This window comes from Adiantum capillus-veneris, chromosome 12, assembly GCF_014529385.1.
Source record: "Adiantum capillus-veneris isolate H3 chromosome 12, ASM1452938v2, whole genome shotgun sequence".
NCBI classification, from domain to species: Eukaryota; Viridiplantae; Streptophyta; class Polypodiopsida; order Polypodiales; family Pteridaceae; genus Adiantum; species Adiantum capillus-veneris.
In genome coordinates, this window is record NC_140942.1 from 63,999,417 (window position 1) to 64,071,505 (window position 72,089).

At 41.7% G+C, this 72,089-nt stretch overlaps 1 pseudogene; it reads left to right on the forward strand.

The window, feature by feature from the left end:
• The first annotated feature begins 25,906 nt into the window (after positions 1-25,906).
• LOC147445834 (F-box protein SKIP1-like) lies at positions 25,907-51,777 on the forward strand (annotated as a pseudogene).
• Positions 51,778-72,089: the final 20,312 nt, after the last annotated feature.

Genomic DNA, 72,089 nt, shown 5'->3' on the forward strand with positions numbered 1-72,089 from the left:
ACCCTGCCATTTGCCTCCACTTGCTGCATAGCCAAGCAAACCTGATCACTTTTCAAACCTGTATCCAAACCCTCTGTAAACGTCTCCACAACCATCTCTTTATACTCAGAAACATGACCTACTAGAGCTTCAACCTGTGCAAATACCTCATCACCAACAAGGTTGACGGCACCTTCCTTTAATTGGATATGGTGTTGGGTTACCGTCACTCCCTTAATGTGCTCGTAATCAGTTATAAAGAGGCCAGCATGCTTCTTGAGTACCTGCAAATAGGGTTCTCTCTCTTCTTCTATTAGGTCCTTAGCTAGCATCTCCTCTAAGCCTGTGGCTTCTTCCTTGTTTAGAGAGTCTTGACCACCTTCTCCTTCTGGGTTTCACAGTATTATACCCATGACTTCCAAAGAGCTAGCATCCTCCTCAGATGACTCATCCTCAGATGAAGAGCAGCTGCTTGTGCTCCATTCATCCATAGAAGTCTCCATCTCTAGGTCTTGTTGTCTACCCTGCTTCATGTCATACACAATTTTTTGTTGCTTGCCACCTACCTTATGATTTGGTCGCAACTCAAGGGAACCTGTCTCCCAATCTTGCCTAGCTTTCATAGCCATAAGCCACGGTCTTCCAAGGATTAGCGGATATCCCTCCCCCTTAGTTGGGATCACATAAGCATCAATTGAGATTGCCACACCAAAAGATGAAACCTTCACTCCATTAACCTTTCCCACACAAGCCACCCTTACATTATTTGCCATCTTAGCTTGTAAGGAAGTTTGCTCGTTTACTTCCAAACCCAACCTGTGCATTAATTTCTCTGTCATAACACAAATCTCGGCTCCACCATCTACGTACACATTGGAAACTCGCTGACTCTTAATCTCTGCATCAATGACTGGCACGATATCCTTCATGCCTCTTGCACTAATAGACCCAACTGACTTTGCCTTAGCCCTCTTGGTGCTGACCATCTTAGACCAGGTTCTACGCATCTTTGGGGAAAGGTGGAGGAGTTGTTGCCATGAAATCTTTGGTCCTTGCTTACTCACATCTGCTACCAGGTCGTAAGGTATGGATCCTACCCCAAGTGGAAAGTCTTCTACTCCTATGTGCCTCCTTGACCTACTCTTCCTTTTCTTGTCTCCTATCACTTGGGAGGAACCCTCATTCCCTTTATCCGGCTCTGAAGCTTCCATTTCATCAGTTCTTTGTCTCCTAACTCTCTTTATTGGCATGGCAACAACTTCCTCCATTTTTTCTTTCCCTTTATCCTTACCATTGTCAAGACTTATGATAGAGACATCCCTGTCCTCCCCTCCCGATGGTAGTGGAGGGATCTCTGCTGGTGCTTGTGGTGGTGGAGGAGGGGGTCTCAATATTTGGATTGGTGGAGCCACGTGTGCATTTTGTCCATTTAGTGGCCTAGCTCGAGGAGGAGTGACTTGCTGGCGAGGAGGCCGTCTTTGATTACCATTTCCTTGATAGCGTCGTGGATGGGGGCAATAATACATGCCATGACCTACCTTTCCACAGTTGTAGCAAATGTACTCACGTCCTTGGCTTTGTCCTTCTTGTCTATTTCGTTCATTTCCTGGCTGGGGAGCCCTTACACCTTGAACCAGATTGATGGACACGCTCTCTAGTTGATTGGTGATTTGTTGAAGTAATTCTTGTTGAGAGGACTCTTGGTCTCTTGCTCCTGTCCCTGCTACTACCCTTGCCGTAGGTTGAGCTAGCGGTGGAGGCTCCATTCCCCCTTGTAGTTGAGCTTGGAATTTTAACTTCCTATCCTTCTCCCTTGCATAAGTCATAGCTTTATCAAAGGTATCTGGGAATTTACCTTTTACCTTTTCTCGAAGGATGGGGTAAAGCCCTGCCAGGAAACAGTCCTTCTTTAGGCATTCTGGTTCCCTTTCTCCTTCACCTAGTGATGCACACCATTTCTCCCACAAGTTGGAAAACTTTCCTTCATAGCTTCTATAGTCATTGGGTGATGTTTGGCGTAGCTCTAAGAGCTGTCTCCATATCTCCTCCGGAGGCTCATGGCGGCGAAATTCTTCGATGAAGGCCATCTTTAAGGACTCCCAGTCTCTTCTTTCTTCAGGTGCCAAAGTTTGATACCATAATTTTGCACCTTCCCTCAAGACCAAAGGAAAGGCCCTTAACTTAGTAGCTTCGTCATCCCTTCCCGCTACCAGAAAGGCCATTTCCAAATTATCCAAAAAATCTGGAGCAACCTCCCCAGGCTTACCATAAAAATTAGGGAAGGCCATAAGTGAGAGAGTAAACAATTACACAAACAGCTCCAATTTATTTTAAAATAGAGTATGGTAATTACAATTTGGAGCTTTAGCACAACTTAGCTCAAACTAGGATGAAGATCGACACATCAAAGGAATAGTAATAGTCTAGTAAGGGTAGAATGACAGGATGAGGAGAGCGCAAGATTTCCCCAAGTCTCTCGGCTCCAAACAACAGGGCTATTCTTTGTTGATAAAAGATTCGTCTATCAATACAAATATTCACACGGATATGACGCACAAAATGGAAAGGAAACATGCGGGGATCATCATTCTCATTATTGGCATCCATACTTACACACAATAGCCGAGCTTAGTTGCACCACCTTGGGACCAATGAGCCTGATCAGCCACAGAAGGTCAGCACCTCGGATCACTTCGACTCTTCCTGATGCATCTGTGAAGACGTAAGGCGTGATGGCAACACTTTGTACAATGCTGAGCCTTTTAGCAAGCAACAATTGGGTGCTATTACCATAATCATCATGACGAATGAAAGTGACACCATTAATGTGCAGCACATCATCAACTAAGATAGTTTCCTTAGATTGAGATAACTTCTTGAAAATTAGCAGCAAAGGTAGGGCAGGGAGGCTTTTCACCCGGTCTCCAAAGCACTTTGGACAATATCCAAAGTGATCTTCACGCGGATAGGAGGTTGGATTGGGATTGGTGGTGTCTGGATTCACAAAGTGCACTGGGAGCACTCGCAGACGGGCGGCAATCTTGTAGGCAAGCCTTCGCCTCTTTGCTTCAGGAGGATTTAGGGGTGAGAGTCGTGGTTGCAAGTTGGAGGTTGAAGTTGGTTTCTCACTAGCCTTTTTCTTGCCTGTAGTGGTCATGTAATCCCTTATTAATGAGATTAAGCCAAATGTTACCTTACGCTTGAGCACGCGCTGCGGCCTTGGACCACTTAGGTGTAGAGGTGATCTTCCTCCTCTTAGTTGGCTTCTCAGGAAAGAGAGGTCTGGTGATGCTTTCTCTTCCCTTAATGTGTGTCACAGTACCTTCGTGTATGTTGATGTAGAATATTTCAAGCTCGTGTGCGTTGGAGGTTTCTGGAGCACTCATAGGTTGAGAGGAGAGGTATATCAAGCTCTTCTTCTTACTCTCCTTCGTTGGCGACGATCACGAACAAGGCATGTAGAAGAACTTACTTCTTGAATCTCAATGACACTGCAACCTGGTAACAAGACCTCGATGAAAGCTTTTAAGGCCTCTAAAGCCTCCTCCTCTTCTGTTCTCCAATTTGCAAACTCCTCACGCCATTCGTCCATGTTGTAGATTGCACATCTTCATTGCTTGTGGACTGGAGGTCTGTGTAGCCCTCCTCCGTGGGGGCACCAAAATGATGGCGGGAAAAAGAGCAGTGCAATCGGGTGGCCTCTGTACTCGTGCACACTCCACAAACCACGCCTCATGCAAACAAGCAAAGAACAAAACAAAGGGGCACCACCCTAAATTAAGAGGTTTAGGGACCTCACACATAGTGCACATAGGCAAGTGGGACTTCTGGCATTATGATGGCATCAAAACATATGGCAAAACACATAGAAACAAAGCTTAGGGACCTTATGTAGCATATATATATGCAAGACATCAGCTTAACAATACAACGGCATGTGATCATACATAACAAGGATATAGAGAAACAAGCCAAGGATGGCATAATCCCTTGTCAAAAACAATCAACCCAGCCAGTAGGTATGATCCTACTAGCAACACATCAATACCTTAGAGAATGATGGCGAGGATGGTGGCCATGGAGCATGAGAGAAGACTCCTTATTTAGGTTTTAGGGCTAGTAATGTAGCATACTAGAGGGAGAGAGAGAGAGGGAGAGAGAGTAGAGCTCCATCCATAGCTCCCCGTTGTGAGCAAGGTCGTCATAGCTTCGTTGCTTGGTGAAGTGGGTGAAGTGTTGGTTTTGAGTGAGAGAAGGCCTCCTTATATAGGTTTCTGAGAGGGTTTAGGATTAGGGATAAACATGCTTAAATCCGCTGATTGGGTTTACTTTTTGCTTAGGGTGGTCAACAGATTGAGGTCACCTGATATGTCACCATCAAGATATTCTCTAGAGTGATGTGAGAGGGGAGGGTAAATGCTGATTTTTCTGATTGTGACACATGGGGATAAGGCCTTGACCAGCATTTAAGAGCAGGTAAGGTGGCTGTTGAAACTGGAGGTTCTGCACATGTCAGGGGGGGACCTGCTGGGTCCTCCTGAATATCAAATTCTCAAAAAATCCTCAACCATGGCTTCTTTTGACATGTGTTCTTTGAAAAAATCAGCATGTCTCTTTTCAACTCAAAAGTCTTTATCCCTATTGACTCACCTTTACCATAAGATTTTCCCTTTTTCTCCTCCTGTAACTGCATTGTTGATGCCCAATCACTGCTTCTAGTAATAGTGAACTGTTACCTACCAAATACTTATGGTGCAGTAAAAAATATTTACCATGGGTAAAAAAAGTTACTGTAGGTAAAAAGTGATTTGTATTTACCATGTAGGTGAAAAATATTTACTGTGGTAAAAAATATTTACTGTCGGTAAAAACGTGAAAACGGAGTATGCTGTGCTGCGAGTCCACACGAACATCCTCGTGTAAATTTCACTAGAAATTCACACCTAGAATGGGCTATTCAGTAAGATATAGGTTGTAGGCATGCATAAGAGCTTGTTCCCACGTATCTTCTGTCCATGGCACTTTTTACTCTTTGGTGCTTGTGAAGTAGATTTTTTTTCTCTTTCGAGATCCCTTGGACTAGAGTATCCTCATCTCCCCAACAACTGACTGTGCCTTTATTGCATCTTCAGAAGGGGTTCTAAAAACCATGCATCATTACTCATATCCTATTGGATGGCATTGGAGGTGGACCAATGAGAATTAGGCTAGAGTAAATCTAGTTTAATTAAGTTAAAAAAACTTAATAAAAGAGCTAATAAGAATTAAGCTCTCTAGAACACTATTGGACAGTCTCCCAAGGGGTCCAATGAGCATTCAATAGTCCAATGGCTTGCCTGATTTCTATTGGCCAAGAGACAAAGGGGTCCAATGAGAGTTTAGTTGCATTAATTAATTACCTAAAGCTGTCACAAAAGGGGAAAGGGGGACACATGTTAGAAGGCGATCATCACTTATGCTCCTAAAATCCTATTGGCTAAGCATGGGGAGGTTGGAGGTCCAATGGGGTGTTTGCATGAGCAAATAGCAAGAGGGGTCGACCAAGAGAGAGAGGGGGCTGATTTTCTCAAGGCATTATTGCATTACACACTCACGCTAGTCTATGTGTGGAGTAAGAAGACTCTCTCTCTCTCTCTCTCTCTCTCTCTCTCTCTCTCTCTTCTCAAGCTTTAATGAAAAGCTTATCACCTACTCCAAGCTTGTGAGAAGGGAGGCCTACACCAACAACTCTTGGCTTTGTGATGCAAATCCAACCAAGAGCCAAGCTTCAATGCATGCTCATCTCCTCTACCATGCTAATTATCAAGCTAAGCTATGATAATATGAGTGATTATGTGAGGAGAAGTACATCTTTCTCGTAAGACTACTCCTTCTTCCTCTCAATCCACTCTCATACCCCGCTAGCTCTCACCATCTTGAAAGGTGTGTGAGGTCTTGGGCCTGAGACCATGAGGGAATTGATGTTGTGTTTGATAAGTGTTTTGCTTAGTGCTTGAAGTTTCCATCTTCATTGCACTAGCTAGTATTGAAGGAACACAAAGAATTGTATTGTAAAATGTCTCTCTTGATGGGAGAAACCATAATACAAAGCCTTTTGGAGGGGGGACCGGCTCCATGCAAATCCGGTCCTCAAATGTTGTCAATTGCTTAATTTCTCTCTCTTTTGAAGTATTGTTCATGCTATCTAACTAGGTGTTATGATTTTTGTTGCTCTCTCCACCTGAGCACGCTTGTTATTCTCATTAGGAATCTATTCTAATGAAATGATCACTATGTTCATGCTATTTTCCGCTACACACAAGTTACTAGGCCATTAAATGTAACATTGGTATCAGAGCACAAGGTTTCTCTTTTCTTGCTCAAGAAGGGAGGTCCTCAAGCTAGCTATAAATGGCTGATATTATTAATTGCATGTGAGTAAGTAGCATAGGGATTTTTTAGCCTTGCAGTTCGCGTGCATTTGTGCAGTTAACGAGCATCACCGTCGATAGCTATGGTCTTAATAGTGGAGTCCTACAGGGCTTGCCTATGGATTTAACCACTATTGAGCTATTAGAAGCTTGAGAGGAGTCGGTGCTGTTTTGGTGTTGAACGACCCTCTCTTCTATTCCTTGCAATTAATGGTATTCGAGCCACTGGTACAATAGCTTGAGTGATTTTTCTAAAGGGGTAAAGAGGAGTAGCAACTAGGTCTTGAAGTGCCAAAGTACACCTAAAATGTTTACACCTAAAAGTTGTTAGAATGACTGACAATAGTAAAGAGAGTGAAATTAATGCTGATAACTTTGATTTTGCTAACGAGAAGGCTACTAATGATGCCCCGATACTTGTTAACTATCTTGTTTCTAGGCTTCAACAAGCCATGGGAAATCCATCCCTCCAAAGTGAAGTGCAACGGCAGCTTCGTGCTCATGGGATTCTCCAAGCTCCCCACCATGACAAGAGAGCACCTAGGAAGCCTCCTTACGAGACTTCCAAAAGAGGCCTCTTTCCGATTCGGGAAGAAGAAGAGGATCCATATGAAGGGCTCAAAAATTTGCTCCTTGATGACGCATCTCCTTCTCAAAGGAGAATTCAAGAGCCCCCGCCGAAGGAACAAGAAATAAGTGAGTCTCGTGCCACCTCGGTGGAGATGGCTCCACAAGACGGTGGGCTAAACACTCTCCGCCCATCACCTCCAAAACAGAGAAGACCATCGCATAGTTCTCCACACCATACTTCAAAGAGGGATGACAAAAAGGAAGAGAAGAAAAAAGCAAGAAAGAGGACACCCTCTTCTCCATCTTCTTCATCCTCTTCCTCTTATGGAAGTGATGGTGAAGACAAAGAAGATCAAGGCAAGAAAAAGGCAAGAAAGAGGTCGCCCTCTTCTCCATCTTCCTCAAATTCTTCACCTTGTGAAGAAAGTGATGGTGCAACCTTTGAACCATCAAAAAGAAGAGGCCACAGGAAATCCTATACTGCATGGAAGAGGTCGTCCAAGCTCAAGAAGTTCAAAGAGGGAGGGAAGATCATTTCTTCCCTTACCTACGATGGCACCTTTGGTGCTACGGACAAAGTCTTGGCCTTTATCCAACAGATCGATGCGGCGTTTGAGATGAGGGCTTCAAGGAGTCCTCCAAGCTACGCCATGTAACCATGCACTTTCAAAAGTCCGCTAGGCAATGGTGGTATAGCCTACGGGCCAACATGAATCTCCACAAACATGGAAAGCTTTAAGAGCTTCCATTATGAAGCAGTTTTTGGCCACCGATGCCAAAGACAAAACTCACAGAATGACGAAGCTTGAAGCTCTCTGTCCCTACAAATCCATTCACAAATATGTAGAAAAGTTTTGGGACTTACAACTCAAAGCCCCTGTCTTTAAGAAGTTGGATTTTGGAGAGCAAAAGCACCAATTTTGTGCGGGCTTAACTGAAGAAATGGCGGAGTATGTCAACTCCCAAAGGCCACGCACTATATCGTGGCTATACACCATACTATGGTGGCTTCTCAAATCAATTTCCAAACGAGGGCTAAAAGAAATTCTAAGCCCACAAAAACCAAGGGTTCCAATGAGCCTAAGGGGAAGGACAATGTCCAAAAGTCTCCTAAAAGAAACTCCAACAAAGCTAAAGAGAAGGGAGTTTACAAAGGCAAAAATAAACTCTCTCCTGAAGAGCTTGAGCGTTATCGCAAGGATAACCGCTGTTTCAAGTGCGGTGAGCAAGGGCATGCGTACCGCGCTTGTCCCTAAAAGAACACCCACCATGAACCTCCTAGAGCTACCTTGGTCGAAATCCAAGAGGAGGAAACTCACCACAAAGGATATCCTCTATGCCACGCTTGGGGAAAGAGTTGGCCACCAAGCTAGGCATACAAGATTACGAGATGGGAGATGTCCTACTTATAGATGGTGCTTTCAAGGGGCAAGAAGCTTCAGTGACTCCCTTAATCGAGAAATTGAGGCTCTATGTCCAAAGCTATGTGGACAAAGAGGACTTCTTTATCTCTCCTCTCAAGCATGAGGATGTAATCCTAGGGGCACCATGGTTTGATTGCATGGTTGCCAATGTTAAATTCCTTGCAAGGAGAATCTCCTTTAGGTTCAGGGAAAAAGATATGTACATAGATGCTAAGGAAATGGGTAACACCATACCCATTGTACATACACAAGCTTTCAATAAGTCAATAAAGAGCTCTATTTCCGTGTACATGATTTTTGTTAAAGACTCTCAAAACAAATGTCTTTATTGACGATATCCCTTGTGAGCTACCTCCTAAATGAGGCAATGATGACCATGCAATTGAACTTCTTCCAGGAAGTTCACTGCCTAACAAACCTCCTTATAAAGTTTCTCAAGCTCAACAAGAGGAGATTATGTGGCAAGTGCACGAGTTAGTTGAGAAAGGCATGGTTAGGCCTAGCTAATCTCCATTTTGTTCTCCTATGCTATTAGTGCAAAAGAAAGACGGCACCTATCGTATGTGTGTTGACTATAGAGCACTAAATAGGATCGATATCAAGAATAGGTTTCCCGTTCCACGGGTAGAAGACCTATTTGATAAGCTACAAGGGTCCACCTACTTCAGTAGGATTGACCTAAAAAGTGGCTATCATCAATTAAGGATAGTTGATCAAGACATTGTAAAGACCTCATTCCGCGCTACGTTTGGTCTTTACGAATACATTGTCATGCCTTTTGGCTTGACCAATGCACCAGCCACATTCAACCACTTGATGGAGAAGCTATTCAGGCCTCACCAAACCTTTACAGGAGTGTTCTTTGATGATATCATCATCTACTCTAATTCATTAGACGAACACAAGCAACACCTCCAGGTAATATCTAAAGTTCTAAGAGAGAATAAACTTTATGTTAATCGAAAGAAAAGTGATTTTTTCTTACAAGAGATTTAGTATTTAGGTCACATTATCTCTCAAAATGGCATCCAAATGGATCCATCAAAATTAGAGGTAATAAAAGGATGGCCTAAACCAAGGAATCTTCATGAACTAAGAAGCTTTATAGGTATGTGTGCATACTATAGATGCTTCATAGAAAAGTTCTCACTAATAGCAGGACCATTACATTACCTAACAAAGAAGAACGTTAGATATGCATGGTCTACCAAGGAGAAAAATGCTTTTGAAAAGCTTAAAGAAAAGTTCATCTCTCAACTTGTGTTTACACTACTGGATCTTTCAAAGCCATTTGAGGTCCAATGTGATGCTTATCGTGATTGCCTTGGAGCGGTTTTTCTCCAAGAAGGGCATGCCATAGCTTATGAAAGTCAAAGGCTCGACCCTGTTGAGCAAGCTCTAGGCAAACTCCTCGCATTTCTACATGCCTTAGACTCATGGAAGCACTATTTATTGGGGACTCCTTTCATTTTGCGAACGGATCACCAAAGTCTTAAGTACTTCATGACGCAGACTAAGCTCTCCGGCAAACAAATGAGGTGGGCAAATTTCCTTTCACAATTTCATTTTCATGTTGCTCACGTTGTTGGCAAGCATAATCAAGTAGCCGATGCACTCTCAAGACGGCCGAGAGTGAATGCGGTTGTCATAGCAAATCACAATGATCTATCTTCTATGATAGATGAGTATGCTATTGATCCCGATTTTAGAGATGTGATTTCAGCCCTTGCACTAGGGAAGAAAGAGGAACCATTTACTTTACAAGATGGTTATCTTCTCTATGGAAATAGACTATGCGTTACTAACTCACTCCGTGAGAAAGTAATGTATGAATCTCATGCTCCTCCTTATGCGGGGCATAGAGGGATTCAGTCTACCCTAAAGGGGATTGAAACATATTTCTATTGGCCTACCATGAAAGCAAACATACAAGAGTATGTTTCTAAATGCATGGTATGCCAAAAGACAAAGTTTGATAGAGGGAAGCAACCTGGATTGCTTTAACCTTTGCCAATCCCTTATTCACCATGGGAGAGCGTATCCATGGATTTTATCTTTGGATTGCCTAAGTCTATCCAATGGGATACGGGAATATGGATGATAGTAGACAGGTTCAGCAAACAAGCTCATTTTATACCTGTCAAAAAGACTATCAAAGCCCATCAATTGGCAACCCTCTTTATTTCACAAATCTTCAAGTACCATGGCTTGCCAATGTCCATAGTGTCAGATAGACATCCTAGAATGACCAGTAATTTTTGGAAGGGTCTCTTTGAGAATTTAGGGACAAGGCTAGACTTCTCTTTGGCCTATCACCCGCAAACGGATGGCCAAAGTGAAATAGCTAACCTAACAATTCTCGATCTACTAAAAGCCTATGTAACGGAAGTAGATCAAAGATCCCAATTGGAGAAGTACTTACCCTTAGTGGAGTATGCCTACAATAACACTGTACACACTTCCATGGGAAAAGCACCTTTTGAGGTAATTGGGGGAAGATAAAAAAGTCCCCTGCTACTTAAGGTACATGGGAAGATCTTCGCTGCAGATGAGTATAGCCGAGACCTACAAGAATCTTTCCAAAAGTTTAAGGATGCTATCTCTATCTCACAGCAAAGGCAAGAGGTTGCTGTTGACAAGCACAGAAGAGCCCAAGCCTTTAGAGAAAATGATTGGGTCTTACTCAAATTTCCCAAGGCTCGATTAAGGCACATGACGGGCAAGAATCCTACGGGACACCAAAAGTACTATGCTAAGTTAGCAAAAAGGTACTATGGTCCCTTCCAGATTCTTAGGCCAATCAATAAGACGGCCTATCAACTCAAGTTGCCCAGCCATTGGCTCATACACAATGCTTTTCATGTGAGCCTATTAAAGCCTTACAAAGGAGAGCCACCTCAAGAACCTACTATTGAAGACCCACCGGAGATTGAGGGCCAAGAAGAAGTGCTGCAGCCCGAGTCCCCATCCTCTGACATGAAGACAAGGTATTAAGAGGCGGTAAGACTATCCACTGATATCTTATTAAGTTTAGGAATTATCAAATGAAGATGCTAGATGGATGCAAGGCATATGTTGACAGGCACCCAACCTTTCAACAACGCTTCCACAAAGATTCCATGAAGATTCCTCAAAGATTCTCTAAAGATTCCATATGAAGATGCTGATGAAGTGATGAAGATGAAGATGGATGCTGTAATGTGAAGATACAAGCTCATGAACATCATCAAATATCCAGTTATTATCATTTTGAGCCATTACGACCACTTTTGTAATGTTTACAAGAACTTCATATTTTAAGTAGGCAATTGTATTTTGGCCGCAGATGCTTGTTGGATGAGCAAAGCCAGCTCACGGTGTTGTAATTAAGCTCTATAGAAGCCTAGGGACAGATAGGTCATTTTGGCCGGACATTAGGTTTTCTAAGGCTTAGTATATAAACCAAAACCTAAAGCGTTGTAAGGGGACTTCTAATAATCTTATTTTCTGTGTCGACTGGGAGACTACGAGAGAGTGAGAGTGTGTGTGTGTGTGCTACAAGAGCTATGGTGGCCGGAATCGCAAACAGAGAGCAATAGCCTGTTGCCCACAAGGAGAGCTACGCGTTGATGCTTACATCACGTGCGTTCGTCTGTGTTTTGGCAGATTCACCCGCAAGCTACTTTTGGAGTTTTGGTGAGTAAACGTTGTCCGTTTTTGCATTTTAGCATATCCATGCGATCAGAGCGAGTAGACCTACACATTAGGCATCTTAGTTTTTGGAAACGTCGACCTGCAAAAACCTATTAGACATCCTACGTGATTTTGCACCGGGTGTTTTTGGGTAGGGTTTTGGGTCACGGACCTTAGGGAGAGTGGCCTACTGGTATTGATAGGACATCCCTCAAGTTTTGTAACGTTTCTAGAATATCTAATGGGCTTTTGGCTTGCGGTAGCATCATAGGAGACTCTCACTTTCACAGAACCGATGGCATGTAGATTTGATATCTCTGTAGGAAGTAGTCATTAGTCGGTCGAGTAGAGGTTGACACCCTTTTCTTGCTTCCACACGCTTGCGGGGGTCGATCTCCGTCCTTAGTTGACATTATATGTTAGGTGAGTTCTCGCTATGCCGACGTCCGTCGCGGCGTATCCGCCAACATTGGCGCCGTTGCCAGGGATGAGGGCCCTAAGTAGGTGACCGAGACTAGTCCTTGAGGATAGAGGTCCCTATGGCTTGCCAGAGTATATTCATTCTTTTAGATAGGATCGGAGAGTGGTGGACTCTTTTGGTCATAGAGGGAGTCTAGGGAGCGTGTGTCTGGCCTAGATCCTTCAACTTTGGTAGTATTAGGTAGGAGATAGGTGTGGATTGATGGGGAGTTGGTGAGGTGGAAGAGGTGAAAAGTCAGCTAGAGAGTCCGTGTGAGGCTAGAAAGCGACTTGAGCATAAAAAATTTCACCATCCCATGTGATGAGTAGAAGTAGAGTAAGTAGGACGTACTGATTTTGATCTTGAGCATATATCATGCATGTCATATTTTCTACTAGGCTCATAAAAGTTGTGAAAACATAAAATCAAGGAAAAAGTAAAATTGCATTTGGAGGCTTGCTTGATGATTGATAATTGCTGTGAGTAGTCCAAAGGGGTTGGCAGAGCTTAAGAGAAAGTTAGAACTGAAAAAATAACAATTCTGTCATTGGGGACATCCTACATGTAGGATGTCTCTAGAGGTAAAACTGTGAAGATTTTGAAAATTTTGAGGTCACCAGTGTGTTCAATGCGTATGTTTTACCCTTAGAACATGTTGAGTTGAATGTTTTTACATGTTTTTGGTGTCCAAAAGTCAAATGGCGAAGCTAGAAAGCGAGAAAATTTCATAAAGTGCTTGTTTTGAGTTATTTCTGTGCTCTTTAGTGTTGATTGTGATTGATATCAAGTGTAGAGACCATAAACAAGCATCAGAAATACTCCAGTTAGGAAAATTATGCAAGAGACATCCTACGCGTAGGATGTCTCTAGGGCCATTTTGGGGCAACATTTTGCAAAACTGATATCACCAGAGTGTTTCCAGGATCTAGGGGATTAAGTGGGACAAAAATTGGATCATTTGGAAAAGATAGACATCCTACGCGTAGGATGTCTCAAGGCTAGATTTGGGGGCCCAAAGCAATTTTTAACCAAACCAAAGTGTTTCTTAGCATAAAAGAAGCCTTCACACCAAGTTTGGACAAAATTGGAAATCATTTAAATGGGTAAACAGCTTGAGGAAACCCTAGAATTTGAAGCAAAATCTTGAGTGTTTGACTAGCTCAAAGTTGTCAAAATCAGCAAATTTGGACATATTGGGAATCAACACACCAAGGAGAACCTCTGGACCAGATCTTACTTCATTTTGAGAAAAAGAAAAATTGGGCGTAGGATGTCTCTATTGCCAGGAATTTGGAAATTTGAGGCTACCAAAGTGTTCATTGGGTGGGTTTTACCCTATGTACACCTTGAAATGAGGAGTTTGACCTTATTTCGGCTTCAAAAAGGCAAAAGACGGTGAATACCAAACATCCTACCCATTTGATGTTGGGGAGTGATTGAGAGACCTAAACCATAAGCTAACTTCATACACATGTTCTAAAAGTGTTTCTAAGGGTGTCTACCAAGTTTCATCTCATTTGGGTACTTAAACTGGGGTGAAGTGGACTTTAGCGTTTTTGGAAAGATTGAGTCCGGAAGAGCTATTTTGGGTGATTTTGACATCCAATTGAAATTTTGAGCATACCAAGGTGTTGCTAGACTCAAGGGGAACCTTTGAACCAAACCTTAATTCATTCTGAGCAGAAAAAAACTAGGGCGTAGTATGTCTCCAAGGGGTTTTTGGGCAGGAATTTGGGAGTTCTGAGACCACCAGTGTGTTCAGAGGGTAGGTTTTCCTTATGTATGTGTTAGATTGATTGTTTTCCCATGTTTTTGATGTCCAAAAGTCAAAAGGAAAAATCAGAAAGCGAAAAATTCATAAATTGCTTGTTTGGAGTGATTTTGACATTCAAATGAAATTCTGAGCATATCACAGTGTTGCTAGACTTGAGGAGAATCTCTGGACTAGATCTTGCTTCATTCTGAGTAGAAAAAAATTAGGGCATAGTATGTCTCCAGGGGGTTTTTCGGTAGGAATTTGGGAATTCTTAGACCACTAGTGTGTTCAGAGGGTAGGTTTTACCCTAAGTACGTGTTGAGTTGAGTGTTTTCCCATGTTTTTGATGTCCAAAAGTCGAAAGGCGAAATCAAAAAGCAAAAAATTCATAAATTGCTTGTTTGGAGTGATTTTGACATTCAAATAAAATTGTGAGCATACCAAGGTGTTGCTAGACTCAAGGGGAACCTTTGAACCAAATCTTACTTCATTCAGAGCAAGAAGAAAATTAGGGCGTAGTATGTCTCCAAGGGGTTTTTGGGCAGGAATTTGGGAGTTATGAGACCACCAGTGTGTTAAGAGGGTAGGTTTTACTCTAAGAACATGTTGACTTGAGTGTTTTTACATATTTTGGTTGACCAAAAGCCAAAAGGCGGAGTCAAAAAACGTAAAAAATTCATAAAGTGCTTGAAGTGAGTGATTTTTGCACATTTTTTTCATTTGTGGAGCTTACTAGCACTTGCTGTGACCATAAGGAAGCATCAGGAGCACTTCAATATGAAAAAATAGGTAGTAGACATCCTACCCGTAGGATGTCTACAAGGTGATCTGGGCATAGTTTTGCAATTTTGAGGTCACCAAAGTGTTTAGAAGGTAGGTTTTACCCTATTTACTCTCTCAAACCAGGAATTTGACCTTATTTTGACAGATTAAAGGCAAAAGACGAGAATTGCTAGACATCCTACCCAAATTGTGTACAAGGGGTGATTTGGAGACCAAACCATAAGTTGACATCATATGCATGTTCTAAATGTTGTATTGAGTGTATGTGACAAGTTTCATCTCAGTTGGATGAGTAAAATTGAAGATTAAGCGGATTTTAGCGTTTTGTACCAGACAAAGACAAGAATAGCCAGCTTTGGGAGGTTTTGGCATCCAAACCCAAATATGAGCATACCATTGGGTTGCTTGACTCAAGGGGAATCTAGGGTTCAAATTTGGGTCAATTCTGAGTAAAAAGACATCCTACCCGTAGGATGTCTCCTGCATGATTTTGGACCCTAGACCAACATTTGACAATACCAAAGTGTTTCATAGCATCTTATAAGCGTGCCAGCCAATCTTCTTTTAAAATTGAATTTGGACTCATTTTGACCATTCTAAACTGCATTTCACTATTTTGGCCATAACTTTCAAAATGGTATTGGATTGGAAAAGTTTTTATATCAAAATGTAGCCTGAGAGCGACACTACAGATCTTAGAGCAAAACTTGAACTAAATGTATGACTTTGGCAACCATTTATGTCAACTTTGAAAAAAAACGTCGTTTAAGGCCTCAAAATGCATCCGGAAGTCAGGAGTGTCTAAAAGCGACAGTTCAAAGGAATTGTGAGAAACGGTCACGGTTTTGAACATAGTTTTGACTTTTCCCTAGGAGAGGGGCTAGTGAGCCATAAGCGAGGTCATCGGCTAGAGTCAACCTAGGCTCTGGAACAGACCGCTCAAATCGATCTAGAGCGGACACGAGTGCATGTGAGATTTTCATCATTGGGAAGTTGAAATTTGAAACCAGATTTGGTCTCTAGGCCTTCTAATTGATCACTAAAGACTGCTAATTTTAGCAGATTAAAATTATAGCTTGGAAAAAACCATTGATCACCCGCTGGAAGGTGTAAAAGAAAACCGCGACCTAGTGTAAAATTGAGAGTCATCTCCAAGCTCAAGGCACAAGTGTGGTTGTCAAGGGTACATCAATAATTTTTGCATTCATTGTGAAAAAGTTTGCCAGCTAAATAGAAATTTGCAGATTGTGTGCTAAAGTGAACATAGGTTAGCTCGACTCAAGAATCGCTACGAAGGGAGTAGTCGTTGCAGTATAGTGGTAAGTTGCATAACTTATCACAGTGCTTCCAATAGATCGAGCCCTGCTAAAAAGATCTAGGCAAAGCAAGCATCCAGACAAGTCAGTATAAGCCTTGTCAAGCAAGGGAGCTTAGAAGTTCAAGCAGTGCAAGCAAAGCCCAGTTCAGAAAACTCAGAGATTAAGGCATCTACAAAAGCTGAAGGACCTCAAGCGAAAAAGACAGACACAAGGGTGCTAATAATTTTTATTAGCATTGAGGCAAGCAATTAGAGCTATCACTGAACATGTACAACAAGGGAGTCAAGACGAAAGCAATGGCATCTCAAAGGAATCAGACTAGCCGAGACGAAGCTTCAAGTACATCCACAGAAAGTAGAAGAGAGAAAATTTGGATCTATCTAATTGGCCACTATAAAGGACTGCCATGCTATGAGGATGTCAATCGGATTTTGTACATCAATACAAAGAAAGATACAGAGGAAACTAGGACATCTCAATATGTGGAAGTTGAAACAGCAAAGAATGTACTACACCCACATCGAGATTTCATGGAAGACTGTCTGGGATCAATTTACATGAGGCATGGAAAATACATCGACAATGAGATAGAAATGTTGTACAAGGATCAACTTACAGAACTCTACATATCCTCCAAGTATTTTTATGTACAAAGCTCAAGATGGGAAATTGAAATATTTGGATCAAAAGGGGAAGACTACAAATCTGAAGGTGGTAATGTTTATCATCTAGTCATGGCTTTACCTCTTGATACATAGCTAAAAGAGTTAACAACTACAACTGTCAATGCACAAATGAGTGGCACAACACAAGGCACAACATGGAAAGACACGGCACAAGTCTCGTGCACCGCACTAGCACAAGACAAAGCACAAACACACCAAATTGCACAAACAGGGAATACACCGGAAGTATCAGCTATGAAGATAGCACAACTTCAAAAAGAACTAGCTCGGTCTCAAGAGCTACTTAACAGAACACAACAAGTCATATCATCAGGCAATAACCAAAGGCCATTATCAGATATGAAACCCTCTCGGATGGGGGGAGTTCAAACTCAACAAAGAGACCCTATATCTTCAAGAGTGGGATTAAGAAGTCCAGTTTTATGAGAAGCAGTGTCCTTTTCAGGAGCCCAAGTGGAATTTCAAGAAGCATTGGAAGATGCCGAGCCGGAGAAGAGACCACCGGAAATTCACAATGCCAAATGTAGAAGGTCAGGTGAGCTATATATGGTTGACTTAGATCAAGAGACCACCGGAAATTCACAATGCCAAATGTAGAAGGTCAGGTGAGCTATATATGGTTGACTTAGATCAAGAGGATGTGGGATTATACAAATTTTGGAATTCTAAGACTAAGTCTACCACATACTACATATGCTAGATCCCAAATCTGGAGAATTAAGTAAAATGAGAAAGTTGTATTGGTTTAAATCTATGAACCCAACAGGTCAAGATGTCATTGTGGTCGACAAATACGGTAGGCACTATGAAATAGACGATGTGAAAAATATGGACAAGTTTAGCATTTCTGGGCAACCTGTAAGTCACATACTTGGACCCCATCCAAAAGCACCATCCAGGGAAACGGAAAACAAAGATTCGGTTTGATCTTCACCATCGGTGCAAACCTCGCCAAAATCAACTTGGAAACATAGCCCTAAGGCTATGCAGAAGCCCCACGTCAAAGACCATATGCTAATGGAAGAATTAGCATTACGATTGCTAGAAAGCATGGATAGTGATTTGATCTTGTATGCAAGCAATAATGGAAGCTATTTTCAGCTTCTCAAGGACAAGACAATGGGGGATAAAGAGACGAAGCCAATGTAAACACCTAAGTCAATCGTAATCTACAGGTTCATTCATGCAAAGAAGAGGTCATATCTGTATCTAGATACCATAGGAAACCATTATCAGTAGTATTATGGAGAGCTGCCTCGTCCAAAGGGTGCACATGTTAAGATAGGGACATATTGCAACCAATGTGCCATTGGTCATTTAGTGAAGGACTGCCCAACAAAGCTCTATATGGAAAAGAAGAAGCAACAAGCCAAAAGCAAAGTTCAGACAGTGTCAACAAGGGAACGGAAGCAAGAATCCCCTACGAGATCTCCGGAAAAGAAGTAGATCTTGTCACAGAGCACAAAAGATAGGCTCAAGACACAATTTCTTGAAGTCAAGGGTGTCAACGACATTATCATAGAGATTCAGGCTTTCAAAAAAGATTAATTGAATCAGCTTATTCAAGATCGCTTAAAGAACCTCAGTGAGGACAAGTCAAAGCATCCACAAGGTGATGAAGATGAAGCTCACAGTTCAAGGTTCAAGATCAAAAGAAGCCAAGATTCTGAAGATGGTAAGTTAACCCAAGAAGAGGTGGCAGAGGTAACATCGAATCTTAGTGCCATGTCGCAAGCGGAAGGCATGCAAGAAAAGTCAACGAATGAAGCTGAAATTCCACAAGGAAATTCCTCTACTTTGGACTCTACAGTGGTGGTTAAAGAAATCAAAGACCAGCAGAAGCTAAAAGACGATGTAGCTGAAGCCTTAGAACCCACCGAAGAACAGGAAATGACCGACTCCAAGATTGACTACCAAGAACAAGCAATGCAGGATATGAATGAATATTTTCAAACAGAGACTCTACAAGAACCCATGGAACAATGAGAACCAAAGGCCACGACGACCATTGCATCAGAAGAAGAGAGTCAACCTCAACATCCTGCTACACAAGCTTCAAAAGATTTCCAAGAAGAAAAGTCACCATTGAATGACCTTCAAGTGCTAGAAGAAGTAAATAGGGACAGAGAGCTTCTGAAATCAAGAATCAAGGTGTCACAGTCAGAAACTAGCAATGAAGACCAACAAGCAGCTCATGCTATAGACCTTTCCCAAAGCTATAGATCAAAAGATAGTAAGCACTTGGGACATGCTACAACCAGTCAAATGACAAAGAAGTTCAACATACAAGAGGATGACAAAGCTTCCAAGGCACAAAAGTCCAAGACAAGTACCAAAAGCAAAGAGGACATCAGTTACTTGGCCAGCCAACAAGAAGATTAAATTCTCGTTGGATGTGCATGAGAAACTGAAATTCAATTTTACAGTAGAGATAGATTGCACTGCCACGACTAATGTCATGTCTTATGGGCTGTGGTTACTTCTAGATAAGCCAGAACTGTATGAAATTCAGGTACAAGTATCCCTATCAAATGGAGTTAAGGTCACAAGTTTGGGGATTGCAGAAGCTACCCTTCAACTACGGTCAAAGATAGTTAAAGACAAATTCCTAGTAGTGGATTCTTCCAAAATGAGTACACATTTGATTTTGTCCAAGCTATGGGCAAAAACACTTGAAGAAGAATCTGAATCTTCAATGATGGTCATCACGACTAGCTCTCAAGAAAGCCAGCCTACTACCGCTCCAAGATTATTGGCTGTCGACAAAGGCAAAGCCAAAATGAGCCCACAAATGTCCTACCAATAGAAGCAGCCCCTTAAATTAGAGTCTTCAATCCAACCCAGAAAAGTTCAAGACATAGATTCTATATCAACTGACCACATGCTTCCACATGAAAGGCTGACTCTAAAGAAAATCTTTCAACCAAAATACCCTACACTGCGAGATCACCGCCGCCAAAGGTTTTCAAAGGTCTACATTAAAGCTAAAGAAATAAAGGTCAAGGACCCAATATGGGTAAATGATCCTAGCCAATTGAAGAAAGGTAAACACATGGGATGGATAGCCTCCCACTATAGCTTAGTAGAGCAAGGCTATTATGAGGGTCAAAAGAAACTTTGGTTACCAAAACCATAGACCTCGGCTTATGCGGTGGATAAAGGTTTCAAAAAGCTTCCCCAAAAGCAACAAAGCTCATATTTTGCCAAAGGAGACCAACCAACAAGGCCCGCCAAAGGTACACAGGAAATTTCAAATCCAGCTGGCCTTCATACCACCATAGGACTTCATCGGTAAATAATCCCAAAAATGGCACTCTTGTACATCTCAATACAACATCAAAAACATCATGGGAAGTGATATCTACAATTCTTCAAGCACAAGGTTACTATCAAGGAAATCGGAGAATTTGGCTACCAAAGATGCCAGGTAAACATTCTTCAATCAGACGACTTCAGCTTGAAAATAATCGCAATTTCACGGAAGGCAAAATCAAGGACAATGTCACAGTCAAGGCAAAGGATATCTGCAAAGACACGCTAATCACACGATGCAGATACAAATGGATGCCAAAAGAACAACACATACCGAAGAAGATTGAAGTCATCTCTAGCTCTCAAGAAATGTCAAGACATGATAGACAAAGTGTTACAGAGAATGGAGCGAGCCAATCTTCTCAACAAAGGGACCAACAACAACAAAAAGAAATTTTGACAACCAAGGTCACCCAGGTATGGCAAAAGAAACCAAGATTGCCAGTATGGTCCTTTACAAATCCTCTCTCCGAGGATGGGAGTTTTGAATTTCAAAACCTATTCTTGGTCGAAAGCTCCCGAGAGTAAGTCAAGTCGCCATAAAAATCATGGTATAAGAGTCAAGAGTTGGGTAGCTGAGCCACTAAATGAGCAAGCGTCAGACCCAAGCTTCATGTCTTAATATTTTTGTGGTCTATGAGTCTAGATATTTAGATTATAGCTCAAGCTGGAAGAGTTGAGCATATTGTAAAATTGAGTCGCTCATGCTGGATAGGTGAGCAGAAGAGTCAAAGTCTAACAATTTATTTGGCGGAGAGGCAGAGTAATCCACAAAACACTCACACACATGTACACAGTGAGGAGAGTGAAAAAAACCTCGAGCATCAACAACCCTTCTTGTGAGTAACGGCAGCTCTTGAAGTCAAATATATTTTTGCTTCTCTAGCTACTGGAAGCACCCATTCAAACTCTTCTCGCACAAAATATTGTTCCTGGAAGCACCGTCAAACTCTTCTCGCACAAAATATTGTTTCCCATGCATCTCTTTGTGAGTAACGGCAACTCCTAGAAGCACCCATTCAAACTCTTCTCGCACAAAATATTGTTTCCCATGCATCTCTCTGTGCAAGCATATATAATGTCCCATCATTGGACATTTGCATTTGACACGATTTGTGTTCCACCCATGCACTTACACAACAAAATGACGATGACGAAGCGGTAAGAGGTTTCATAAGCATTTTCTCAACAACAACTACTCTGACTTCAAGCTACTAACACTTATCCAATGCATATCTAGCCACATTTTATTTTTACTATTTTATTTTTTATATAAACACAGAAAAGCAGACCAACGACATCCCCAAACAACTACATGCTCATCAACTAGAAAATCAAAGGGGAGTGGCCCAAAAAAAAAAAAAGAGGCTTCAAGTTTAGAGGTACACATGCAGGATGACACCCAAAGAACAAACAATACAGAAATGCCAAGATAAAGACTTGCTACAACAACAAACCTCACTCAACCTATTCACGATACAACAACCAATCATAGGGGGAGAGCTATGGCTTCAACTACACTACATGTACAAGAAAAAGGTAACTCTACAACATACAAAGCATCTAGTAGAAGCAACTGCAACAACAAAAGCTTCAACCAACACCAAAACATGAAGCACTTGTCAAGGACACTGCAGACATAGGGTCTTGTCGGGGACGACAAGAATTCGGAGGGGGAGAGTGTTGACACGCCAACCTTTCAACAACGCTTCCACAAAGATTCCATGAAGATTCCTCAAAGATTCTCTAAAGACCATATGAAGATGCTGATGAAGTGATGAAGATGAAGATGGATGCGGTAATGTGAAGATACAAGCTCATGGAAATCATCAAATATCCCGTTATCATCATTTTGAGCCATTACGGCCACTTTTGTAATGTTTACAAGAACTTCATATTTTAAGTTGGCAATTGTATTTTGGCTGCAGATGCTTGTTGGATGAGCAAAGCCAGCTCACGGTGTTGTAATTAAGCTCTATACAAGCCTAGGGACAAACAAGGTCATTTTGGTTGGACATTGAGTTTTCTAAGGATTAGTATATAAACCAAAACCTAACGCGTTGTAAGGGGACTTCTAATTATCTTCTGTGTCGACTGGGAGACTACGAGAGAGAGAGAGAGAGAGAGAGAGAGAGAGAGAGAGAGAGAGAGAGAGAGAGAGAGAGAGAGAGAGAGAGAGAGAGAGAGAGAGAGAGAGAGAGAGAGAGAGAGAGAGAGAGAGAGTGTGCACGCTACAAGAGCTACGGTGGTCGGAATTGCAAACGGAGAGCAGCAGCATTGGTACAGCCAAAGTGTGTCGACTCTAGAAGGTGGCATGGGCAGATGTACGCAAGCTAGCAGAAGCATGGCAAGGGGCTAAAGCAGCTAGGAAAATCATGGGATGGCAGGTAGCAGCTAAATTGTATGCATGATGCGGCTTATAGGCCAAGAAAGGCTCCATGAGGGGCTAATTTGGGTAGCATGTGAAAGAGATGCAAAGTGCAGCTTCTGGGTAGTACAGGAATGAAGAGCTTGAAGTGCTGAAGGAGCAGGTCCAGACGGCTCATCAAACCGGGCTACGAAGCCCAAGTTATTGAAGGTTGAAGTTTCAGTGGTTTGCAGATTCTTGTCGGACAAGGCAATTGGAGACAGGTGATCCAAGTGGAAGTCAAGGTACAAGTGTGTAGAGCTCACTTCATGGAGCCTACCCGTCTTTTCGGATTGCGGATCGGAGCTCTGGTTAGCAAGATACAGTCAGTTGAAGTTTTTCCGGGGGTCGGGTCTGAGCCCACTTGGTTGCATTGGAGAATGCACCATCTGGCATCTTTTGGAGCATCGACAAAATTCTAGAGCAGGGTGTGCATCATATGGAGCTAGCAGGAAGTGATTGCATGTCAAACGGAGTCCGGAGCAAGAAGTTACAACAGTCGGAAAATTGGGTGCCTTTGTCCAAAGTTGGTTGCAGATGCTTTGATCGATATTTGTGCCCTCAGTATGGGGTATTGGGAAATCCCAAAATGCAGTTGGAGCCGGGCATTTTCAAGTCGACACGGAGAGCTTGCGGCCGAGTTTTACGGCTCAGAAGATGGACCATCAGGGGCCAATGGGCATGCAGGACAAGATGGGGGAAGACAAAGTTTTTTCTTTTAAAAAAAAAGAGGTGGTTTTGTTTTATTTCCAAAGCCTTGAGGCTTGGGGCATCACGAGCTGCCACATGGCCGGGCAATTGCCCCACATGCGCAGTTGGATGCCGGTATGCCGTGGTATATCAGCAGGAGCGTGCGCCCTCTAATGTACACAAGAGGGGAGAGTCTCCCATGGCGATGGCGTGCGGGAAGGCGATGCGCGCGCGGACCTAACGGCACTGCGTGGCGTTTGGTGGCGATTTTGGTGGTGCAGAGGCGGTGGCACGCCCACGGGCGCGCGCGAGGGGTGTAATTTCAGAGTGATCATGTGGCAGTTAAGGGCCAGTGCCCACGCTAGCTAAGGGCCAAAATTTTTGAGGAAAGGGGTGTACCCCCCCCCCAATGGAGACATTGCTACCATGCAAATGTTTCCAAAAATCAAATATGCCAAGTGTTGGAAATGCAAACAAATTCTAAAAGAACCTCTAAGTGAAGGCCACGGGAGGAGAAACTCTTCCATTTTTCTTTTTTGGACCTCCTAGAGGCACCCCTATAAAAGGATGTAAATGCGAAAATTTGAGGGCTTTTTTGCCTGAGTGTGTGATTGGAAGCTTGAAGCTTGTGTGGTGGTGAGCTTGCCATTGAAGCTGCATACTTGAATGTACTACTCCCCATGCAATAATACCACTTATTTGCCCCTATCTCTTTTGTTGCTTCTCCCCATTCTCCTCCTTTTCTCTCGCTCTTCGTGTATTGGCCATTGCTTGCAGAGGGTTTGCCTATAGCTTGAAAGGTGCTACCAAGAGGGCAGATTCGGAGTGTTTTGTGACTCGAAAAGGATGAGTTGAGCAATGTGGGTGCATTTGTGCTGTGGGGTGTTTTTTTGCAAGGTGTGCGATAGTTGTTTTGTATGCTAAAGTGGAGTTGTTAGTGCAAATTAGCCAATTTGAAGGTCTTATTTGAGAGGTTAGGGGTGCTGTGGAATCCCTGGGCTATAGAGAGGAAAATATTTTGTGTGCTGGGTGTGTTCCTTGTTCCCCCTCTCCATCTTCTAGTGCCCCCACTGAGGAGCTGTCTGATGCTCCTATTTGCGGTTGAAAGTGGTGTTTTTTAGTCGACAAAGCGGTTGGCTGATGGTCGAGATTTTTGATGGTCGGGTTTGAAGCTGACAGAGATGGTGGAGCCAGGTTTGGGCCCCATATTTACGGGTGTCGAAGATCCCGAGGATTGGTTAGCAGATTTTGAATTATGGCTGCTGTCGATGCGTATGTCGACGGATGCAAAAAAGGTTACAGACGGTGCCACTGTTGATGCGAGGACGAGCCAAGGTGTGGGGGATGGTTTAAAGAGCAGTGATCGAGAATGATGGCAAAGGTTGCAGAGTCAATTTCTGGCGCGGTTTTGAGAGGTGCTTACAGTGGAAAAAGCCGGTGCAAGGCTGAAGGCGGTACACCAGGATGTGAGTAAATATTTCTCTATTTTCATTGAGCAGTTTGAAGCTTGTTGGAAACAGTTAGAGATTGCTAATGGGGTCAAAAGCAATCAATCTTTGAAGCCGTCAAAGCTGTTAGAGTGCTTGCATCCAAGGATTAGAGAAAAGGTTGAAGATGGTGCAGATACCTATGAAGACATGGTCTATCTGGCAAAGATAAAGAGCAGAAAGGTGAAGCGGAAGTTGGAGTTGGGAGTGTTAAAGCCATCAGATTATATGCCTATTGCGGAGGTAGCGAAGTGCTCTTTGGTCCAACCCAAGGGGATTCCAATTGTTCGGAATGCCTAGCCTGTGGAGGTAAGACCTACTATTGGTTATGTTCCTTGGAGGTTTCCAGTTTGTGATGTGCATGTACCGAGGGTGGAACAGCTTGGCAACGAGGAGAAGCTCCAGGTTGAGGTGAACCAAGATGCAAAAGTGGTAGCAGATGTGGAGGTTCCAGTACGGATTAAAGAGGTAAAGCATGTTCCTGTGGAGAGTTTGCACGAAAAGGTAGCAGAATGCAATTGAGATGCAGATACCGAGGGTTCACAAGCTGATGAAGAAAGTTTGCAAAGCAGTGAAGATGGTCAATCTTTTGTGGAGCAGCAAGCGGATGAAGATGCTGATACGGAGTCGGTATATGATGGCGATGCCGATGAAGATACATGCTCGAGTAGCGAGGAGACAATCGAGGAGGATAGAGCGGATGAGTCCACATCGTATGACGAAGAGACGGAATCCGATGAACCTGAACTGGTAAAGGTAAAGCTGCCCTCTTATATGTTTGATGATATGGTAGTAGCGCATGTGCAAGAAGAGCAGGGAGCAGAGCAAGCCAAGATGATCAATGAAAGCCAAGTGGTGCGGTCTAGACCTACAGATGATGATATGCAAGTAAAGGTAGTGTGTGGTGCCATGCTAATGGCTGGGCTGATGAAAGTAGCGGTGGAATGTGCCATGGTGGTGCAACAGGTGCAGCATTTTGCCAAGAGAGATAAAGCGGCCGTGTCTAGGGAGAAAGACAAAGATGGTGCAATGGAGAACGAGTTTCTCTCTTCCATGGAGGAGTATGATGCAACAGTAGAAGAGGTGCTTGAAGAACAGGTAATTGAAGCTGACAAAGCGGTGGTGCAGAGCGACCTTGAAGGGCCGGTTGACAAGGAATGGCCTGATGACGCTGGAATTGAGTGTGCGGTCAAAGAAGAGGTTGTGATGCCAAAGATGGTGGAGATTTCGATGCAGCAGACATGTCCAATGGTGGAGAAACAAGAATCTCAAGCAGTGGCTTTGCTTCCAGTGAAGGTATGTAAGCTATGGTTGATGCATATGGTGGTATATACAACTCTATGGAGGCTGTTTCACCAGGTATAGGGTTCTATGGTGAAGTCCTCCACTTTATTTGGTTGGGAGGGAGGGTCGGACGTGTGTTGGAGCTTGATGTCAGGTACTTGTTTTTTTGATGATGATATGCTTGGTGCTACTTGGTATGGAGTAGACAGGTTGCAAAGTTATGCATAGAATGCAGAAGGTAGTCTATGGGCAGGCTATACACATGATGGTCTAGGTACTGGGGTACGGCACTATGTTGAGCAGTTACAGATGGGTGGAAGATATCAACGGCAGGTGTTTGATCCAGGTGGAAGCTATGTGATGCAGGGGGTGGGGAAACCCACTTGAAGGTTTGGCAATAGAGTGCAATAAAACAATGTACATATGGTTTTAGTTTTCTCATAGCGTGTGCCAGGTTTTGCAGTTAGTAGTGGAATAAAGCTTTTATGTGGTTGAGCATAAATGTTCAACAGGGGGTGGGCAATGATGGTGCAACCAAAGTATGTCGACTCTAGAAGGTGGCATGGGCAGATGTATGCAAGCTAGCAGAAGCATGCCAAGGGATTGGAGCAGCTAGGAAAATCATGGGATGGCAGGTAGCAGCTGAATTGTATGCATGATGCGGCTTATAGGCCAAGAAAGGCTCCATGAGGGGCTAATTTGGGTAGCAAGTGAAAGAGATACAAAGTGCAACTTCTGGGTATAGGAATGAAGAGCTTGAAGTGCTGAAGGAGCAGGTCTAGACGGCTCATCAAACCGAGCTACGGAGCGCAAGTTATTGAAGGTTGAAGTTTCAGTGGTTTGCAGATTCTTGACAGACAGGGCAGCTGGAGACAGGTGATCCAAGTGGAAGTCAAGGTACAGGTGTGTAGAGCTCAATTCATGGAGCCTACCCGTCTTTTCGGATTGTGGATCGGAGCTCTGGTTAGCAAGATACAGTCAGTTGAAGTATTCCCACGGGCCGGGTCTGAGCCCACTTGGCCGCATTGGAGAATGCGCCATCTGGAATCTTTTAGAGCACCGACAAGTTCTAGAGCAGGGTGTGCATCATATGGAGCTAGCAAGAAGTGATTGCATGTCAAACGGAGTCCGGAGCAAGAAGTTACAACAGTCGGAAAATTGGGCGCCTTTGTCCAAAGTTGGTTGCAGATGCTTTGATTGATTTTTGCGCCCTCAGTATGGGGTATTGGGAAATCCTGAAATGCGGTTGGAGCCGGGCATTTTCAAGTCGGCACGGAGAGCTTGCAGCCAGGTTTTACAGCTTAGAAGATGGACCATCAGGGGCCAATGGGCATGCAGGACAAAATGGGGGAAGACAAAGTTTTTTTTTAAAAAAAAAAGAGGTGGTTTTGTTTTATTTCCAAAGCCTTGAGGCTTGGGGCATCACGAGCTGCCACGTGGCCGGGCAATTGCCCCACATGCGCAGTTGGATGCCGGTATGCCATGGTATATCAGCAGGAGCGTGCGCCCTCTAATGTACACAAGAGGGGAGAGAGAGGGGAGCTCCCTCCCATGGCGATGGCGTGTGGGCGCAGGCGTTGTGCGCGCGGACCTGACGGTGCTGCGTGGCGATTTTGGCGGTGTAGAGGCGGTGGCGCACCCATGGGCGCCCGCGAGGGGTGGAATTTCAGAGTGCTGATGTGGCAGTTAAGGGCCAGTGCCCACGCCCGCTAAGGGCCAAAATTTTTGAGGAAGAGGTGTACCCCCCCCCCCCCCCCCCCCCCCCCCCCCCCCCCCCCCCCCAAATAGCGACATCGCTATTGCTCAAGGAGGGGAGGGGTCTCGCTGCAGAGAGGTGAGCCGACAGAGGCAGTTAAAGGGCAAGGCCAAGGACATCCAAAGATAAAGTCAAGCCAAGGCAAGAGAGGAGAATTCAAAGGCCCAAGAGGAAATCCGGGCGGCCAAATGGAAAGGACAAAGAACCAAGGTGTACACCATGCAAATGTTTCCAAAAATCAAATATGTCAAGTGTTGGAAATGCAAAAAGAATTCTAAAAGAAGCTCTAAGTGAAGGCCACGGGAGGAGAAACTCATCCATTTTTCTTTTTTGGACCTCCTAGAGGCACCCCTATAAAAGGATGTAAATGCGAAAATTTGAGGGCTTTTTTGCCTGAGTGTGTGATTGGAAGCTTGAAGCTTGTGTGGTGCTAAGCTTGCCATTGAAGCTGCATACTTGAATGTACTAATCCCCATGCAATAATACCACTTATTTGCCCCTATCTCTTATGTTGCTTGTTCCCATTTCCCTCCTTTTCTCTCGCTCTTCGTGTATTGGCCATTGCTTGCAGAGGGTTTGCCTACAGCTTGAAAGGTGCTACCAAGAGTGCAGATTCGGAGTGTTTTGTGACTCGAAAAGGGTGAGTTGAGCAATGTGGGTGCATTTGTGTTGTGGGGTGTTTTTTTGCAAGGTGTGCGATAGTTGTTTTGTATGCTAAAGTGGAGTTGTTAGTACAAATTAGCCAATTTGAAGGTGTTATTTGAGAGGTTAGGGGTGTTGTGGAATCCCTGGGCTATAGAGAGGCAAATATTTTGTGTGCTGGGTGTGTTCCCTATTCCCCCTCTCCAGCGTGTTGCCCACGAGGAGAGCTACGCATTGATGCTTACATCATGCGCGTTCGTCTGTGTTTTGGTAGATTCACCCGCGAGCTACTTTTGGAGTTTCGATGAGTAAACGTTGTCTGTTTCTGCATTTCAGCATATGCACGCGATCAGAGCGAGTAGACCTACGCATTAGGTATCTTAGTTTTTGGAAATGTCGACTTGCATAAACCTGTCAGACATCGTACGTGACTCTGCACCGGGTGTTTTTGGGTGGGGTTTTGGGTCACGGACCTTAGGGAGAGTGGCCTATGGGTGTTGATAGGATATCCCTCAATTTTCATAACGTTTCGAGAACGTCTAATGGGATTTTGGCTTGCGGTAGCATCATAGGAGACTCTCACATTCACAGAACCGATGGCATGTAGATTTGATATCTTTGTAGGAAGTAGTCATTAGTCGGTCGAGTAGAGGTTGACATCCTTTGATTGCTTCCACGCACCTGCGGGTCGAGCTCCATCCTTCTATCACTTATGCTCCTGAAATCCTATTGGCTAAGCTGGGGAGGTCCAATGGGGTGTTTGCATGAGCAAATAGCAAGAGGGGTCGACCAAGAGAGAGAGGGGGACTGATTTTCTCAAGGCATTATTGCATTACACACTCACACTAGTCTATGTGTGGAGTAAGAAGACTCTCTCTCTCTCTCTCTTCTCAAGCTTTAATAGACAGCTTATCACCTACTCCAAGCTTGTGAGAAGGGAGGCCTACACCAACAACTCTTGGCTTTGTGATGCAAATCCAACCAAGATCCAAGCTTCAATGCATGCTCATCTCCTCTACCATGCTAATTACTAAGCTAAGCTATGAAAATATGAGTGATTATGTGAGGAGATGTACATCTTTCTCGTAGTACTACTCCTTCTTCGTCTCAATCTACTCTCATATCCCGCTAGCTCTCACCATCTTCAAAGATGTGCGAGGTCTTGGGTCTGAGACCGTGAGGGAATTGATGTTGTGTTTGATAAGTGTTTTGCTTAGTGCTTGAAGTTTCCATCTTCATTGCACTAGCTGGCATTGGAGGAACACAAAGAATTGTATTGTAAAATGTCTCTCTTGATGGGGGAAACCATAATACAAAGCCTTTTGGAGGGGGGACCGCCTCCATGCAAATCCAGTCCTCAACTGTTGTCAATTGCTTAATTTCTCTCTCTTTTGAAGTATTGTTCATGATATCTAACTAGGTGTTATGCTTTTTGTTGCTCTCTCCACCCAAGTACTCTTGTTATTCTCATCAAGAATCCATTCTAATGAAGTGCTCAATATGTTCATGCTATTTTCCGCTACACACAAGTTACTAGGCCATTAAATGTAACACTCTAAGTTCACTTTGGTGAGATTGACACTCTCATGTGCCCCATCCCGAGTCGCTTCCTTGCATATTGACATTATGTTAATAACAAAAAAGCTATGCTATAGACGTCCGTCGTGGCGACTCGCTAACAGAGGTTGAAACTCTCTAACAACAAATGCACGAAAAGGATGTTCACATTATGAAGCTTACCAACACCATCACATATTTGAAAGAAACACCCTTTGGTTCAAGGGAAAAATATACTTCTTACTTTTGGTTGTGTTCTCCTTATCATAGACTTTGAAGTATAAGGTCTTTCCTCTAATTGTTTGACAGTGCTTGGCACAAAGGTTTCTTTTGTGTTGAAACTCGATGAGTGTTAAATAGTGAAAGGTCAAAGGTTAGAGAGGTTAAGTGTCACCACTTTTCCTCTAAAACAAATTTCTTTATAACATCTTTATAACATCTTGTAGAAGGTGCTTCAAATCCATGCTTATTAGAGGTGTGTAATCTCATCATAATGTATATTTTAGGATTGTTTATTCCGAGTTGGATGGAAATACTTGCAAGTCTATACATCATATATTTAACGAGTGTCTTTATTATACATCTTGCAAATATTGAATTCATACATATTTTGGTTTGAAGAACAGGCCTCTAACGCATCATGGTACAAGAAGGTGACCTCTTACTATGCTAGTTGAGTGGTGGTGTCTGCAACAATGGCTCATGGAACTGGCATAACATGAATCTTTTACGGTGGCACAAAGCTCTCCTCAAGAAATGTGGCTCCCACTACACTAAGAATCATTATGTTAATATGGAGAGATCCTAGTAGGAAAATAAAACAACTTTTCATTAGGAATACACCCTTTCCTAACATGAGGGCACCCCAACAAAGATATTTTCATGTGATAGGTCACCCCATGAGCATACCATCTCATGGAATGGATGCAAGAACTATGACTGCACTACCCCTTGGAAGCTGTTCATGAATGTATGTTTATCAAAGTCAATGAGAGAAATTTGGACTTTTTAGTTTGTTGATGTGTAAGAGCACTCTAGGTCTACCATACTCTAGGACCCCTGCTTGGCCATTTTGCGTGCCCTTGTGGACCCTCTTGTTGAGGATCCCTAGGGCCTTAAAATGGAAAATAGGGTCTTTTTTTAATGCATGGCCATGAGATAGAGGTGTAGTTTTTGATGTACCCAGAGTACCCTCCTCCCTCCCCCCCCCCCCTCCCCTTTTGCTCGGTGTTCAAAGGCCCCGGGATATTCACTATATAAATTTTTTAATGCATGGCCATGAGATGGAGGTGTAGTGTTTGAGGTACTCATAGCCGCCCCCCCCCCCCCCCCCCCCCCCCCCCTTTGCTCGGTGTTCAAAGGCCCCTCAAAGGCCTCACAAATCATGTGCACTAAACATTTTTGGTTTAGAAATTGACCAAACAAGGATCCAATTTTTACTTCCTTGTGTCCATCCCCTGTTCTTGGGAATGTTTTGGTAAAGCCATTTCTTTGGTATTTGAAACACATGTGACACCTATTGTTATAGTATCCAAAGAGAGGTTTCTTGATTGCTAGTTTACATAGGCTTGAGTGGTACATATCTTCTATGTTAACTTTGCATGCATCTATAATTTATGTTTACACTTTCTCTATCCAAATGGGATACATAGTAAAACTCAAATCTGTTAGGAAATAAGACGTAGCTAAATAGATAATTGAGTAGATTACTTAATGGAGAGAGAGAGATTTATATACACGAGATTATAGAGTAGAGAGAGAGAGAGAGAGAGAGAGTACACACGATATACGTGGTTCACCCAATGTGGGCTACGTCCACGGGAAAGCAGCCACTCAATGGCTTTAGTACTTCAAAACAAGAAGTAGTTTACAAAGGGATTATACCCTTAATGGAGCTCCCGCCTTGCTTCACTCTCACCACCTCACACTCACCTTGTTGCATCAACTTCACACTATGAAATGTGTGTAGAAATGGCCTCCTTTTATAGGCCAAAAGGGCTGCCCTCTCTTATGAGAGACAGCCATGTGTAGCCGCCCTTGTGCGAATAAGTCCAAATCGGACCCTCCAATCCGCCCATGTGTGGCCGCCCTTGAGAAGACAAGTCCGCTTTTGAATTTGGCCACCGGCCATTGAATTCGTCAACCGGCCACTGGCCATTGACTTCCGACCACCGGCCAACCGACCGGTTGTTTTCCGACCACTTTCCGGCCGCTGGCCGGCCATAATATTCCGGTGAAAAAAAAAAGTCTAGGGGGCCTCCGCCCCCGAGGCCTTTAAAGTTGCCCCTGATTCTTGTCCATGAAAATTTTGGTTTTCGGTGAGTGATTTTCCTTCACGCACGATGGCTTCTCCTCATAATGGGGGCCTTACAAATGTGCGCTTTTACCACAGAAAATTACAAGGGTAAATCAGGCTCCATACTTAACAATCTCCCACTTGGAGACTGATCTCCAAACCAAACCTGTATCTGCTTTCCATTCTGGCTTCTTATCCTTGAATGCCGATTGAAGATGAGCAAAAGCTCAACTTCTCCTTGTTGACCACCTTTGTAAACATGTCTGCAGGATTTTCACTTGTATACACCTTTCCTAGCTTTAGTTGTCCCTCTTCCAAAAGAGTGCGTATGAAGTGATATCTCACCTCAATGTGCTTTGTCCTTGAATGAAAGCCTGAGTTCTTCGCAAGATGGATAGCGCTTTGGCTATCACTGTACAAGACACAATTGTCTTGTTTGAATCCAAGCTCTTCTAAGAATCTGTGAAGCCACAGAATTTCTTTGCTTGCCTCCGTCATTGCTACATACTCTGCTTCCGTGGTAGAAAGTGAAACCACTTTCTGCAGCTTTGAAGCCCAGCTTACTGCTGTTCCTCCAACCGTGAACACATAGCCAGTAGTGCTCCTTCGAGTATCTTTGTCACCTGCCATATCTGCATCAGCATACCCTTCTAGAAAAATATCAGTTCCTCCAAAATACAAAGCATTTGTTGTTGTCCCTTTTAGATACCTAAGTATCCACTTCACAGCTTGCCAATGCTCTTTACCTGGGTTGTCCATGAACCTACTCACAACTCCCACTGCATGTGCAATGTCTGGCCTTGTCCAGACCATAGCATACATTAAAGAACCTACCGCTGCAACATATGGAACTTTAGACATATAGGCTATCTCCTCTTGTGTCTTTGGACACATATCCTTCGTTAGTTTAAAATGACCAGCCAAAGGTGTAGAAACTGGTTTTTCATTTTGCATTACAAACATTTCTAGTACCTTCTTGATGTAATATTCTTGAGATAGCTTTATTGTCTTCTTCGTCCTGTCCCTTGATATTTTCATACCAAGTATCCTCTTTGCAGTACCTAAATCTTTCATTGAAAAAGATTTGGACAGCTCCTCTTTTAGGTCTTTGATGTCCTGCATGTTAGCACTTGCAATCAACATGTCATCAACATACAACATTAGGATGATGAATTTCCCATCTCCCAAATTCTCCGTGTAGACGCAATGATCCGAGTTGCATCTTGTGAATCCATGATCCAACATCCATCGATCAAACTTCAAGTACCATTGTCTTGATGCTTGCTTTAAACCATACAAGCTCTTCTTTAATCTGCAAACCATTTTCTCCTTACCTTTTACTTCATACCCCTTTGGTTGACGCATGTAGATTTCCTCCTCTAAGTCACCGTGAGGGAATGCCGTATGTACATCCATTTGCTCGAGATTTAGATCATGAGCAGCCACAAGGCTTAAGACAAGCCTAATTGAGTTCATTTTTACAACAGGAGAAAATATTTCATTGAAGTCAATACCTTTCTTTTGAGAAAAACCTATTACCACAAGCCTAGACTTGTACCTTTTCTTCCCACCTTCTTCTTCCTTTAGCTTGTACACCCATTTGTTTTGAAGTGCCCGCTTACCTTTAGGCAACTCAACCAACTCCCATGTTTGGTTGCGATGTATTGAGTCCATCTCCACTTGCATGCTCTTCGTCCATTCTTCTTTGGATTCATGTTGCATAGCTTCTTCATATGATTCCGGCTCTCCAGAATCTGAGATCAAGAGATGGTTGAAGGAAGGAACAAACCTTTCTGGAGGTCTACTTGCTCTTGTAGATCTTCGGGGAATAGGTTGAGGCTCCTCATTTGGTTGACGTTGTTGCACATTGTCACCGTTTGCAGTCCTTGAGTCTTCACCGTCCTCAAGCTCCATGTACTCATCACCTGTTTCTTTTTTTTTTTTTCTTTCCAAGTAATCTTTGTACATATTTTGTTCGTTAAAAATTACATCCCTACTCCTTAAGATTTTACCATCTTCAGGATTCCATAGGCGATACCCAAAGTCTCCTTCTCCATAGCCAATGAAGAAACACTTTTTGGACTTTGCATCTAACTTTGATCTTAGGCTTCTATCTATGTGCATGAAAGCCTCACACCCAAACACTTTGAGAAATGCATAATTCACCGGTTTACCTGTCCATGCCTCTTCTGGAACTCCCCCATCCAATGCCGTTGAGGGTGACCGATTGATTAAGTACACAGACGTACTTACAGCTTCCGCCCAAAGCTCAAGCAGTAGGCCTGCATGTAGCCGCATGCTTCGTGCTCGTTCCATGATTGTCCTGTTCATCCTTTCCGAAATCCCATTTTGTTGAGGTGTCCTTGGGGTTGTCCTTTGCCTCCGAATGCCATTGCTAGCACAAAAGCTTTCAAAAGCTTGGCTGCAATATTCGCCTCCATTGTCGGATCTGAGGCATTTAACCTTGATACCTGTTTCATTCTCCACAAAGGCTTTCCACCTTTGAAATATGGAAAATACATCGAATTTATTCTTCATGACATAAACCCATGTTTTTCTAGTCGCATCGTCTATGAATGTTACATAGTACAATGAGCCACCAAGTGATGGTATACTTACAGGACCCCAAACATCAGAATGAACCAACTCAAGTTTTTTATTTTTTCTTTCATTTCCTGATTTTTGAAATTTTACCCTCTTTTGTTTACCATAAACACAATCTTCACAGAACTCTAAGTCCACTTCTTTTAAACCTGGTAGAAGCTTCTTTGTTTGAAGGATTTGCATTTCTTTGGCACTCATATGCCCAAGTCGGTAGTGCCACACCGCACTGTCAACTTCTGTAGTTGCTGCACAAGCTGAAGGTTGCATGCTAATAGTACACAAGTAAAGTGTACCGACTTTTTCACCCTTGGCAACCACCAAAGATCCCTTTGAGATCTTCCACCGTTTGTTTCCGAATGCAATGTTGTGACCTTCATCGTCCAATTGTCCTGTAGAGATCAAATTTTTGCGAAGAGAAGGAACATGCCTAACATCTTTAAGCTTCCATTCATTTCCGTTAGCAATTTTGATAGAAACTATACCTTTGCCGACAATCTCACAAGCTTCATCATCTCCCAAGTATACATACCCAAAATTACCTTTGGTGTAGTCTTGAAAATGTTGCTTGTGTGGTGTCGCATGGAATGAAGCCCCGGAATCTACTATCCAGGAATTAGACACATTGTCTAATGAGAGAATTAGAGCATCTTGCTCTACTTTACCTGCCACATTGGCCTCCGATGTTGGCTTGTTGTCTTGAGACTCTGTCTCCTTCTTCTTCTTGGACCAGCAATCCTTCTTGACGTGGCTCTTCTTGCCGCAGTTCCAACATTCAAGAACTGACTTTGTGCGTGACTTGCTCCGCCTTGAGTGATCACGACCCTTTTGGTTTTTGAACCTCTCCTTAAGCCTTCCTCTTGTTTCCACTGATAGTGTAGCACTTGATGATTCTTATGTGCTTCTCCTTTGCATTTCCTCGCTTAGGAGAACACCCACAACATCATCAAACTTAAGAGTATTTGTGCCAGAGATAGAATTACTTACAGCCATCACAAGGCTGTTCCAACTATCCGGTAGAGATGATAGTATAAGGAGAGCTCGCACTTCGTCATTGAAATTGATTTTCACTGATCGAAGTTGACTTATGTTTGTGTTAAAGTCATTTAAGTGTTCTGCAACTGAACCATTCTCTGCCATCTTTAGATTGAACAAGCGCTTCATAAGAAATACCTTATTGGATGCCGAGGGTTTCTCGTAGAAGTCGTCAAGTGACTTCATCAAGTCCTCCGTGGTCTTCATCTCCGAAACATTGAAGGCCACCGTTGATGCCAAGCTTAACCGGATTGTTCCCAGTGTCTTTCGATCAAGGACAATCCATGCTTCATCTGCCATTGTTGCGGGCTTCTTCGCAAGACCGCCTAGTGGCAAATAGAGGTCCTTCTGGTAGAGATAGTCTTCAATCTACATCTTCCAATGTTGGTAGTTTTTGCCGTTGAACTTCTCAATCTTGAGCTTCCCTTCCTCCGCCATAACTCCCACTCATTTCAAGGAATCCTTTCCTTGAGATAATTTAGCTACGAGCAAACCTTTCTCTGATACCAATTGTTAGGAAATAAGACGTAGCTAAATAGATAATTGAGTAGATTACTTAATGGAGAGAGACAGATTTATATACACGAGATTATAGAGTAGAGAGAGAGAGAGAGAGAGTACAAACGATATACGTGGTTCACCCAATGTGGGCTACGTCCACGGGAAAGCAGCCACTCAATGGCTTTAGTACTTCAAAACAAGAAGTAGTTTACAAAGGGATTATACCCTTAATGGAGCTCCCGCCTTGCTTCACTCTCACCACCTCACACTCACCTTGTTGCATCAACTTCACACTATGAAATGTGTGTAGAAATGGACTCCTTTTATAGGCCAAAAGGGTTGCCCTCTCTTATGAGAGACAGCCATGTGTAGCCGCCCTTGTGCGAATAAGTCCAAATCGGACTCTCCAATCCGCCCATGTGTGGCCGCCCTTGAGAAGACAAGTCCGCTTTTGAATTCGGCCACCGGCCATTGAATTCGTCCACCGGCCACCGGCCATTGACTTCCGACCACCGGCCAACCGACCGGTTGTTTTCCGACCACTTTCCGGCCATCGGCCGGCCATAATATTCCGGCGAAAAAAAAAGTCTCGGGGGCCTCCGCCCCCGAGGCCTTTAAAGTTGCCCCTGATTCTTGTCCATGAAAATTTTGGTTTCCGGTGAGTGATTTTCCTTCACGCACGATGGCTTCTCCTCATAATGGGGGCCTTACAAATGTGCGCTTTTACCACAGAAAATTACAAGGGTAATCAGGCTCCATACTTAACAAAATCCGCAATTTAACAGTGAAGTCCACAAGGTGATAGCTATTGGTATTATCTTTAGCAATAGCTACCAATAGCTAATAAATAGGGATATTTAAGAAGATTTGATATCAAAAACTTGTCAACACTACTAAAAAAAGTGGAAACTCAAAGGCTTTAAAGTATATGTATGTTGAAACACGAATCATTAAAAAGTTAATTATTCATCTATCAATCACCCGCTATACATTGACACCTCCATCTCAAGTTGTCCTTTCTCTAAGTTAAGCTTGGCATAGGCATCGTAGGGAAACAATAACATGTTGGAAAGCAAGAATTTAGCTTTCTCAACTTTTGAAATGTTGCTAATGAAGCAGGATATATTCAACATCCCCAAATGAGGACATCTTGACAAAGGTTATGATCCATTTGAATAAGAATAATCATTAATGATTAAACTAAAATCAAAATATTGCTTGAATTTCTTCAAGGTGGAGTGATTAAGACTTGAGACTTGAAACATCTTACAGGAAAATCAAAATATCCATAAAGGTCAACAATGTTTCTCATATCTTTATGAAACTCTAGTAATCTAAATTAAATATTCTCACTCAGCGCGACACCATTTAACAAAAAAACATATTTATATTGCACCAAAATGAGTATAAATACAAAATCATTTATAGAGGAATTCAACCTCATGAAAATAATTACAAACGGAGACAATGTTGTTGCTGTCAAGCTTCTCTTACACAAGTATTTGGCTTCCTCATCTAGAGATTCATATACACTTAAGTATTTGCCTACTATTCTTATCAAAATCTTTTATCATGGTAGTAAAAGGTTCGTCATGGACCAAGAATAGAGTGATTTCCATCTCTGCACATGATTGATTGCTCATGTTGTCTCAAAACAAGTTGACTGTGTAAGTAAACAACAGATTTTGTGAGCACAAAGTTATAAAGTACCAAATGATATCATTCTTATAATCTAGTGACAACTATACAAAGAAGAAACTAGAAGGAGAATCTTTGATAAGTCTCCATAGATAACAAAACTTACGTGCATTGTGAGACTCAATCACATGCTACACAACCATAGATGGTGCACCAAAGCCATGAACAAAATAGCACACCCCATGTTATGAGGTGTGAATCCCTAAACATTAAAATCCATAAAGAGGTTAATTCTCTCCAGCATGATAAACTTAAAGATGGAGATGATGTTAAGCTTTGAATGTAAGATACAAGGTTAATTTCCTTATCATTCTATCTTTATGTTGGAGGTGAACCCTTGCAATGCCCGTGCACTATGCATGCTCCCTGTTGTTGTGATATGCAAGTCATGTGAGCTTATACTTTTTCCACCTTTGGGAGAAGAGGTTTCCATGTAGTGTGAGTGAATGAAAGTAGAAGGAGTAGAATCTTGTTTCATGCTGTAATGGAGGTGAGAGAAGGCAGAGGAGCTAGCTTGGTGTGAAACTATGTGATGGGCAAGGGAAAGAGATGGGGGAGGAGTTTGCTTGGTGCTGCAATGGAGGTGGAAGAAAGCGGGCAGAGAGATAATGCTGGACTACAGGGGGTGCATGTGGTTTCTGCAACAATGGAGAGTTTGGAAAAAAGTTTGTAGAGAAAGAAAATCACTTTTTAGCTACAGAATAGGTTTAGAAAGACTTTGGAGGGTGGAAAAATATGTTTAGAATTTTATTAAATATTTTTTACTTTTGGAGATCGTCTAGAGACCTTTGTAGGAGGGAGGGAAAACTTGAAATTTGATTTTTTTGAAAATTTTAAATTTTAAGTGTATTTTTTAATCTGGGCCAAAAAGTGAAAGAAAAGAGGTCAAAGTGGTCCCCCCCCGGCAATCCCTTTCCCCTAGCCACCTCCCTTACCTTCTCACTAGGTAAAAGGCCATTAAGAGGTGTAAGGCTACCTTGTCCTCTTACTTTTTTGAGGGCATAAAGTGTGTCCACTACCTTCTTCCTATTGGTTGGCCTCTAATTAATTTTAATCCCAAAGACCCCCTAGAGGGTTCATATTTTTCCTAATGGGTTTAGGCCTATATAGATGGTGGAGATCAGGTTTGCATCATGACAAAAAATGCAATGAGGGAAACAAGTGTTAAAGTGGTAGAAAAATCAAATGTGTGCATGAGGATAGCAAACCATGCTAAGGCTAGGTGTTTGGGCCTGGCTCAAGATGTAAGAGTAAAGGTGATGGGCAATGAGTGCCTAATCGACTTCTTTGTGATGGAAGCAGGTGATAATGTATATCCTATCATCTTTGGTAGACCATGGCTACTTGCAATAGGTGCTAAACAAGACTAGGAAACAAAGTGTACACCTTGCTTGATAAAGAGAGAGGGAGACATGTGGTGTTGGATTTGAAGACTAAATAGAGCCGTTTCCATCCTATGGCGGTAAGAGACAAAGATGATACAACAAGCTACGAGTACAAGACCGAGAGGGCCTATGATGAGGGCTATACAGATATGGAGGAAGAGGAAGTGAGGATGGTATGCTAAAACTCGATGCTGGTTTGTTTGGAGTCACAGTGGAAGACTCTCATGAAAAAGAGGAGGTGCAGCCGTAGGTTCATGGCATAGGCGTGGAAGAGGTAGCCAATATGTTGAGCGAAGATTTAACCAAGCATGAGAAAGAGGGCTATTTTTTATTGTGTGCCTCTTTTTCAAATTTGTTTGCGACAAAGTACAAGGATCTGCGAGGAGAAAAGGGTGTTGATCACAAGATAGTCCTCAAGGAAGGGTACAAGCCAAAAGCACAAAAGCTAAGGAGATTGGGGGAAAAGGCTAGAAAGAATCCCTTTGGTAGGAGATCAACCAGCTACTAGATGCAAGTAATATATACCCCATGAAGGAATCTGAGTGGGTTTCTCCAGTGGTTATCAATCCTAAGAAGAAAGGGAAATGACGGGTGTGCATCGACTATAAACCATTGAACATGGAAACCAAAAGGAACCACTACTCATTGTCGTTTCAGGATGAAATTTTAAATAAGGTAATTGGCCATGAGAGGTATTTCATCATGGATGGGTTTTTAGGGTACTTTCATATAGGCATTTAAAGACCAGTTAAAGACGACATTTATCTCTCCATGCAGATTTTTTGCCTGCCACAGGATGCCATTTGGGTTGGTAAATGCCTCTGCTACCTTTCATGATTGGATTAACATGGTATTTGGTACCTACTTGGCCAGGGTCATGAGGTTGTTTATGGAAAATATACGGTGTTATAATTCAAGGGTGGATCATTTGTCAAAGCTACATCTATGCTTTCAGAGGCTTGATGAAGAAGGAGGTCAATTGAACCCCCAGAAGTGCAAGCTAGTACAACCTTGACCATCATTATTAGACCATGTCGTGTCGTAGAATGGAATTGAAGTGGATCTAGAGAAGGTCAAGTCTCTAGTTCTTATGGAGCCTCCCTCTAGTGCTCAAGGCTTGACTTCATTTGTGCATAAACTGAAGTATCTATCAAGGTTTTTTTGGATGTTGTCCCAATATGTGTATCCTCTTCAAAAGAGGGTGCAACAGGTGCATGGGTTTGCATGGGATGAAGAAGCTCAAGAAACTTTTGACAGGGTGAAGGAAATCTTGTGCCAGCTGCCTATGCCGTGTCCTTCCAATCAAGAAGATGATTTCTATGTCACGATGACGGTAGGTACCATAGCTATTGGAGCATTGTTGTTGTAAAAAGTTGAAAGAATCTACAAGCCTATTTACTTTGAAAGCAGGGTAATAAGTCTTGGAGAGGTGACCTCACAGAAGCGGGGCAGTGGGTCATGGCATTAGTCTTTTCTTGCCAAAAGTTCAAAGTGCATCTCATTGTACAAAAGTTTTATGTGCTGAGCGGCTAAAAATTTGTTGCCTAAAGTGGTGTTGCACTTGAAGCTAGGGAAATAGATCATGAAATGGGTGATAGAGCTACAAGATTTTGATTTTGAATTCAAGGACAACCATACTAGTTGATCTCACTTGGAAAATATTTTGGTCAATAAGGTCGTTGATTTGCCAATCTATCCAAGGGTGGTACGAGATAAAGCCAAAGAGGAGCCTGATTTAGTGGGAGCTTTTACTATGTGGTTTGATGGTGCATATAGAAGGGTGATACAAAAAGCAACTGGAGGTGTGGTAATAAGGGATCCACGGGGGAAAGTGATATTTTCAAGGCTTACAACTTGGAGGATGCTCCTACCAACAATGAGGTGGATTATCTTACTTTGTATTCGGGTTTGAAGCAATGCATGGAGTTTGGCATTTCTAGGTTGGTGGTAAACGTGATGCTTTCTTGGTCATCAAGCAGATGCTAGGCCAATGGCAGGTGAAACAATATTCATTGAAGCATTAGTTTTATGTCGTTAAAAAGTTGTTGAAGTTTTCTGAATAGGTCCAATTCAAGCATGTTAAAAGGGAGCAAAACCAAGAAGCGGATTAGCTTGAGAGTAGAAAAGTGGAAGTACAAGTTATGAGTATATATGTGGCCCCAACCACTTATACAAGTTGTGAAACCTTGAAGGAGATTGATGACTTTTTGGGCTCAGGTCAGTGTTGAAAAAGTTTGTCCAAACTATAGGGGAGAAGGTTAGTGCAAAAAGATCGTAAGTTCAAGTTGATAGGGGAGGATCTTATGACCTGTGGAAAAGATGAAGTGTTGTGAAGGGTGCTTTAGAAAGATGAGTTTGGAATGGTATTGCAGCAGTGTCATGAGGAAACTTGGCATCAAGGTGAAAACCAAGTTTTGTTTCAAATTTTGAGAGCAGGGTTTTGGTGGCCTTTGATAGTACGTGATGTGCACTATTGGTGCAAAACCTACCACAAATGCCAAACTATGGGAGAGAGAAGGCTGGTAGCCGAGTCACATGGGGCTGTCATTGCCCAAAATGATTTTGAGAAGTGGGGTTTGGATACCATTGGTCACTCCCAAAGTCAACAAGTGGGAAGAAATACATTATAGTAGCTATTGACTACCTTACAAGGTGGGTAGAGGCGAAGACAGTTAAGGAGGTAAGTGCTTGTGTTGTGGCTCAATTTGTATTTGATAACATTTGTTATTGTACCTTGGGTGCTCGTGTCAGATAGAGGACAAGGATTTAGAAGCAAGCTTATGAAGGCTTTGGTGGAGAAGCTAGGCATTCAACACCGGTTCTCTTCACCCTATCATCCTCGATGCAATAATCAAGTAGAGAGTACCAATGCTAAAATCATAAATATGCTGACAAAGTATGTTTATAAGCAAGAAATAGAGTGGAAGAAAATCTCAATAAGTGTTTATGGGTATAAAGAATGTCTTACAAAGTGGCTACCAATTTCACCCCATTTGAGTTGGTCTATGATAAGGAAATATGATGTGAAAGATATTGAAGTTCTAAGTTAGAAGACTTTGCACATTCATGATGAGCTGGGCATGTGGGGACAAATGGCCAGGGCTGATTTTAGTAGGTAAATTTGAAGTACTCAAGTTATGGGCCATGTCGGTCCTTTTAGATTGAGAATCGGGCCCGGATAAGCAAGTTTGTCGGGGGCAAATTATAAGGCAAATTGATCGGATTGGGAAGTGTTCCTAATGAGAGATTTTGGGCCTCAATCAAATTTTGGAATGTCATATACACTGTATGGGCTAGCGGGAATTGACGGCTCATCAAATGGAATCACAAGGGCTGAGATATCGCAGTTGGAAGTTTATGCCAAAAGACGGCGGGGAAACGCCAAGTGTTCTTTGCCAATTTTGGTGGCCTCAATTTGCGGGCTTGAAAATTTTGAAATGCGGCAATTTCCATGCAGATTGAAGTTGATGACAACAATCTGCAGGTTCCATGCAGATTGAAGTTGATGACAACAACTTTCACCCGGTCTTTACAGCTTGGCAATTGGGCACGGAGATAGGAAGCGAAACCGGTTTGAAATGGGCAGAATTGTTTGTTTATTGGTAAGGTTTTTATGGAGTATTTCTCTCAACCCACCAAGGGGAGTGTCCACAGGCTGCCATGTGGCTAGGGGATAAGCCCACATGCATTGTGGTGAGCCGGAGCTACGGGGTATAAGTCCCAAAGCGTGCCCTCCATATGGTATCAAGCGTGGAGAGAGAGAGAGAGCACCTTGAGATCCGTGGCCATGGAAACCATTACGCAGCCCTACATGGGCACTATTTGGTGTGGTATTGCTAGCCTGTGGTGGCATTTCTAGTGGCCTTTTGGTGACGGTGGTCCACGAGGCAAATGATGATGTGGAATTCCCAATCGAGGGCGTCTTCTCATGCGGCCGCAAGGTCAAAACCTTTTGTTGAGGAGAAGTGTGCACCAAAAAGTAGGTGACTTTCAAGTGGTAAAAAGAGAGAGAGAGAGAGAGAGAGAGAGAGAGAGAGTGCTGAGATGTTGGTACCCTATCCAAAGTGCTAATAAGGAGCAAATGAATCTCAATTCAAGAAAAGAGGCTCCCTTGAGTTGAATGGGCAAATAAAATCCACCTTTTTTGTTTTTTTGTAAGTGAGGCCTCCCTATAAGAGGGATTGTTGTAAAGTGAAAGGGGCTTTTTGCCAAGAATAATTTGGAGTAGGTGAAGAAGAAAATTGTTCTCTATGAGCCATGGCGGATTTATAAGATTTTGCAAGGAGAAGTTCATCATTCCCCCCCCTCTTTGAGTTGATTCCCTAGTCTCCCTTCATTCTTTTACTCGTATGCTTTGCTTGTGTTGCTGGTGTTGGTGTGGTTGTGAGTGCAATCCCAAATTGAGATCCGTGTATGCAAAGTGTGTGTGTGTGTGTGTGTGTGTGTGTGAGAGAGAGAGAGAGAGAGAGAGGTTTGTGTGAGTGTACGGTGTGGAATAGAGGTTTTGGGTGTGTGATATATCCTGGAGCTTCTGGTGAAGCATGTGTGTGCATTGGTGTGTCAAAATGAGCATGTGCAAGCGAGATTGCGTGGATTTTGAAGGTGAATTCTAGTGGATTGGGGTGTTGTGTTTACCTTGGACTATAGAGAGGTGCACATTTTGTGTTTTGGATGTGTACCCACTTCCCCATTTTCAATGACTATGATTTTAAGGGCACGGTAATGTCATAAAATCTAATATCTAACTTTTCCAAATGATTTTCTCATATTAAACTTATTAAATTGGCCATTAAAATGGGAAGATAAAGGGAATAAGAGTTAGAATATTAAATGTGCTACTAGACTTATCTTGATAGGGGAGTAAATGGAGAGAAAGTCTACAAAAGAGCAATGTGAACCCAATAAAGCTTGAAATGACCTTAGGGTAAGATTCATTAAGCCTCCAACGGTTAATGCCCATTTGGGCTTGTGACTAAAGGGGAAGGACATTGACAACACTAGGTATTTGAACCATTAAATAAGTGCACTAAGATCACCTTGAGGTTGCAAGTGGCCAAGTGGGGAGTGCAACTTGCATGGGGCGAGCCCTTATCCTAGAGAGAAGGGAGAGAACACTCACACACATTAGAAACTTACTTCTTTCACTTAAGCCATAAAGGACACATGTCATGTAACTAGCCATGTTGCCCACAAGAAAGCATAAATCTCATTGGGTAGCCAACATGAAGAACCAATGAGAATTAAGCATTCTCTAGAACAACCTTTGATCTCATTGGGTAGCCCTAATAAAGGGAAGGGAACCCATTAGAATAAAGTATCCCATGAGTAAGCTTTGATCCTATAGGGTAGCCTACTAGGGGGAACAATGAAAGTAGCACATCCCACTAGCAAGCTTGAATCTCATTGGATAGCCTACCTTGAGAGCCAATGAGAATTTAGTTTTATTTAATTAAAGAATTAAGCTCACTTCTCAAAGAGGTAATGAAGGAAACTTAGTTATATTGTTTCTTGTTATAGACTCTAACCAAGAACTTTCTTTTTGCTCATGAGGAATCTACTTAATGAAACACTCTGCTATCGGTTTTTTTGTCAAAATTGTTTTTGAAAATATGCACACATGCAAAAAAGTTAATTTTTTTTTGTCTCGAACTCCAAAAACTACTAAAAAATTACCAAAATTCACCAAAAAATTAGTGAAAACTCAGCAATTTGCAATGCACACTTTGGATTGGTTGTTTGCATGAAATTTTTTTCATCTTTATTATTTTTGATTAAAAATTTTAGCAATTTTGGGCAATAAATTAGAAAAAGTTACAAAAAAAAGCCAAAAAATATTTAAAAATATGTAACCAATTTAGTTCAAAATGCAGCACTAATCAATGTAATTAAAGATTTCAATCAATCATTCATCAAAGTGGACCCATAAGCATGACCCAGGGTCATACATCTACATACCAGACTACTAAGAAGGATAATGTGCATACTAGCACATCTGAAGCTCAAACTAGGGTAGCAAAGCATACATCAACTCAGATGATTTGACTGGACAGGTTACATGGGTTATAGAAATAGCCATTAAAGGGGAGAACAATTATAAGAAAACCAGACATTACTACCCTAGTCCTTTCCTATGACTGTGTAAGAAACTGATCAAGATACAATTAGAAAGGACTGTGCATCTGCCATCCACTTAGGATGGAATACAACAATGAATTCCATAAGACAAATGATGGAGGCCCAGGGGTCATCTTCCAGTGTCAAAATTACTGTTTTGAACGAAGAACTGAAACATACTAAGGCGGAAGTTGATGCATTGAAAAAGGAAAAAGTAGAATGGAAAAATAGATACTGCATTTTCAAATTGATTAGAATCAAAATGCTAGGACGATATCTACTGTCCATCAAAAGACAGTCGCAATCAATTATATTTAGGATTTATACAGAGTAGTCAACTTAAACATTATTCATACTCAAACACCACTATCACCAATCAATGTCAATCATTAACTTTCATGGATATAGTTTTCTTCTTCAAAGAGCATTCTTGAATGCATACATGAAGCATAATTAGTACCAGCTTTAGGTTGAGTGGTAAACTTCGCTATGATACCAGGTGAGAGGTCCCTTAACAAAGGGTCTATGTAAGAATTCTAGAATTTACATTTTTTCATCCATATAACAATTTCAATATGTATTAGAGTGATAAAGAAATAACATAGGGGAGGAGTCAATTCGATTGAAAATGCAGTAATGAAAGAAGAGAAGAAGTTCATTGAGCAGGTAGCAAAAAGGTTCAAAATAATGTTGAATAGAGAAAGGGATGCTTCTAGAACACTTAGTGAGATGCACACAATAATGAAAAAGTTCATCTTAGAGAAATACATTTATCAATCCCTTGTTGATACCCCAAATACGGATGGAGATCTCACTCCAAATTTCAAAGATCTACAAAATTATGTTAAAATTATATAGTCTGAGTTACAAGAAAAAGCCAAGGAATACAACAAAACTCTGGTTAGTCAAGTGCTCGTGGAATATATGAGAAATCAAGACCAAGTCAATGAAGATTATAAAAAGGATGAAGAAGAAGATCTTGAGGATGATGGTGCAGGTCCCCGTGATTAAAGAGATGATGACAAGTATGATGATGATCATGATAACCCACCTAACAAACAAGAAATGACCCACCCCAACAACAGACCCATCAAAGCACTCAAAAGCAGTTAAGAATACAACAGTCTGAATCAACATCGCAAAGCTTAGATAGAGGTAATCACATTATTCTAGATTCAAATTTGGATTCAAACACAAACCTAAACTTCGTTTTACTAAACTGTTGGCACTAATACAATTATTCTAGATTCAAATTTGAATTCAAACACAAACCTAAACTTCTTTACTGAATTGAGAAAGAAAAAGACAATTTAGATTCATGATTTTTTGCATGAAAAACTAATCTATTCTGATTTAGATCAATTTCAAATGTTGTACATTGTAGCCAAGAGAATGGTAGAGAAATGGTAGCTGATTAAGTATCATGATCAAACCACTTGTGAGCACACTCTAGCTGCATTCATGTGTTGGAAAGAGTTTCAAAATGGTTGTTGAAAACAAATGATATGGTGGCTAATCCACACATAAAAGAACCTTCCAATGTGAATCTTTAAAGTCTAGGCATACATTTAGAAATGTTTCTAGGTGATAGACCCACATATAGATATATGAAGGAGATCGGGGTCCAAATCAAGGAGATGCTGGTAAAGATGTAGATTGGGCAAGAAGTATTAAATCAAAAAATTAGGAAGCTGCTAGAAAATAATGCCATTAGTAGCAAAGGAGAAAAAACATGCATGACACTGAGGGAGTAGGAGGTGCAATTGAAGAGTTTGTTTCATCTCGTCAAAATCTATAGAAAGATACTCCAATAGGATAACTAGTTGGTTATGAGATTCATTGAGTTTGTTCTTGATTTTCCCAAGTTGTTCTATGGAGTACAAGCTAAGGACGATGAACTTTCTCCTTTTTTTCTTGCCCTAGAGCCAACTAATCAACAAAGCTATATCAAGATTGTGAATAAGCTAAGAATCTGGTATGATGAGGGCAAAGTTGAGTGGGCTACCTAGACAAGGATATTGAATGAAGTTGAGAAAAAGTCAACAATGGAGAAATTAAAAGTTGATCTTAAGCTGTTAAAAAGAAAAATGTACCAATGGCATAATCATCTTCTACAATTGATCAAGATTACTAATGAGTTACTGCAATTGTCAGTTGAAGCTTCAAAGATTCCAAAGAACGAGTTGGCGAGTAAATCTATGTTAGAATCCCAATTCACAAAAATGGTTGAAGTGCTATTCAAAGCTAGAATTAAATCCAATCAACCTCTCCGTGAAAGATTGATATACATTGCTTTTGTGTATCATAAGATATCCAAGGCTAGGTTGACTAGAGAAAGACATACTTTTTATAATGTAAACACCAAAACTTGGAATGATTGACACATATGAAGTAGAAATGATGTCTATATGAAAGGAACAACTGGAACAAGAGGCCATTTACCAGCTCATTCAAAAGGACAATGCGGGTACTAGTGCTCAAGGTATTGGTACACAAACTCATCCTCCACCTAGGGTTATTTGTTGAAAACCTACAAAAAATAAGGCTCCAGATAAATGGAGCCGATGACCTCTAGTATCCAGCTAGGTCAATTAGCTCACAAACACAAAGAGCTAAGAGGCTTACCTTTGTTGGGAAGAAGGTAGACCTTGGCTATTGGGTGAGCCATCCCAGAGGGTCCAAAAGGTTATTGGGTGGATACTAATCTATCTCTAGCAACATACTTGAAATTTTTGGAAGGAAGGTGGGTGGATTCCTGAAGGGGATCGGAGAGCACCACAGACGGAGAGTGAGAGAGAGAAGGAGACACACGACACACAGATATGGGTGGGGAGACTCAAAGAGTGAGCAGCCCCCTATACTCTTATGCTGTGTATAAGGTATATAAGTCAATGGACGCCCATACTCTGGGCGGCCGGGCAAAGCACAGTCGCCTATACCCCAACAACCTCCCACTTAAAGGCGACTGTGCCTTTAAGCAAGGGAACCTAGTTTAAAGACTACAAAAGGCGAGAGAAAATCGCTCTCAACCGATGCCCACTGATTGGCTGTGATCGTGTGCATCCGGCTGTCCTGCTCCCGTGTAAGTCCATACACCACCAGACGTACCGGCACACGTACTGCAAGTATGTACGCAATACCTGCATATCTCCCTCGTGCACTATGCCATCATCAGTCACCAAACAACTGACAACCCCAACTACAAATGCTCCCACTGCAACTGCGATATCCGGTCTCAAGATCAGCATCTCATACATGAGACCACCGAATGCCGATGCAATGCTAGCGGGCCTTGCTAGCTCTACGGAGCATGCATCAACATATATATCCCTGGCAATAGGCATCTCTGACTGACAAGGCATGTCAGCCACATGCATCTCCTGACTGTCCGCAAAAGACGCATCAACCTGTCGTGCAACCTCAGAGAAAACCAACTGCTCTAGGTTTTCTGCTGGAAGACATATCCTGCACAACTATATCCCCATGGTCACTGTTGATCATAGAAAGGAATGACTGCATAATCACTGACATCTCAACCTCCTCTGCAATCATCCACTGCAAACATGACCACTAAATCTACTGTGACTCACTAGAGCTATCATGCTCTAACTCCTTATGCATAGACTCTTGCACAACATCCTCCTGGCGTGACTCACTAGAGCAAGACCGCTCTACCTGTCTATCCTGCATAGAAGTATCTCGCACAACTGACTCTCTGGTTTGCTCAGTCACTAGCAAAGCATGCATGTCTGACTCTGTCACCTCTCTGTGTGACTGCTCAAGTCGTGCCCCAATTGTGTGCACAACGAGCTCACTACTCTGCACTCCATGCAAAACACCCTGCAACCCATGAGCAAAAGAGATTGTCCTGGTCTCTCGCTCTTTTTATGGCTGTAACAAGATTGAGACTCGACCATCTCGCACCAATACTACGTGAAATGGGTACCATGTGCCAACTCTAGCACCTCTCACAATCACTAGCGAATCCAAATGCAATGCAAAAGATCACTCAAGCAGCGATACCCGACATCCACTATCCCTGAGCTGACCAACGGAGATCAAACTCATCGTCAAATCTGGCACATGACGCACATCCCTGAGCACGTACGATGCACCGCTCGGTAATGACAGTCTCACATCTCCTGAACCAGCAATCTCATACAGTGACCCATCTGCCAATTGCACACTACCATGCACTCTGCTAGAATAGCTACTGAACCAGTCACGATACGGAGTGACATGAAAAGTAGCGTCCGTGTCTAACACCCACTGCAAAAGAAGTGCACTATCCTCAGACATCAAAAAATCAGGAGTAATACAGGAAACAAATGTGACCTCACTGTCACTAGAGTACTCAGACACTGTATCTGATCCTGCACAACTGTCAAGTCAAAGGAGCATCTACTGCATCCTTGAGACTAGCCTGTCTCCTGTGCTATCTCATACAACGAAAGAATCGCCGTCTAATGTGCCTTGTGTGACCACAATGCAAACATCTTCTAGCCATGCCATGCTTGGTGCTTACTGAGGCTCCCGAGTCCCATTCCCACACATGGACATTGTTGGGCTTACACAGGGAAGGCTTACATAGAGAGAGAGAGAGAGAGAGAGAGAGAGAGAGATAGGAGCACCTCTTCAGCTATGAGTGTGCACAGAGCTGCTACTTGAAGTAGAGCAAGAGAATCGAGAAAAGTGACAAGAACATCAAACTCAAATGACAAAGCATATGCCTTGAGTGAAGCTATGAAGAAAGGCCGGGAGAGGTTTTGTACGCACGAGCTCGCTTGCAACTGTAGTGACTAGGGGGAGTCGAGTTGCATGCTCGTGAGCACGTTCTTGGCGATTCCCAACCTGTCAACCCGCAACCCTCCCAGCCTGTCCCTACTCCAACAATACGGTGCGTGAGCAATTCTCTCTCTCTCTCTCTCTCTCTCTCTCTCTCTCTCTCTCTCTCTCCCCCCTGGACACCTCTTTTTTTTTTTAGAGTTGAGAGGATGGAGCATGTGGTTTAGTCACGCCGTTCCTACATGCTGTAGACCATGTACCTGCTTTCACAGGTTTTTTGGCTGGAGGTTTGAGGTTTTATGGCACTGTTGCTGCAGAACAGGTGCCGGCTGAGGGCAAGTGGCATGCTCTTGTGAAATGAGCGTCCCCAGAGAGAGAGAGAGAGAGAGAGAGAGATTATGGTGGGCAGCTTCGCTGGATCCGGGTTTCTGGGAGCGCGTTCACATGACGCTGAGCTTTTGCAATCGCTTTGAGACCAATGCAGCCGGCCTTCGAGGCCAAATTAGACTACATGCTCAAGCTTATTGTTAGCGCAGGCTCTTTGCTTGAGCTCTCAACCAATCATTGGTCCGATTTGGCTCTCTCCTACCTTGCCTCATGTAGTCTATCGGTTCAATTTATATCAGTTTCATCTTCTCGCGGGGTCGCAGATTTATTTATTTGTCAGTTTGTAAAGTCTTGCCCTCAGCTTGAGCACCTTGACGTTAGTGAATGCCAAAATGTTATAGTCACTTCATTAATGGAGTAAGTTGGTCAAAATTGGAAGTCCCTAACAATTTTGAAAAGAAACAGGTTAATTGGCAATTACAATCCTGCGACAAAAAGTTGGGTATCGCCAAAATACTTCAGAATGTCTTCGCCAGCAAATGCAAACGCAGAAGCTCAAGTAATCTCTACATTGATGGCAAACTTGAAGCACCTGGAGCTAAGGCATTCAAAGATCTCGGACCAAGGTCTTTTTTCTTTTCTTGATGGTTGCACTAATTTAGAGTGCCTTGACATAACAAAATGCTTGAATTTAACAAGGAGGGCCAAAGTGGAAGCCAAAGCAAGGTTACCTAATGAAAAGTTACGTTATGACAAGACACCAGCTCTAAAAAATGTGGATGTAGATAGGTATGGTCAATGGCAATTATACAACGAGCGCTTTCGGAGTGGCTTTTTCTAGTTTTGACAAATAGTTTTAGATAGATATATAGAATAATGATGCAAGAAGGAATGGAGGAGCTCGAAGGTAGCATGTTTCCATCTTTAATTGTAGTAGGTGGAGTATACATTGATTTATTAGGAGCATCTTCTCATCATATACCTGACGTAACTAGCATCAAAGTACCGTTTTACAATGTTTGGTGACAATTTAGGTTGATTGAATGAACTGTTAGTGTTTTCTTTGTAAAAAAGGGAGAGAGAGAGAGAGAGAGAGAGAGAGAGAGGTGGTGGGCTGGATGAAACGTTGCACTAAGGTTTGAGCCCGAGCCAGCCCGAGCCAGTTGCATGTCGTGGGTCTCTGCGACAAAGCTCCTGGAAGCTGAGCTCACCAGTTTTATATATATATATATATAAACAAACTTAAAGTTATTAAAGTAATGTTATCATGTGGAGCTCAAAAAGGAAGCTATGAAAATATACATCCAAATTGCAACCCCTTGACATCTCCTCTTCCTCTTCAATAATCAACACTCCATTCCTCTTTGCGTCTGAGATTGTTGCATCTACCCTTTCCTTCCATTTGTGCATTCCTCTAATGGTGACTAAATTTTGTGGTAATGTGGGATCAGGTCTTTCGTGCATGCAAATGTTAGGAGGAACCTTAGTTGAGTATTGAAAGGGTGTATGTGTTTAATGGGAAATGGTGTAACTGTTTTCACTAATATGATGGATGGAATCTAGAAAGATAGGCGTGGCTTGTCTGTGATGCATCAACAATATTTTGGTATGCTCCAATGAATGCATTAGGAAATTTTGAAGGTCATTTGGAGGGCCTTCTAAGAAAATAGAATTTTGACTTTCTCTCTCTAGAAAATAGGTGTGGTAAAAGCAATTGTAAACTTGGAATAACCATTCAAAAAGTGCACTTACAAGTAGATTCTTGCCACAGCGTCATAACGGTCGTGAAATAAATCATTTTCCGTTGCATTTAATGAACGTCGTAGAATTGGAGGGAGTTTTCTGTACGTGGAATGTATGACTAAAGGAAAAAAGACGTATCCTTCCAAACCTGCTCTCTCCTTACTCTCTCACTGTTTCTGCGTGGACCTCAAATAAATCCTCCCTTTCTTGCACTACTGCATGCATGGCTTCTTCTTCCCCCCCACAAATGTCCTCCTTAAAAGACCCTTCTATCATCTACACATTGACTTGGATCCCCAATATACGCCACTATGTAAGCGATTCTAAACTAACATCAAAGTGACACCGATCATGACAGAGAGACTCAGAGCAGAGGGAGCAAAATGCTTAGATATTTGGACAAAAGGCTCACTCTATCCATTGAATCCCATGACCAATGCTTTCCCTGCATTTTCAAATCCCACTAACTTATTTACCTTTGCAGGAAATGGAGAGATTGGATTGCTTGGCTACTGTAAATCTCTAAACAGCAAATCAAAAACTTATAAAGACATGGTGAAGCACCAAGAAAATGAGATTCAGAGACTTTCTAACTTGCATTATGAGAACCAAAAGACTGTAATGCAGCACACACAAGAATCACAGGTCTTGCGAACAAAGGTACGGATATTACAAAACAAAGAGACAATGTTAGGCACTCGGGTGCGAAAGAAGAAACTATGAAATCTTGAAACGTTGAAGGTAGGCTCTGATGGCCTTAAGAAAAGAATCCAAGCATTGAGATGAGCATTGTAAACTGTCTAATTAATTTAAACTAATCTAAGTTTTTGCTTATGTTAGTTATGCTTTCTTTGTAGAGATTCTATCTATCTAGACAAAGAAAACATAGACCCGAAGGCCAATGTAGGAAAGTAGTTAAAGCCATTGATAACTTGTGGTCTTGCAAAGGATATAATGCATGACAAAAAGTTTAAGGTTTTGCAACGGGATGTCGTGACAGATTCATTTCAAAGAATGCAGTGCCTGCCAAGCAAATACAGGGTACATTGGACTCCCTTGGCATTAGTAAAAGAGGTTACTCAGCTATTCAACAGTCTATCTCTTCCATGTTTGTAAAGAAGGGAATAAAGTCTAAGCTTTTACCAACAATTGCAAGTGTTTGGAAGGAAAGACTGCAACTCAATAATGAACATACCGACTTCATTGGATGTCCATTTCATATTCAAGATATTTATAGCTCACAGGAAACTACTGTCACTTATGATGAGTACAACAATATCTTCATGGACCTGACTTTGTTGCAAACTACAATGGTAGAGTTCTACAATATCACATTCGAAGAGACATGTGGAGTTCTACATTTTGTTTTGAAGCTAGATGAGTGTGAGATTCTTAAAGAGAAGAAGCTAGAGCGAGTTACAATCACATTAATAAATATGGCTCTTTCCAAATGTCCCACTGATGACCCTTCATACTTCAATGTTTAATAAGAAACAAACATATGGTGGCTTGGTGCATTTCATGTAATCCAGTTATTTCCAATTTTGCAGCTCTAGCAAGCCCTCTATTGTACCTAAATTTTAGATTTATTTTTCGTATCTCATAAGGATTGTTCTTGCAAGTAAAGAAAGAAGACCATGACATTTTATTTTGGGTGTTCCATCAAACCCCTATTCCAGATATCATTGATAGGAAAATGAATCGAGGAGAGGTACTGGATGTAAATGGGAGAGGAGACTTTCAAGTTCAATGGCATCTTGCAAGTGAACTCAAAACACTGAAGTGTATGTATAATTGTGGAATGGGTGCCATGGCAAAGTCTCCATGCTTGTATTGCATGGAGCCTACAAAGGTGATGGACCCAAAGTGGTGGAGAAAGGCTCCTACTCGTCACAATCAAGACTCTAATTTTCGACCAGTTTTGGATATACCACTTGCTAATGTCCATATTTGTACAATGCATGGTCTCTGCCAAATTGTATAGAAGTTGGTATATCTATACATTGGGTTTGCTTGGAAAATCAAAAAGTCAACTGAACGATAGGTCACTCTTGAGGCTTTGGAACTAGTTTTGTCAGATATTGGTCTGCATGGGGGCAATGTGAAAATCCATCGGGACAAAAGAAGGTTAACCAATGAGAAAGACGTACCCTGCAAACCATCCATAGGTGGGGTCAAGGCACACCGTTTTCTATCTAAACCTCAAGGCATGAAAGATGTGAAGCTAACAAAGTGAGGGAGAGTATATCCCTCTACCTACATTAGCAAAGTTCAGTATATGCACTGGAAAAAACTTCATTTAGCACTAAAAGACCAAGAGCCAAAAACTTGCAATGCAAAGGGTGATGTGTGGCGTTCCATTGACACAAAATTCAAATGTGTGAGAATGATGATTGGTCTTGCAGGATAATCTCAGCAAGTTTAAACAAAACCTTCAGCTACCCTACTAAAAAAATCCTTCAAAACAGCATGGACTGACACTCAAATTGCTCATTACATGGTAAATTTAAAGCACCTCAGATAGTCAAAGTACTAAGTTTGTGTTTAAATTTCTAAATAAATTTCTTGTTTTGCAGCACATTATTTTTAATCCTTTGCCATACTTCATCCAAAAGTATGGGTATCCAGGTATATGGAACACATAGGGCTTGGAGAAGTCTCATTACATGGCTAGAAATGCCTACTTCAGACACACATAGCATGAGGCTCTCAAAATAAGGCAAATAGTCTGAAGGAGTTATTTTAGTGGTTTTATTGCAGAATCATTCATTGCATGCAACAAAAGCAAGTATTGGGCTCTTCAACAACCGTACAGGCAGTCAGACATTTGCAACTTCAAAAAAGAAAGCGAGCAGACGCATTCAACAACTCAAGTGCTCAAAAGTCAAATGAGGTGGAGGGAGACAATGAATTAGAGTTTAGATGATCGGATGTACCACAAATGCCTGTAGAATTAAATTCAATATGTACCACAACTATTTCAAACTTTTGATGATTTGCAAATATCATTTGGAACCTTGTCCTTGTATCTCATCATTAAATGTTTTCCATACTCTAAGAGTTTAGTAGGATTTTCTTTCCCTAAAGATAATTTCATTGTTGTGTATATGTAGTAATATGTTGCGCGGCCCCCAGTATATCCTGGCGAGTAACCAAAACATTCTCTCCCAAAAACCTTGTCGACGAGGATAACTTTGTCTACAGTTTGTGGCAACATTGGACCACCTAAGAAGAAGATAATGTCTTGAAATCATAGGTTGCGATATTCCCCTCTTGTGACATTCCATTGTGGAAGATTAGGATTGGTGCCTCACATAGACTAGGAAGATATTGTCCTAGAGCTGCATCCCTACCCACGAAACTCTCTTCTTCAACGACAAAGAAAGTCGTCCTTTTCAGCAATCCATGACTGTAAACAAAAGAAGTGTGTGTGTGAGAGAGAGAAAGAGAGAGAGACAGAGATTGGGGGGGGGGGGGGGGGCAGGATGTTATACAATGAAACTCTCATCTTGCAAAAGAAAACTCATTCTTCCATAGGTTGGCTGATCCAATTGACTCCTGTGCTAGTCACTTAAACCAATCCTCCATATCTTGATTACTAGTTGATGGCTTGAGATTATTTTGAAAAGTTTGAAATGTGGCTTCATCAGGAAGGCTTTCTTTATACTTTTCTACCTTTGCAAAGCACAATTTAAGGCAGTCCAGTGGGTTATTGGAGATCTCCATTGCCTCGTCATCACTACTGTCATCTGAAACAAATCCATTCCTCTCCTCCTGATAGTTGGAGATAGTGGCCAGTGCAAAGTACTCTTTACTTTGTATATCATGAAGGAAAATGTACGACCTATCTCCAAATTTAAACTCTAGCACTCCTCGTAGCATTAAGGTGGCTTGCCGCTCATTGAAACCTGACACATCTAGAGGTAGCTTGATATTTGAGGTTTTCAATGAGAGAAGATTGCTTCATTCCACCTCTTTTGCTTCTTCTTCAAGATCAATGGACTCCTCTATCTCCGCCACTTCAATGTATTCCTCATCCTTTTCCTCTTTTTCATCTGCTGGTAAATCATGTTCCTCCATGACCTTCTTAGGATCTTTCATAAGACTTGTAAATAATCCATTTAAAAATATTATAAATCCAAAGGATTCTTGAACCATCTTGCACTCCCGTTCATGTAAGCTGCACCAATGGGCTCTGTACATAAGAGGCAGCTGATTGTACTTCTTATAAGACTGTCTTTTAGGATCACAGACTTTTAAATGGACTACCACCATTTCACCAACATTAACCCTCCCCTCTTGAGTGTGAAGCTCAAACTTCTCTCGTTCAAGCTTCAAGTGTTCACTCTGTTCAGCTATAAACACATTAAGAAAAAATGGAGCATTAAAAATGCAGGAGACCAAGTCAAACTTATCACTAGCCCCAGAAGAAACTGCAAAATCTAAAAGCCTTTCATCAATTACTGTAGGGTCTTCATAAATAACTGCCTCTTTTTTCTTTGGGATTGCTCCAACACATTGGGCACTCTGCAAAGTAGGTGCTGAAAAATCCACATCTCTCTTAAGTGAGTTCAGTAAAGTAAATTTTGGAGTAGAAGGGGACTCCATTTTGACAAATGGATTAGTATCAGGCTCCTTCAAACTCATGGCAGGCTCTACACCAGATATATCAATGGGTTCTGTGAAGTCTACATTCCTCTTCATTGAAGTTTTTAACAACTTCGGGAGTCTTCTTGGAACATTTTTTTGGCCAACGATGCACTCGGGATCTATTTTTTGCCTCTTTCCTCCTATGAGATCTTAATCCTACCATTTATTTCATACTGAGGAATATAAGTTTCTTCAAACATAAATAAAAAGAAGAGGACCACATCATCATATAAGTTTTCAACAAACAATAGCTAGGTATCTCACAATTATTTCCTACTAATCATATAGACAATAACACAAGATGATTAGCATATGTGCATCTTTTGATGGTTTGTGGAAAGGGTCACTAAACTTTTGCCCTACATAATGATTGATAAAATGAAAAACTGCTGTATAGTTGTGAAGAGCAAAAGCCAATCAAGTGGCCGATCACGGCACGCGAAGTACATAAATAAAACTCCACAAAACTATTGGCATGCCGTGATCCACTTGATTGGCTTTTATACACAGTAATAGCTACCAAAACATCAAAGAATTTTATACTCTAGAAAAAAAACCTTGTTCACTTTAAAAATTGGATCACGGTGTACGGAGTACATAAATGAGCCTCCACAAAACTAATGGCGTGCCGTGATCCAATTTTGCTAGGTTCAATGTTAAATTGCCTTTCACATTTTGTAGCACAATTCCTAGACACAACTAAACTATAGACCAAATTGGCGTGAAGAGATTTCCTTTACCTTTGCCAGGACTAGACATTGCTCTTGGAATAGAGATTTAGGACTGGAAATGTTGTTGTTGGTCTTCACGCTTCTAATTCTTGCACCTTGAAGGAGGCAGAGGCCTTTTTAACTCTCTCTCTCTCTCTTTCTCTCTCTCTAGCCTCTATCTCTCTCTCGATGTCTGTATTTGCTTTTGCAAATGATTTCTTTTCTCCCCTTTACTAAGTTACTCTCTCTCTCTCTCTCTCTCTCTCTCTCTCTCTCTGTGTGTGTGTGTGTCCTTTTCAGACAATAATAGACATTACCATTAGCGTTATTCATGAAGCACGCCAAATATTCTTCTACACGTGTTAGCAAGACATGCAATAAATGGCTGGTACGACCACAATAAAGATTTGTTTACAATCGAGAAATACGTGAGACTATTTATGGTAACAAATGCACACTTGGATTCATGATAAGAGAGAGAGAGAGAGAGTGAGAGAGAGCTAACCAAAGAGAATAGCATCATCCGAAATGACCTCTGCAACGAAGGTGCACAGCTGATATTGTCGAAGGCACAGAGTGAAGAGCAAATGAACTCCTTCAAGCATTTTCAACCAATTGAAAGCAGAACTTAGGGGAATCCGCCTCATATACTCATCTCAAACCACTTCTATCCACCAAGAGAGGTATTTCCAAAGTGTTTGTTGATGTAGAAGAGAGAGAGAGAGAGAGAGAGAGAGAGAGAGAGAGATAGTGTTTTTGAGTGTTTGTTGTTGTTTGAAAGAGGAAGACCTAGAGAGAGAGAGAGAGAGAGAGAGAGAATACATGAATTGGAGCACGGCGCACGATAGGCTATGTTCCCTTCTCAATTTTGAGCCCACCTCCGTGATCCATACAAAGAGAGAGAGAGAGAGAGAGAGAGAGAGAGAGAGAGAGAGAGAGAGAGAGAGAGAGAGAGAGAGAGAGAGAGAGAGAGGGAGGGAATACAAGAATTGGAGCACGACGCGCGATAGGCTATTTTCCCTTCTCAATTTTGAGCCCGCGGGCCGTGATCAACACAAAGAGAGAGAAAGAGAGAGAGAGAGAGAGAGAGAGAGAGAGAGAGAGAGAGAGAGAGAGAGAGAGAGAGAGAGAGAGAGAGAGAGAGAGATCCCTTGCATTTTACTCTTACATTGGAATGGCAAGAACAAAGGCAACAGCAAGGAAGCCAGGGAAAGGACCAGGGTTTGCAAAGAAAGCATGTGGAAGGTCTGCTAGTAAGAAGAAAAGACCAGGTAAACCAATGAAGATATTGAAGGGACCAAGATGAAGAATATTAAGAGAAACATGGGTTTATTCAGAGAGATCAGAAAAGCTCAGAAATGTATTGAGCTTTGTGTCCCTAAACTTCCTTTCCAAAAAGTAGTAAGGCAAATTACGAGGAAGCATGTGTGGGGACAATGAGATGGAAGGTTATTGCCCTGCTCTGTCTTCAGAAGCAGCATAAGATTTTTTACTAGAGTACTTTAATGATATCACCATAGTTGCTGCTCATGCTCACCGGGTCACAATAATGGACAAGGACAGTGAGATAATCAAGAGAGTACGTTGTAGATACGATAAGCTCCTCATCCCTAATGAGTTTAGTGACCCTAAAATGAAGGATACATTGCTAATACCACCAGGCCAACAGGAGCATGGGGTTAAGACTCATGAGGTACTCATGATGTGAACACCAGAGCCAGAGTTGAGCAAGAAGAAAGACGTTACTTGGAAGCAGAGAAATTAAAGAGGATATAGACTGCTGCTGCTAATGTAGAGGCACAGAGGAGAAATTATGGGCTAGTTACCACAAACTTAAATGAAAGAAACAACAATAGTTTACATTCCATGAAAGAAGGACTATTAGCAACCATTCCCCTTGCTGATGGTACTCGGCAATTAGCTCTGGATTATGTTGATACTGGGATTTTGAAAGATCCCAATGCACAAATAACAGACTCTATTGTTTATTTATGCCTAAAGTGAATGCCCTTCTCTACCTTTAAGATCCTTTACTTTTGTATTTGGTCTCTAATTAAATCCTTGTTATTGTAGCTTATTAAAGAGTTAAATCCCTCAACAAACCCATACTGAAATACATGTTTTAGATCCACAGTTGTCTGTGCCACTCCGGATAAAAAACACCCGTCATGGCACATTAGAGAGATGGTTTGTCCATTGTCCAATTCTTCAGGTCACAACTCTGGTGTTTCCATACGAATCAAATAATCATTGGAGCCTTGTATGCATTGAATTGGACAAACAAGTGGTATGGCCTATCAACTCCATACGAGGAACACATTCAGAGATAAGAGTGTGAGTGTTGATATAATCTTGAGTGTTTATTTGGGCTATGCATGATGACCTCAATATTGTTAATAGCAATAACTTTCATTGTTCATAGATTTGTAAAAAGATTACTTCACGTCTATGGAAGGCTTTATGGAAATCATGAACTTTACAGGGAAACCTTTAAAGATTTCGAAGTGCCTAATCAAATAGATCTAAATTCCCGTGGTTGGAGATGTCTTCTCCATGCAGAGTACATACTACATAGTTTTTTTGCTTTGAATCCATTTATGTCTAAGGTATTTCCGTGCTATGGTTTGGACCAACTTGGTGCTATTATTCATTGAAGTATTGACCACAAGTTAACCTAATTTTGCAGAATGTTGTGGAGAATTATACCTTGGAGTATTACAAAGGTATCGCGCATCAATTATTCAACATCTACTATCTATTGCAACTTTAAGAGTTTTAGATGCAGAAGATAGTTTTGTCAACGACCATATAATAACTTTAACAATGACCGGTGATAAGGAAGTCATGCCAGTTTCCACCAGTGGAAACCAAATCCCTAAAACTGACCCAATATTAGAGGAACAGACACCGATTTTCTTTGCAGTTGGAGAGGCTGAAACGGAAGTTGGGGTTGATCAATGTGAAGTAGACCAAGCTCTTGAAAATGCTGATGTAAAATGATCTTCAGAGCCGAGGAATGCAACATAGGGTCTAGGCCAAGTAGAGGAGGATAAGGGAGTGCCTATTATTGTGGCACATGATGAGGCACATGATCAATATGAGGGAGTCCAAGCTCCAGTAATTGCTGATGTGAAGATCTCTTCAGAGTCGAGAGAAGATACAGAGTATCTAGACCATGTACATGAGGAGGCCAACGTTGCAAATCAAAGCCAGTAACAAACAACATAACAAGTTAACCATTCGGCCACGGAAACACAACAGTCCTGTACTGCACAACCACAAGAGGTGGATACCTTTGGCAATACAGAAGGAAACATCAACACTCAACAACAGAATGGCAACATTAGAAATGGACTCTTGCTTCAAGTAGATATGGTTGTTCCGGTAATATCCATTGTACTTAAATAATATACTCTTTTTTGTTTCTAACTACTTATATGTATGCACACAATGATTGCAGAGACTAATTATTTTAGATCTCAATGGATTGTTGTTGCTACGACAACCTTACAGTGTACCTATAGAGATCTCCAATTTACGTAGTTTTCGCTTGGGAAATCTCAGAGTAGTAATTCGACCAGACACAAAGGAATTTTTGAGTTTTTTAATTCCACAGTTTAGGGTTGCAATCTGGTCTTCAATGGAGCCCCAAAACTTGAATCCCCTTGTTTCCATAGTTTGCAGTTAAGCTGAAATTCAGAGATCAGATTTTTATGTTGTATATAATCAAAGAAATTGTAACACCATAGTGGGACATTTCCACCCAAGCTCATGTACCACTTTTATACAAGCCCTTTGAACAGATCAATGTGCCTTATGATTCTCTCAATACTTTGTTGTTTGATGACACACCACAAAAGGGTTTACTTAATCCACCCGGCACTACTATTTCCCCACCTTCATTTGAATGGCATCTTCACGATTTTTACCTAGAGGACATTTTGGTCCCATACCTGCAAGGAATGTACTTAAGCCCATTGAGCACATCAGAATTTGTACTTAAAAATGTACTTAGTAATTTCATTGTTTATACATTAAATTGATATTGTCTACCTGTCTATGTGTTGCGAATACTTAGAGAGAGAGAGAGAGAGAGAGAGAGAGAGAGAGAGAGAGAGAGAGAGAGAGAGAGCAGTGAGCAAACACTTGATATTAAGATTAAACTAGTCAAAAAAGTTACATTTCGTTGAAGCCATTCAGGCTAGATTAGATGGGCACGATTTGAATACGGCCACAAAGATCTCCACACAGAAAATGCTTCTCCCTTCATTTTATTACTCTTTGTCCGCCCAGCAAGAAATAAAAGTTTATGGAGTCAATGTTGGTAGTCTCCTCCACTATGTCATGTTGAAGTTGCAAAAGATTGCATTGCTACCTTATTGTAATTACTGCCATAATATTTAGGTCTTTGTCCACCACTTCCATGTCTGTGATAGCATTGTTTGTCAAACTTGCTGCCTCTTGATCCATAGGCACATAACAACCTTCAACAATGTGAGAACGCTTGTACCAAAAGGAGATTATTTATGTCTGTGTCGCAAGTATATACTTGACAATGAAAGTGTTAAGAGCAATCTCGCAACATATGCCACTGTTTCTTTCACATACCACCCTCGATCAAGAAGCTTATCACACAAGAGGGAATCAAATGATTTGCAGAGCAGCATAGTTTTAGCAACATGTACATTGCAGGTATGAAATAACTCAACAAAGAGACCAACAGGATAGAAATTTGCAAGTTTCACCAATCTAGTGGTTACAGAGTTTCGGAGAGACCTCTGAACATACCTATAGAGCATGCTCCTCAAAGCGTCACTCATTGTTGCATCGGGAACGGGCCAATCCACGGAGTTCCAAATGGTTGTTAGTGAAACCTTCACCAGCACTCCTCTCTGATTCCTTTTATTGAGTTAGTAGAAATGGTCATAGAAGAAAATACCCTCGTCTGCAAGGCTTTTGGTAGTTCTACCCGCATACTGTAAGACCCCAATATGAGCATGGGTCACATAGATGAGACCTATAATGAACTCTAGTGGCTCCCATTCCTCATATGAGGAAGGATAAACATCTGTGAATGTAATAGAATAGAAATAAATACAAACATATGTATAACCTAATTGAATATCTGTAATAAGAGAAGAAAACAACAGATTCACATTTGAAATGTAAGATGACATTTATAGAGGAGTGCTAAATAATTACCTCACAGTTGCATCGTGGATTATGCACCATGGAGACATCACCGCCATTAGTAATCACATCAGAGTGAGTGAAAACATGTTGAACAAAGACCTCTTTCATAGTCTTCTTACCAACCTCGACTTTGAAACCCAAAACTCTTGCTTTCCATGCAGAACAAAACATATCTGTTGCTTTTCAGATTTTTCTCCTTCTCGGCTGCATAAGAACCCAAGAACCTTTACTTATCCTCTGCTCTTGCCACCTATTATCTGTAGTGAGAGAGTTTGAGATTGAGATAGTGCTTATGCTACTACACGGTCTTCTTGGCACACTAACAGCGAGGTTAGTTTGGGATAGTGTAGAGCAACCTCTAGAACTTCTTGGGCGGGAAGAAGACGAAGCCATCGCTATAATGGAGGGAGAATGAGTTTTGAAATCCTTTCATAAAGGGAGTGGATATCTTTTTATGAAGGGAGAGAGTTAGCTATCAATCAGTAGTCAGGTCTCAGCAACTTGATGGCTACTTGTAGTGGGCCCTACTTTGTGAGACGAGGAAGTTACCTTAGAAAATGGGACAAGTCTCAATATTTTAAAATGTTTTCTTTCATTTTTGTGATATTTTCCATGCATTTCTACGTTACGTAATGTTGCTGCTCATTGGTTGCGCCTTTTTTCTCTCTCTTCAATAAGGCCCTCCAAATGACCTCCAAAATTTCCTAATGTGAGTATTATTTCGGCTAGCTCTATGTTTGTACAAGATTCTTTTGGTCTTCTTTATTGTACATGTGTGATGTAGTGAGTATCGTGTTTAATTCTCCAACATGACACACTGATAAAGGGATAAAATTGTGGAATTCAAGATGTTTCTGTTCATTTCATTGAACCTCCTATAATCATGTATTGATCAAATGAAGAGCTGGACCCATGAGGGTACCACTTCAAAAAACATAGTGTTCTTACGAAGATATTGTCACTTTGTTTTTTAGGATAAGAATACTTCTCTAAGGGGGGAGTAATATCAGGCCAAGGGCCAAGACATGCATGCGGTAAATGGGTCTACATATAGCTAGGGCCAAGGGCCTATATATAGGACGGTTGGGTGGTGATAAGCATGTGCGGTAGTCTCTATGTCCTTACAAAATAGTACCTAGAAGGTTAGGAATCATAAGAGCTTCAACCTCAAAAAACACCACTTTCTTTTCACAAAGCTCTATTAGAGTCTCATCCCCCAATTTGTGTCACCAATTAAGCATCAGATAAAAGAATCAAGAGAAAGGCTCAAATAAATTAAAAAGTTGTTTTATTTTTAGGTTTTTGTGAAATAACCTTAATATGTTCACTGCATATAGTATTAGAAAACCAAAAGGCTGTTGTAATAGGCTAAAGCATGCAGGAAGCACTTTCCAAGAGTTAACTAAGAGAACCCAGAGCATGATCCTTGATATAAAAACTAGATAAGAGTAGGCAGCCATAAAAGACAGTCTTCCAAATGTATTTTACTATCATAAAGAAAACAAGAAGGATCATTCATATGCACTCAACTCCCAACAAAATAGCTAAAGTCACATTATATTATTTCATGCCAGGGATGTCAATTAGTATAAAGCTCCAAGTAACCTACATACACTCGTTATAAAGGGGAGATAAAAGAGCAAACCCAAGTACAAAGCACCATCTAGGACCAATCAAGTCATTTTAAGAAAAAACACCGGTTTTCATAGCATAAGTTGAAGCATCATCCTAAAGCAAAAAGGAGGTACAAAGTCATCAAAGATTAGAAAAGCAGTAAAAATTTAGAGCACCCTCAACAAAACCAGGTATCCGTTACCAATCAAGGCCATCTTTATAGGATTGAACTCCTATGGGGAGAAAATACCCATTAAAAACTAGTTTAAGTGAAAACCAGACCATCAAGTTCAAAATAAGTCAACAGTCCATCACCATATGATAGTGTTGGTACACAATCACCAATTCAAAATACATCACTAATACGGGCTAGAAAGTATCAATACCATAGTAAACGGTCACAATATGTCCAAAATGAGCATTCAAAATATGTCAACAGTCCATCACCATATGATAGTGTTGATACACAATCACCAATTCAAAATACATCACTAATACGGGCTAGAAAGTATCAGTACCATAGTAAACGGTCACAATATGTCCAAAATGAGCATTTTTTGAGTAGGAGACAAAGTTCTATCACGTTAAGACTATATTTCATGAAAAGTAACCTAAACAACTATTGCCCTTCATAATATATAAAATCAAGATTCAAGCACCAGTGTGAGGTCCCCAACCCGAAATATTGGGTTGACTTGATAGTTATCCTTTCTTCACAAGTTCCATTGATGACACCCTACTCTAATTCCACGAAGCAAGGGTACAAGCACCAAAAGAGAAGAAGACCTCTATCCATTGTGATCGTGGTTGTAAGGGTCATACACCACAAACCAGGTTGATAAATCAAAGGATTCTAAGCGAAGCTAATTCCTATATCATAAAGATAAAATCTCATTGACATATTTAGGATCTATAAACAACGTCTTTTTCCCCATGTTACATAGGCCTGATCGCCATTCGTAAATCTTGAACGTATATGAGACTTATGCATAACTAACTAATAGTCTTATAAAAAGTACCCGAATAATTGGGTCCACCCATCCATAGACATAGATCCGTATAAATACTAGTCTCCCACTTTCCACACCGCACTCACCCGTTCTTCTTGTTCTTTAATTACTACCACATTGTTTTACATGTATAAACAGTGTTCCTTTATTAATTCCAGAGATATTTTTTTTCATATAGACCTTCAAACATCACCAAAATAATTCTTTCTCAAACATGGTCTAATGAAAACAATACTATATTTCAACAAAAATAATTATCCACTTATCATATGAGTTTTTCACTACCCGCGAACTTTCTGTAGCTAACCAACAGAGCCTTTGCAAAGGATTTACTCATTTTCTAACCGCCACAAAATGCACAAACTTCTCCAATTGCTAACCGCAAGAGTGCATCTCGCTAACCGCAAGGCATCCTGCTAACTTCAAGGCATCGTAAGGGACAAAAAAAGAGTTGATAACCTCAACTTAGTCTCTGCTAACTTCGGAATCATCTCGCTAATTGCAAGCTCCATCTGGAAACAAAATACTTTTTAATAATTGTTTTCTTCATCAAGAAGAGGATGGGATCTAGGAGGGCCTCTTTATTTGCCATGAGCTTATGGAGGTGATTAAAATTCTGATGAATAGGTATATGCCTTGTGTGCAAGAATGGTGGGTGTGTAAGAGATGTGTAAGAGTAGTCAAAGGATGCACTTTTCTCCCCAAAAAGGAGATGGACAATTTTATGATTTTTGGACTTTTATAACTCCCACACATGATCTCCGATTTGAGCATAGATCATAGATTTGCAATCTACGCGTTGAGCTCTTTTCATAGATATGCTATATGATATGGTTTTACCTGCTAGATTTTAAATTCCATTTTGAGGGAAAATTTTAAATTGGAAAATAAACTAGTCATTTTGCCTGTTTGAACTCAAAAGCTATCCTTTGATTACTTTCTTATTACTAAAGGTTTGACTTCCTTAAATTGCCAAATAAAGAGGCCCTCCTAGACCCCATTCTCTTCCTAATGTAAGTGATTCCTCAAACATGATTAACTAACTCCTAATATCAAACAGACACAATTTATCAAATAGTAACCATTTATCAAACAATTCTTGCACTACTCTACAAAATTATATGCTTGTTTCTTGTGATATAATTACGTTTCTTGGACGATTTAAGAAAATTCATAAGCTTGACTTACCGGTCATCATGTATAGCAATGCAAAAGTATAAATTCTTCTCACCAAAATAACAACACATTTGACGACCGCTTGGTTTAGTAGCTTAGGGAGCACGCAGCTCGAAGGGCCAACCCGAGGAACTAAGAGAAACTCCAAGGTAGAGAAAAAGGGAGTGATAGAGAGTTGAAGGGTAGCTACAGGCTATTGCAACCGGGTTGGAGAGCGTGAGGAGGAGTGGGAAAGTGCCGGGATTGAACAATATAAGGACACTAACTACAAAAGAAGTGAAAGAGGTCATAAGGTGGTGAGCAGCCAAAATCAAGGAGAGAGTCACAAAGGGGGCATCACAACTGCCATGGTGAGCTTGCCATGGTTAATTGGAGAGCTTGCATGTCTAGTACCTATAATAGATAAAGAGAAGATTGGTAAAACCGGGTCAATCATGAGCTACTCTAAGCACTAAGTTGGTGGCACCATCTGATGGGATCAGTCGCAGAGAAGAAGGGCGGCGAGTATCATGGGGAAAAAACCGTGTGATAGCTAGAGGTGAAGGGCCTTGGGGTGCTAGAGAGCAAAGGACCATGACCTTCACCAATTGAATATCAAATGGCAAGCTGCAAGCAAAAAGAGCGGGGCCATATTAAGCAAAATGTGGTAAGACACTATCAAGGGAGACGGGTGTAGTTATAGCGCAGTCTATAAGGAGCCGAAAGGTGATTAGAGGGGGTTTTCTGCCTTAATTGAGAGGGGTTTGTTTTTTAAAAAAACACTACATCAAGGGAAGGAGTGTTGCTTCTGTTGTGCATAAGGGAAGGCAAAGAAGCCTTCAAAGGGCCAACGACCATATTGGCTTGAAGTTCAGGTGGAGAAGGAAGGAGTGTTGGGATCCAAGCCAAAGGTGCTATACGAGAGAAGAAGCTTGGTGTAACATACAGATGTCCAAGACCGATATGGGATGCTTGTAGTTCGTGTGTAGCCATGTGAGAAGCCACATCATTATTTGTAAACGCTTTATTAAGATTCAAGCTCATCATAGTGCAACTATCTCTCAATTAAGCCATTAAATATAAGTGTCTTTCAATTAAGAAATAGTTATTACTCTCTCTCTGGACTCTCTCCTCTTCACGTGTGAAAATTGTATATTGGCTACTCGCTTCTCCGATTATGCCATCTCTAACAGACACTCTCTCACAGAGGCACCACGTGTGTTCTTGGCTACATGAAATACAATGTGACATCTTTGGTGAACCCGAGACGAATCAGCCGGGGTGAGAGATTGGAGGGATGGCAAATGTAACTCCGCAAGTTAGTTACATGAAGTTTTCAGATAGAAAGACAAGGAACTTTTGGATGTTTTGGATGATGCAATGGAGGGATTTTGAGTCCCTTATTTCTCGAGAAGTTGACAAATTGATCCAAACCATGATGCAGATGAAGAAGAGTTGATGCAGATACTCGATGAGGCTTTGGAGGGTTTTGTGCCTATTGCAGATGGCATTCAAGCAGTTATCCTTGAAGATCAAAACAAGGTTATGAATGTTAGAGCATCAGATGTGCTACATTCAGATGCTCGACCTCTTCATCTAGAGGGGGTGATGTTGAGCTCTTGATATGTACATCATTGATAGATATACTTAGCTCTATGATGCAATCCTTTGACCTAAGTGTGAAGCCTATTACCTATGAATGTATGCAATTATATATGTGGGTACCTCATACATATGTTATATGGGTGATTGGTACCATTTGATCCAAGAGGCTATCATGGTGCACCTGATTTAAGTCGGTTGATGTTTATGCCGTGGGACCCTGGGGGATATTGAAGTGCAGACCGAGGTTTCAAGGGAATGAAGTTGTTTTTGTAGCAGGTTGCGCAATAGTGATTTTTTGTTTTTTATGCTATGCAAAGAATATTTTTTGCTGGGTTTTGTGGTTTCTATGGTCACAAGGTAGCTTACATGGCTAGCTTTCATTCAATCTCTTTGGACAGTTGAGATATCTTCACATCTTTTGGATTGATATCAGAAGAGAGGACTTGACGGTCATTCCATGGGCAAGATAGGCTAGAGCTTCCAAAATCAAGCTTGATGGTCAAGACATGTACATGATTAACTGGAGCATACTTGAGTTTTGCGAGGTTCAAGATACAGGGTTTCAATCTATTAGGTGTACTGGATATGCGATGTAATGTAAAAGATATGTGAAGTATAGTTACCAGATGATGAATCTAAATCATGGAGCAAAGAAAAGAACCTAGCACATACCGAAGGTTGTGCAGGTCCAGAGGAGGTTCCTCTTCCATGATAGGAAACGAGGATAAAAGAAGCAGATCAAGATTATCGTGACATAAGAGTAGCAGGTCAAGAGGTACGAAAGTTCTTGAAGAGCATCCTATCTGTAATGTTTTCTCTTTAGTACACTGACAACAGGCAATGATAATAAATAGAATGATTAGGGCAGTTAGCCCAAAGACTATTTTTTGAAAGCTGAAAGGAGAGCTATGCCACGTTAGGGAAAAGACACAATGAAATCGCGACTTTAGATCGTGACTTTCTCTTTCCACTTTCTCACTGCACCCAACGTTCTATTTCTGCTGCTTTATTCAAAGTGCTCTTCTCGCTAACGGTTCTGCTCATAGAGAGAAAGCAGGTACAAATCTCTCTCTCGCACACACACACACACTGACGTACATGGCATGGCAACCTTCTTGCTCGACACAGATTAAGCTTTCCTTTAATCAATTGTGGCTGCTGCTATTAGTATCGTGAGCTCTCGAAAGGCTGCTTGCATATGTACTTCATTACCATCATATACTGTCTGTATTTTCACTTTCTTCTCTCTTGGGTTCCATTGTTTGCATCTTTTGTGGAGAGAGAGGCTTTTGAACTGTTTGTTGTAGGCCTGCTCTTCATCATCTAGTTTCAATCAATTGGACAACCTCAAAAGCGTTCAATTTTTTATGTTTTATTGAAAGTTCTCTTCTTGCCAATGGTAGGTTCTGCCCGTAGAGAGAAAGCAGGTACAACTCTCTCTCTCTCTCTCTCTCTCTCTCTCTCTCTCTCTCTCTCTCTCTCACACACACACACACACACACACACACACACACACACACGTGATATAGGCATGGCAACCTTCTTGGTATTTGTATCTTTCATGGAGAGAGAGGCCCTCTGTCTAGCATCGTTCCGGTTCAGCATGGCCTGCTGCCTGGCTGTCCCCGCTAGCTGACACTTACCAATTCGTGTGATCAATTGTTGGCCCATTGATTCGGGTTTATCCTGCTCATCCCCTGTTCTTCCAGCATGTGTTTACCAAGGTGTAATCCACACATTCGCCTTTACGATTAGTTGCATTTGAGGGTCGATCATCTCGATTACGAGACCCCTGTTGTCTTTTCCATTATACTTACCAACCAAGTCGCATAATCTTGTGTGAACTCCTTCGATGAGTGCATATGTGTGTCAATATCAAACCACAAGTCACCACCTCCTTTGGAGTGCGCAACCGCCTATTGATGGCTACAATGAATGGATTTCCCAAGGATTGTACGCCCGTAGATGATTAGCTGATGTTGAAGATACCGTGTACTATAACAGTCATTGGTGAGAGACCATACGAACCACGACGAGATCGTGTCCTAGTAGGAGGTAACTTCATTCTCTGTTAAAAACACAAGCCAAGAGGCTACTGTCCACCCAAAAATGCAACTGCAAGGTGATGAAAACGGTGTTGTCCAGCGATATCCATTACAATGACTGAGGTAAATTTTGGCTAGCTTTTTCGTTCTGTTCACAGTTGGTCAGCAAGTATGTTCGACGCCATTTGTATCTTTCGTGGAGAGAGAGGCCCTCTGTCTAGTCTCGTTCCGGTTCAGCATGACCTGCTGCCTGGCTGTCCCCGCTAGCTGACACTTACCAATTCGTGTGATCAATTGTTGGCCCATTGATTCGGGTTTATCCTGCTCATCCCCTGTTCTTCTGGCATGTGTTTACCAAGGGGGAATCCACGCATTCGCCTTCCCGATTAGTTGCATTTCAGGGTCGATCATCTCGATTACGATACCCCTGTTGTCTTTTCCCTTATACTTACCAACCAACTCGCATAATCTTGTGTCAACTCCTTCGATGAGTGCACAGGTGTGTCCATATCAAACCACAAGTCACCACCTCCTTTGGAGTGCGCAACCGCCTATTGATGGCTACAATGAAAGGATTTCCCAAGGATTGTACACCCGTAGATGATTAAGCTGATGTTGAAGATACCGTGTACTATAGCAGTCACTGGTGAGAGACCATACGAACCATGACGAGATCGTGTCCTAGTAGGAGGTAACTTCATCCTCTGTTAAAAACACAAGCCAAGAGGCTGCTGTCCACCCAAAAATGTAACTGCAAGGTGATGAAAACGGTGTTGTCCAACGAAATCCATTACAATGACTGAGGTAAATTTTGGTTGGCTTATTCGTTATGTTCACCGTTGGTCAGCAAGTATATTCGACGCCAGGTGGTAATGATGGATCGCCCATTAATTTTGTACCTCCCCCCTGCTCATTGTCGTTTGCCACCCGTTAGTGAGAAAATGGAAGAGTCACCACCTCCTTTGGAGTGCGCAACCGCCTAGTGATGGCTACAATGAATGGATTTCCCAAGGACTGTACACCTGTAGATGATCAAGCTGATGTCGAAGATATCGTGTACTATAATAGTCACTGGTGAGAGACCATACGAACCATGACGAGATGGTGGCCTAGCAAGAGGTAACTTCATCCTCTGTTAAAAACACAAGCCAAGAGGACGCTGTCCACCCAAAAACGCAACTGCGAGGTGATGAAAACGGTGCTGTCTAGCGATTTTCAGCGTGCCTAGCAAGAGGTAACTTCATCCTCTGTTAAAATCACAAGCCAAGAGGCTCCTGTCCACCCAAAAACGCAATTGTGAGGTGATGAAAACGGTGTTGTCGAGCTATTTTCAGCGTGCTCGTACGCTCTTGACATCGTGTTATTCATCATCTCTGCAAGGTGATGAAAACGGTGTTGTCCAGTGAAATCCATTACAATGACTGAGGT